Source organism: Pleurodeles waltl, unplaced genomic scaffold (genome assembly GCF_031143425.1).
Source record: "Pleurodeles waltl isolate 20211129_DDA unplaced genomic scaffold, aPleWal1.hap1.20221129 scaffold_39, whole genome shotgun sequence".
NCBI classification, from domain to species: domain Eukaryota; kingdom Metazoa; phylum Chordata; class Amphibia; order Caudata; family Salamandridae; genus Pleurodeles; species Pleurodeles waltl.
The window spans coordinates 7,186,208-7,258,107 of record NW_027150097.1 but is presented as its reverse complement, the minus strand read 5'-3'; the positions used below and the strand labels follow the sequence as shown (position 1 = coordinate 7,258,107).

The following is a 71,900-nucleotide window of genomic DNA, read 5'->3' as shown; positions in this document are numbered from 1 at the left end:
TCCTCCTTTTTGTTCTAGTTCAAAGCTTTTGCTTTATTTGCTGTGGCTCCTTGAGGTTTTGGCGGTGGTTGACCTGCAGTTTGCACAGTTGCATGTTTTAGGTAAGTAAAAACAATTTACTCCAAAGGAGTACTGTTGCCATGCATGAATGACATGTTTGTAGGGGGTGTACTAAATGCAGGATTGTGTGTGAAATTGTCCTTAGGTTTGTGCACAATGATATTTGTTTTGTCTTATTTCTAATTTGCCTTTCTTTCTTTATTTTTAGTGGGATATCATTGGTGATTGCTGTGTAGTTGCTGGTGAATCAAGCTTTTTCAGGCAAGTGAGCGGTATAGTTTTTGAGTTTATAACTCTTACTAACAAAGCTACACTTTGTCACTTGTCTTACACAGTGCTGGTTGTTGGTGGTGAATTTGTCCAGTTAATTTTAGCAGGAGAGATCATGGCTAGCCGCAGGATGACCGCTCAGCAGGTGGTTGGTATGCTTTTTGAGTCACAGTCTGATCATGACTATGAGACAGACTCTGCATCTGAGGCAGAGGAGGAAGTCAGAGATTCTGGCAGTGATGTTTCTCTTGGAGGGGAATCTTCTGATGATGAAGCCACACTCAGTGCAGATGAAGGGCCTGTTTTAGAGGAGGACATTGATGTGCCAATAGTGCAGCAACCTGGGGCTGAAAGGTTTCCCGTTATAAGACCTGATGTCTGGGTTGCCCCAAACATGGAGCAGCCAGAGTTGCCTGCCTTTACTGGTCTCCCGGGGTGTAACGGCAATACAGAGAACTTTATGCCTATCAATTTCTTTGAGTTATTCATGGATGATGTGTTTTTGGAAGAGATTGTTGAGCAGACTAATTTGTATGCGGAGCAGCATTTGAGGGACAACGCTGCTAGACTTAGGCCACACTCTAGAGCTGCCCAGTGGATTCCCACAAATTTGGAGGAGTTAAAAAAGTTTTTGGGTTTGACTTTTTTGATGGGGTTGATAAGGAAGCCGTCACTGGCTTCTTATTGGTCTACTAGTCCCTTGATGGCAACAGCTATATTTCCAGCGACCATGAGTCGTAATCGGTATTTGCTTCTTCTTAGGATGCTGCATTTTGTTGACAATGCATTAGCCTTGCCACGAGATCAACCAGATTCTGACCGTCTTTTTAAGATTAGGCCTGTCCTTGATCATTTTGTAGATCGGTTTTCGGAGGTCTATGTTCCAGGCAAAGAGTTAAGTGTGGACGAGTCTTTGGTCCTCTTCAAGGGTCGTTTGGTTTTTAGGCAGTACATTCCTAGCAAAAGGGCACGATATGGAATTAAATTGTATATGCTGTCTGAAAGTAGGACAGGATATGTGTATAGTTTCCGTGTGTACACTGGTAGGGATTCCAATATTGACCCCCCCTGGTTGTCCTCCCACTTTTGGAGTTACTGAGAAAATTGTGTGGGATCTTGGTAGACGACTGTTCAACAAAGGTCACCATTTGTATGTAGATAACTTCTACACTGGTGTGCAATTGTTCAAGGAATTGTTTAGAGTGGACACAGTTGCTTGTGGCACAATCCGTTCTAACCGGAAAGGCTATCCAAGGGAGCTTGTCTGTAAAAAACTTGAGAGAGGACAGTGCTGTGCCTTGCGGAACGAGGAGCTGCTAGCTTTGAAATTTTCAGATAAGAGGGATGTCTACATGCTAAGTACCATCCATGATGAGAGTACTTCCCCTGTGACTGTTTGGGGCCAGGTTGCTGAAGTGCGCAAACCTGTGTGCATTTTAGATTATAATAAGCACATGGGAGGTGTAGATAGAGTTGACCAGAGGTTGGAACCTTATACTGCTCTTCGTAAGTCTTACGTTTGGTATAAGAAGTTAGCACTTCACCTCTTCCACTTAGCAACCTTCAATGCTTTTATTGTGTTTAGGGATAGGTCTCCAGAGTCAAAGATGACATTTGTGAAATTTCAGGAGTCAGTGATAGAGAGCCTTATTGTGGTGGAACAGGCCAGAGTTCCTAGAGAAGCAGTGGTGGAGGATGTGGCAAGATTGAAAGATCGCCACTTTGCTGAGCACATTCCTCCCACACCCAAAAAAGACTTTCCAGCTAAGAAATGTAGAGTGTGTTTTCGAAGAGGTATCCGGAGGGAGTCTCGAATGTACTGCCCAGATTGTCCTTCAAAGCCTGGGCTGTGTGTCGGTGCTTGTTTTAAGAATTACCACACACAGAAGAATTTCTGGGAACAACCATGAGTGTAAACTCATGTCTGTTTTGTATTTTCATGTGTTTAGTTTCATGGTTAGCATTTCTGTCATGTTCTTAGTTAGAGCTTTTGTGTTTGTAGTTTTGTAATTCTTTCTACTTAGTTAGGGGTTCCTCTGTTAAAAAAAAAAAAAAAAAAATGATGCAATTGTGGGTGGAGTGGGGCTTGGCTGAGAGTGTACATATTGACTTGCTGTTGGCTACTGCAACACACTGCCAGCCAAACACCAGTCCACACACTCCCATCAGCTGGTGTGATTGTTGTATCAGGCATGTGGGCGTATGTAAGTGATGGGCCCTTGAGTGGCGCTGTCTGTCGATGTGAGTGTTGTAATGTGCTGGGCCCGTGGCTGGCGGTGTGAATGGCCTTGTGTGTGTCATGTATGAAAGTTGTGTGAATGGACTGTAAAGCGGTTGGTGCCTTGTCGCGGCTTTACAGCTCACGAGCTGTGAGTCATTGGTTCAGTTTTTTGCCTTTCAGTTACAAATAGTGCATTTCATTTTTGTGAAAGCTCTTGTTAGTAAAATTTGATCCACTGAACCATCACTCACCCTCGTGCCAAATCCAACCAGTATGTGTGGTAAAAATGACAAAACCTGCTCCGCTGTAATCAGGCGTCGCAGCACACCTGTGACACGCTAGGTGCCTCAGGTGGGACCCCGATGATGAAGCATGCCACCAACTTGGTTGGTGGGTGAGGGGTCTTTTTCACATAACCTAACTGTTTCTTTTCAAAATTTTAGTGTTTGGCACATCACGGACGTATGTGGGCACATCAAAACGATATATTACAAAACTACCTGTGTTTGGGGGGGAGAGGGCACCTATGTTTTTGGTCCTGTGTGCGGCCTTCATCTAGGGAAACCTACCAAACCCAGGCATTTTATAAAACTAGACACCCCAAGGAGTCCAGGGAGGTGTGGCTTGCGTGGATCCCCCAACATTTTCTTACCCAGACTCCTCTGTAAACCTCAATGTGCTTAAAAAAAGCATATTTTCCTGACTTTTCTTCGTAGGATCACCACTTCAGCACAAAATTCCTACTCCCCAGTGTTCCCCTCAGCCTCCCAAGTAAAATGACATCTCACTTATGTGGGTCCCCAAAGCAGAGTCAGTCTAAAGATGTATAAAATAATATGTCCTTTTAAACTTGCTGTGCTATCCCCTCTATCTCTACAAGTTTTGGGCCTTATTCTGTTGCAGGCACCTGGCCCACCCACACAAGTGAGGTATCATTTTTATCAGGAGACTTGGGGGAACGCTGGGTGGAAGGAAATTTGTGGCTCCACTCAGATTCCAGAACTTTCTGTCACCGAAATGTGTGGAGAATGTTTTTTTTTAAACAGAATTTGAGGTTTGCAAAGGATTCTGGGTAACAGAACCTGGTCCGAGCCACAAAAGTCACCCCATCTTGGATTCCCCTAGGTCTCTAGTTTTCAGAAATGCACAGGTTTGGTAAGTTTCCCTAGGTGCCGGCTGAGCTAGAGGCCAAAATCTACAGGTAGGCACTGTTTTCAATGAAAAAATGTGATGTGTCCACGTTGCGCTTTGGGGCGTTTCCTGTCGCGGGCGCTAGGCCTACCCACACAAGTGAGGTATCATTTTTATCAGGAGACGTGGGGGAACGCTGGGTGGAAGGAAATTCGTGGCTCCTCTCAGATTCCAGAACTTTCTGCCACAGAAATGTGAGGAACATGTGTTTTTTTAGCCAAATTTTGAGGTTTGCAAAGAATTCTGGGTAACAGAACCTGGTCCGAGCCACACAAGTCACCCCATCTTGGATTCCCCTAGGTCTCTACTTTTCAGAAATGCACACGTTTGGTAGGTTTCCCTAGGTGGCGGCTGAGCTACAGGCCAAAATCTACAGGTAGGCACTTTGCAAAAAACACCTCTGTTTTCCTTCACCAATTTGGCTGTCTCCACGTTGCGCTTTGGGGCATTTCCTGTCGCGGGCGCTAGGCCTACCCACACAAGTGAGGTATCATTTTTATCGGGAGACGTGGGGGAACGCTGGGTGGAAGGAAATTCATGGCTCCTCTCAGATTCCAGAACTTTCTGCCACAGAAATGTGAGGAACATGTGTTTTTTTAGCCAAATTTTGAGGTTTGCAAAGGATTCTGGGTAACAGAACCTGGTCCGGGCCACACAAGTCACCCCATCTTGGATTCCCCTAGGTCTCTAGTTTTCAGAAATGCACAGGTTTGGTAGGTTTCCCTAGGCGGCGGCTGAGCTACAGGCCAAAATCTACAGGTAGGCACTTTGCAAAAAACACCTCTGTTTTCCTTCACCAATTTGGCTGTGTCCACGTTGCGCTTTGGGGCATTTCCTGTCGCGGGCGCTAGGCCTACCCACACAAGTGAGGTATCATTTTTATCGGGAGACGTGGGGGAACGCTGGGTGGAAGGAAATTCGTGGCTCCTCTCAGATTCCAGAACTTTCTGCCACAGAAATGTGAGGAACATGTGTATTTTTAGCCAAATTTTGAGGTTTGCAAAGGATTCTGGGTAACAGAACCTGGTCCGAGCCACACAAGTCACCCCATCTTGGATTCCCCTAGGTCTCTAGTTTTCAGAAATGCACAGGTTTGGTAGGTTTCCCTAGGTGGCGGCTGAGCTACAGGCCAAAATCTACAGGTAGGCACTTTGCAAAAAACACCTCTGTTTTCCTTCACCAATTTGGCTGTGTCCACGTTGCGCTTTGGGGCATTTCCTGTCGCGGTCGCTAGGCCTACCCACACAAGTGAGGTATCATTTTTATCGGGAGACGTGGGGGAACGCTGGGTGGAAGGAAATTCGTGGCTCCTCTCAGATTCCAGAACTTTCTGCCACAGAAATGTGAGGAACATGTGTATTTTTTGCCAAATTTTGAGGTTTGCAAAGGATTCTGGGTAACAGAACCTGGTCCGAGCCACACAAGTCACCCCATCTTGGATTCCCCTAGGTCTCTAGTTTTCAGAAATGCACAGGTTTGGTAGGTTTCCCTAGATGGCGGCTGAGCTACAGGCCAAAATCTACAGGTAGGCACTTTGCAAAAAACACCTCTGTTTTCCTTCACCAATTTGGCTGTGTCCACGTTGCGCTTTGGGGCATTTCCTGTCGCGGGCGCTAGGCCTACCCACACAAGTGAGGTATCATTTTTATCGGGAGACGTGGGGGAACGCTGGGTGGAAGGAAATTCGTGGCTCCTCTCAGATTCCAGAACTTTCTGCCACAGAAATGTGAGGAACATGTGTTTTTTTAGCCAAATTTTGAGGTTTGCAAAGGATTCTGGGTAACAGAACCTGGTCCGGGCCACACAAGTCACCCCATCTTGGATTCCCCTAGGTCTCTAGTTTTCAGAAATGCACAGGTTTGGTAGGTTTCCATAGGTGGCGGCTGAGCTACAGGCCAAAATCTACAGGTAGGCACTTTGCAAAAAACACCTCTGTTTTCCTTCACCAATTTGGCTGTGTCCACGTTGCGCTTTGGGGCATTTTCTGTCGCGGGCGCTAGGCCTACCCACACAAGTGAGGTATAATTTTTATCGGGAGACGTGGGGGAACGCTGGGTGGAAGGAACTTCGTGGCTCCTCTCAGATTCCAGAACTTTCTGCCACAGAAATGTGAGAAACATGTGTTTTTTTAGCCAAATTTTGAGGTTTGCAAAGGATTCTGGGTAACAGAACCTGGTCCGAGCCACACAAGTCACCCCATCTTGGATTCCCCTAGGTCTCTAGTTTTCAGAAATGCACAGGTTTGGTAGGTTTCCCTAGGTGGCAGCTGAGCTACAGGCCAAAATCTACAGGTAGGCACTTTGCAAAAAACACCTCTGTTTTCCTTCACCAATGTGGCTGTGTCCACGTTGCGCTTTGGGGCGTTTCCTGTCGCGGGCGCTAGGCCTACCCACACAAGTGAGGTATCATTTTTATCGGGAGACGTGGGGGAACGCTGGGTGGAAGGAAATTCGTGGCTCCTCTCAGATTCCAGAACTTTCTGCCACAGAAATGTGAGGAACATGTGTTTTTTTAGCCAAATTTTGAGGTTTGCAAAGGATTCTGGGTAACAGAACCTGGTCCGGGCCACACAAGTCACCCCATCTTGGATTCCCCTAGGCCTCTAGTTTTCAGAAATGCACAGGTTTGGTAGGTTTCCCTAGGTGGCGGCTGAGCTACAGGCCAAAATCTACAGGTAGGCACTTTGCAAAAAACACCTCCGTTTTCCTTCACCAATTTGGCTGTGTCCACGTTGCGCTTTGGGGCATTTCCTGTCGCGGGCGCTAGGCCTACCCACACAAGTGAGGTATCATTTTTATCGGGAGACGTGGGGGAACGCTGGGTGGAAGGAAATTCGTGGCTCCTCTCAGATTCCAGAACTTTCTGCCACAGAAATGTGAGGAACATGTGTATTTTTAGCCAAATTTTGAGGTTTGCAAAGGATTCTGGGTAACAGAACCTGGTCCGGGCCACACAAGTCACCCCATCTTGGATTCCCCTAGGTCTCTAGTTTTCAGAAATGCACAGGTTTGGTAGGTTTCCCTAGGTGGCGGCTGAGCTACAGGCCAAAATCTACAGGTAGGCACTTTGCAAAAAACACCTCTGTTTTCCTTCACCAATTTGGCTGTGTCCACGTTGCGCTTTGGGGCATTTCCTGTCGCGGGCGCTAGGCCTACCCACACAAGTGAGGTATCATTTTTATCGGGAGATGTGGGGGAACGGTGGGTGGAAGGAAATTCGTGGCTCCTCTCAGATTCCAGAACTTTCTGCCACAGAAATGTGAGGAACATGTGTTTTTTTAGCCAAATTTTGAGGTTTGCAAAGGATTCTGGGTAACAGAACCTGGTCCGAGCCACACAAGTCACCCCATCTTGGATTCCCCTAGGTCTCTACTTTTCAGAAATGCACAGGTTTGGTAGGTTTCCCTAGGTGGCGGCTGAGCTACAGGCCAAAATCTACAGGTAGGCACTTTGCAAAAAACACCTCTGTTTTCCTTCACCAATTTGGCTGTGTCCACGTTGCGCTTTGGGGCATTTCCTGTCGCGGGCGCTAGGCCTACCCACACAAGTGAGGTATCATTTTTATCGGGAGATGAGGGGGAACGCTGGGTGGAAGGAAATTCGTGGCTCCTCTCAGATTCCAGAACGTTCTGCCACAGAAATGAGAGAAACATGTGTTTTTTTAGCAAAACTTTGAGGTTTGCAAAGGATTCTGGGTAACAGAACCTGGTCCCAGCCACACAAGTCACCCCATCTTGGATTCCCCTAGGTCTCTAGTTTTCAGAAATGCACAGGTTTGGTAGGTTTCCCTAGGTGGCGGCTGAGCTACAGGCCAAAATCTACAGGTAGGCACTTTGCAAAAAACACCTCTGTTTTCCTTCACCAATTTGGCTGTGTCCACGTTGCGCTTTGGGGCATTTCCTGTCGCGGGCGCTAGGCCTACCCACACAAGTGAGGTATCATTTTTATCGGGAGACGTGGGGGAACTCTGGGAGGAAGGAAATTCGTGGCTCCTCTCAGATTCCAGAACTTTCTGCCACAGAAATGTGAGGAACATGTGTTTTTTTAGCCACATTTTGAGGTTTGCAAAGGATTCTGGGTAACAGAACCTGGTCCGAGCCACACAAGTCACCCCATCTTGGATTCCCCTAGGTCTCTAGTTTTCTGAAATGCACAGGTTTGGTAGGTTTCCCTAGGTGGCGGCTGAGCTACAGGCCAAAATCTACAGGTAGGCACTTTGCAAAAAACACCTCTGTTTTCTGTGATGTGTCCACGTTGTGTTTTGGGGCATATCCTGTCGCGGGCGCTAGGCCTACCCACACAAGTGAGGTATCATTTTTATCGGGAGACTTGGGGGAACATAGAATAGCAAAACAAGTGTTATTGCCCCTTGTTTTTCTCTACATTTTTTCCTTCCAAATGTAAGACAGTGTGTAAAAAAGACGTCTATTTGAGAAATGCCCTGTAATTCACATGCTAGTATGGGCACCCCGGAATCCAGAGAAGTGCAAATAACCACTGCTTCTCAACACCTTATCTTGTGCCCATTTTGGAAATACAAAGGTTTTCTTGATAGCTATTTCTTACTCTTTATATTTCAGCAAATGAATTGCTGTATACCCGGCATAGATTGAAAACCCACTGCAGGGTGCAGGTCATTTATTGGCTCTGGGTACCTAGAGTTCTTGATGAACCTATAAGCCCTATATATCCCCCCAACCAGAAGAGTCCAGCAGACGTAACGGTATATTGCTTTCGAAAATCTGACATTGCTGGAAAAAGTTACAGAGTAAAACCTAGAGAAAAATTGATGTTTTTTTCACCTCAATTTCAATATTTTTCTTTTTCAGTTGTTATTTTCTGTAGGAAACCCTTGTAGGATCTACACAAATGACCCCTTGCTGAATTCAGATTTTTGTCTACTTTTCAAAAATGTTGCGGTTTCTGGGATCCAGCGTTGGTTTCATGCCCATTTCTGTCACTGACTGGAAGGAGGCTGAAAGCACAAAAAATCATAAAAATAGGGTATGTCCCAGTAAAATGCCAAAATTGTGTTGAAAAATTGGGTTTTCTGATTCAAGTCTGCCTGTTCCTGAAAGCTGGGAAGCTGGTGATTTCAGCACCGCAAACCCTTTGTTGATGCTCTTTTCAGGGGAAAAACCACAAGCCTTCTTCTGCAGCCCATTTTTCCCATTTTTTTTAAAAAAACGAAATTTTCACTGTTTTTTGGCTAATTTCTTGGCCTCCTTCTGGGGAACCAACAAAGTCTGGGTACCACTAGAATCCCTAGGATGTTGGAAAAAAAGGACGCAAATTTGGCGTCGGTAGCTTATGTGAACAAAAAGTTATGAGGGCCTAAGCGCGAACTGCTCCAAATAGCCAAAAAAAGGCTCGGCACAGGAGGGGGAAAAGGCCTGGCAGCGAAGGGGTTAATGTCCTCTGTATTTTCAATTCCAGACCTTCCTGCTCAGGGAAACAGTGAGATCTGAAGCTGATGAAGGAGAGAGGATGGATCATCCTGACAGTAAATCCAGTGGTGACTGCTACTAATTCTCAATCATCGACTACTTGGGGTGTGGACATGCAGAAGTTTGAGCCAGTGCACATGGCCGGTGGTGACTGCTACTAATTCTCAATCATCTACTACAAGGGGTGTGGACATGCAGAATTTGGAGCCAGTTCAAGATTCAGATCAGGAGGTGCCTGGCTCCATACCAATCAACTCAGTGCCTCTGAGACAAGGACTTGAACGGTACAGTTTGAGTCCTCGACCGCCATGCTCAACGCGGCTGCAAGGATTCGGGGTGGATTGACTGAATGTGGCATTTCTTGTTGTGTACTATTCTTGTAGACTGGATTAGTATAGTATCTTTTTTTTGAGCAGCTATGTTTGTTTTGTATTGGTTAAGGAGAAATGTTGTGTTCGTCATGGGCACGCCTATGATGCACACCAAGGGAGGTAGGGAGTGTTAGTCTCCCCCGAGTTTTGGAGTTGGATGGTAGGCGAGGTGACGTGGAACTGGAGAGAATAAAAGGCCAGGGAAGGTGTTCCTCGTGGCCAATGACTCTATATTATTCTCTGTGTATTTATTAAAACTTATCTGCGAAACAGGCACCATGTGTGCACGATGCAACACACCCCTCCCATGCCCTGAATACAGAAGTTAAAAACCAGCTGTGATTGGGACGCAGGGGACCCTGGTGCCACTGAACCTTCTGCACTGTGAACCTGCTGAACTATTGACAGCTGCGCTCTTGATATGTAGGGTCAAAACCTTTATCTCTGCCCCTCTATCACGATTTGTTGAAGATGCTGTGATTTCCCGCTTTACCGATTTACTGCGATTTAGCCAACTTCAGGAAATTAGTGCAAGCAACGGACAATAGATCTTATCGATAATTTACAGAAACTGTTGACATTGTTTTTGATACGGGTGCTTGGAAAAAAAAAGACAAAAAATGTATCCACCTCGCAAAAGACACTTGTCAGAAGTGGGATTTGAACCCACACCTCCAAAGGAGACTGCAACCTGAACGCAGCGCCTTAGACCACTCTGCCATCCTGACACTCATGACACTGCACTGATGGCTCAATTTCCAGCTTATAAACCAAAATGAGTGCCATGTACTGAGTGAATGTTGTTTAATGTCCTCTGTATTTTCAATTCCAGACCTTCCTGCTCAGGGAAACAGTGGGATCTGAAGCTGATGAAGGAGAGAGGATGGATCATCGTGACAGTGGATCCGGTGGTGACTGCTACTAATTCTCAATCATCTACTACATGGGGTGTGGACATGCTGAATTTTGAGCCAGTGCACATGGCCGGTGGTGACTGCTACTAATTCTCAATCATCTACTACAGGGGGTGTGGACATGCAGAATTTGGAGCCAGTTCAAGATTCAGATCAGGAGGTGCCTGGCTCCATACCAATCAACTCAGTGCCTCTGAGACAAGGACTTAAACGGTACAGTTTGAGTCCTCGACCGCCATGCTCAACGCGGCTGCAAGGATTCGGGGTGGATTGACTGAATGTGGCATTTCTTGTTGTGTACTATCCTTGTTTACTGGTTTAGTATAGTATCTTTTTTTTGAGCAGCTATGTTTGTTTTGTATTGGCTAAGGAGAAATTTTGTGTTCGTCATGGGCACGCCTATGATGCACACCAAGGGAGGTAGGGAGTGTTAGTCTCCCCTGAGTTTTGGAGTTGGATGGTAGGCGCGGTGACGTGGAACCGGAGAGAATAAAAGGTCAGGGAAGGTGTTCCTCGTGGCCAATGACTCTATATTATTCTCTGTGTATTTATTAAAACTTATTTGCGAAACAGGCACTGTGTGTGCACAATGCAACACACCCCTCCCATGCCCTGAATACAGAAGTTAAAAACCAGCTGTGATTGGGACGCAGGGGACCCTGGTGCCACTGAACCTTCTGCACTGTGAACCTGCTGAACTATTGACAGCTGTGCTTTTGATATGTAGGGTCGAACCCTTTATCTCGGCCCCTCTATCACGATTTGTTGAAGATGCTGTGATTTCCTGCTTTACCGATTTACTGCGATTTAGCCAACTTCAGGAAATTAGTGCAAGCAACGGACAATAGATCTTATCGATAATTTACAGAAACTGTTGACATTGTTTTTGATACGGGTGCTTGGAAAAAAAAAGACAAAAAATGTATCCACCTCGCAAAAGACACTTGTCAGAAATGGGATTCGAACCTACTCCTCCAAAGGAAACTGTGAGCTGAACGCAGCACCTTAGACCACTCAGCCATCCTGACACTCGTGACACTGCAATGATGGCTCAATTTCCAGCTTATAAACCAAAATGAGTGCCATGTACTGAGTGAATGTTGTTTAATGTCCTCTGTATTTTCAATTCCAGACCTTCCTGCTCAGGGAAACAGTGGGATCTGAAGCTGATGAAGGAGAGAGGATGGATCATCCTGACAGTGGATCCGGTGGTGACTGCTACTAATTCTCAATCATCTACTACATGGGGTGTGGACATGCTGAATTTTGAGCCAGTGCACATGGCCGGTGGTGACTGCTACTAATTCTCAATCATCTACTACAGGGGGTGTGGACATGCAGAATTTGGAGCCAGTTCAAGATTCAGATCAGGAGGTGCCTGGCTCCATACCAATCAACTCAGTGCCTCTGAGACAAGGACTTGAACGGTACAGTTTGAGTCCTCGACCGCCATGCTCAACGCGGCTGCAAGGATTCGGGGTGGATTGACTGAATGTGGCATTTCTTGTTGTGTACTATTCTTGTATACTGGTTTAGTATAGTATCTTTTTTTTGAGCAGCTATGTTTGTTTTGTATTGGTTAAGGAGAAATGTTGTGTTCGTCATGGGCACGCCTATGATGCACACCAAGGGAGGTAGGGAGTGTTAGTCTCCCCCGAGTTTTGGAGTTGGATGGTAGGCGCGGTGACGTGGAACCGGAGAGAATAAAAGGTCAGGGAAGGTGTTCCTCCTGGCCAATGACTCTATATTATTCTCTGTGTATTTATTAAAACTTATTTGCGAAACAGGCACTGTGTGTGCACGATGCAACACACCCCTCCCATGCCCTGAATACAGAAGATAAAAACCAGCTGTGATTGGGACGCAGGGGACCCTGGTGCCACTGAACCTTCTGCACTGTGAACCTGCTGAACTATTGACAGCTGCGCTTTTGATATGTAGGGTCGAAACCTTTATCTCGGCCACTCTATCACGATTTGTTGAAGATGCTGTGATTTCCTGCTTTACCGATTTACTGCGATTTAGCCAACTTCAGGCAATTAGTGCAAGCAACGGAAAATAGATCTTATCGATAATTTACAGAAACTGTTGACAATGTTTTTGATACAGTGCTTGGGAAAAAAAAGTCAAAAAATGTATCCACCTCGCAAAATACACTTGTCTGAAGTGGGATTTGAACCCACACCTCCAAGGGAGGCTGCGACCTGAACGCAGTGCCTTAGACCACTCGGCCATCCTGACACTCTTCACACCTCCCTCATGGCTCAATTTCGAGCGTATAAACCAAAATGAGTGCCATGTACTGAGTGAATGTTGTTTAATGTCCTCTGTATTTCAATTCCAGACCTTCCTGCTCAGGGAAACAGTGGGATCTGAAGCTGATGAAGGAGAGAGGATGGATCATCCTGACAGTGAATCCGGTGGTGACTGCTACTAATTCTCAATCATCGACTACATGGGGTGTGGACATGCAGAAGTTTGAGCCAGTGCACATGGCCGGTGGTGACTGCTACTAATTCTCAATCATCTACTATAAGGGGTGTGGACATGCAGAATTTGGAGCCAGATCAAGATTCAGATCAGGAGGTGCCTGGCTCCATACCAATCAACTCAGTGCCTCTGAGACAAGGACTTGAACGGTACAGTTTGAGTCCTCGACCGCCATGCTCAACGCGGCTGCAAGGATTCGGGGTGGATTGACTGAATGTGGCATTTCTTGTTGTGTACTATTCTTGTATACTGGATTAGTATAGTATCTTTTTTTTGAGCAGCTATGTTTGTTTTGTATTGGTTAAGGAGAAATGTTGTGTTCGTCATGGGCACGCCTATGATGCACACCAAGGGAGGTAGGGAGTGTTAGTCTCCCCCGAGTTTTGGAGTTAGATGGTGGGCGCGGTGACGTGGAACCGGAGAGAATAAAAGGCCAGGGAAGGTGTTCCTCGTGGCCAATGACTCTATATTATTCTCTGTGTATTTATTAAAACTTATCTGCGAAACAGGCACTGTGTGTGCACGATGCAACACACCCCTCCCATGCCCTGAATACAGAAGTTAAAAACCAGCTGTGATTGGGACGCAGGGGACCCTGGTGCCACCGAACCTTCTGCACTGTGAACCTGCTGAACTATTGACAGCTGCGCTCTTGATATGTAGGGTCAAAACCTTTATCTCTGCCCCTCTATCACGATTTGTTGAAGATGCTGTGAATTCCCTCTTTACCGATTTACCGCGATTTAGCCAACTTCAGGAAATTAGTGCAAGCAACGGACAATAGATCTTATCAATAATTTACAGAAACTGTTGACATTGTTTTTGATACGGGTGCTTGGAAAAAAAAAGACAAAAAATGTATCCACCTCGCAAAAGACACTTGTCAGAAGTGGGATTTGAACCTACACCTCCAAAGGAGACTGCGACCTGAACGCAGCGCCTTAGACCACTCGGCCATCCTGACACTCGTGACACTGCAATGATGGCTCAATTTCCAGCTTATAAACCAAAATGAGTGCCATGTACTGAGTGAATGTTGTTTAATGTCCTCTGTATTTTCAATTCCAGACCTTCCTGCTCAGGGAAACAGTGGGATCTGAAGCTGATGAAGGAGAGAGGATGGATCATCCTGACAGTGGATCCGGTAGTGACTACTACTAATTCTCAATCATCTACTACATGGGGTGTGGACATGCTGAATTTTGAGCCAGTGCACATGGCCGGTGGTGACTGCTACTAATTCTCAATCATCTACTACAGGGGGTGTGGACATGCAGAATTTGGAGCCAGTTCAAGATTCAGATCAGGAGGTGCCTGGCTCCATACCAATCAACTCAGTGCCTCTGAGACAAGGACTTGAACGGTACAGTTTGAGTCCTCGACCGCCATGCTCAACGCGGCTGCAAGGATTCGGGGTGGATTGACTGAATGTGGCATTTCTTGTTGTGTACTATTCTTGTATACTGGTTAAGTATAGTATCTTTTTTTTGAGCAGCTATGTTTGTTTTGTATTGGTTAAGGAGAAATGTTGTGTTCGTCATGGGCACGCCTATGATGCACACCAAGGGAGGTAGGGAGTGTTAGTCTCCCCCGAGTTTTGGAGTTAGATGGTAGGCGCGGTGACGTGGAACCGGAGAGAATAAAAGGCCAGGGAAGGTGTTCCTCGTGGCCAATGACTCTATATTATTCTCTGTGTATTTATTAAAACTTATCTGCGAAACAGGCACTGTGTGTGCACGATGCAACACACCCCTCCCATGCCCTGAATACAGAAGTTAAAAACCAGCTGTGATTGGGACGCAGGGGACCCTGGTGCCACCGAACCTTCTGCACTGTGAACCTACTGAACTATTGACAGCTGCGCTCTTGATATGTAGGGTCGAAACCTTTATCTCGGCCCCTCTATCACGATTTGTTGAAGATGCTGTGATTTCCTGCTTTACCGATTTACCGCGATTTAGCCAACTTCAGGAAATTAGTGCAAGCAACGGACAATAGATCTTATCAATAATTTACAGAAACTGTTGACATTGTTTTTGATACGGGTGCTTGGAAAAAAAAAGTCCAAAAATGTATCCACCTCGCAAAAGACACTTGTCAGAAGTGGGATTTGAACCTACGCCTCCAAAGGAGACTATGACCTGAATACAGCACCTTAGACCACCCGGCCATCCTGACACTCTTGACACCAGACTGATGGCTCAACTTCCAGCATATAACCAAAATGAGTGCCATGTACTGAGTGAATGTTATTTAATGTCCTCTGTATTTTCAATTCCAGACCTTCCTGCTCAGGGAAACAGTGGGATCTGAAGCTGATGAAGGAGAGAGAATGGATCATCCTGACAGTGGACCCTGTGGTGACTGCTACTAATTCTCAATCATCTACTACATGGAGTGTGGAATTGCAGAATTTTGAGCCAGTGCATATGGCCGGTGGTCACTGCTACTAATTCTCAATCATCTACTACAGGGGGTGTGGACATGCAGAATTTGGAGCCAGTTCAAGATTCAGATCAGGAGGCTCCTGGCTCCATACCAATCAACTCAGTGCCTCTGAGACAAGGACTTGAACGGTACAGTTTGAGTCCTCGACCGCCATGCTCAACGCGGCTGCAAGGATTCGGGGTGGATTGACTGAATGTGGTATTTCTTGTTGTGTACTATTCTTGTATACTGGATTAGTATAGTATATTTTTTTTGAGCAGCTATGTTTGTTTTGTATTGGTTAAGGAGAAATGTTGTGTTCGTCATGGGCACGCCCATGATGCACACCAAGGGAGGTAGGGAGTGTTAGTCTCCCCCGAGTTTTAGAGTTGGATGGTAGGTGTGGTGATGTGGAATCGGAGAGAATAAAAGGTAGGGGAAGGTGTTCCTCGTGGCTAAAGACTCCATATTATTCTTTGTGTATTTATTAAAACTTCTCTGCAAAACAGGCACTGTGTGTGCACGACGCAACACCCCCACCCCTCCCATCCTCTGAATACAGAAGTTAAAAACCAGCTGTGATTGGGACGCAGGGGACCCTGGTGCCACCGAACCTTCTGCACTGTGAACCTGCTGAACTATTGACAGCTGCGCTCTTGATATGTAGGGTCAAAACCTTTATCTCTGCCCCTCTATCACGATTTGTTGAAGATGCTGTGAATTCCCTCTTTACCGATTTACCGCGATTTAGCCAACTTCAGGAAATTAGTGCAAGCAACGGACAATAGATCTTATCAATAATTTACAGAAACTGTTGACATTGTTTTTGATACGGGTGCTTGGAAAAAAAAAGACAAAAAATGTATCCACCTCGCAAAAGACACTTGTCAGAAGTGGGATTTGAACCTACACCTCCAAAGGAGACTGCGACCTGAACGCAGCGCCTTAGACCACTCGGCCATCCTGACACTCGTGACACTGCAATGATGGCTCAATTTCCAGCTTATAAACCAAAATGAGTGCCATGTACTGAGTGAATGTTGTTTAATGTCCTCTGTATTTTCAATTCCAGACCTTCCTGCTCAGGGAAACAGTGGGATCTGAAGCTGATGAAGGAGAGAGGATGGATCATCCTGACAGTGGATCCGGTAGTGACTACTACTAATTCTCAATCATCTACTACATGGGGTGTGGACATGCTGAATTTTGAGCCAGTGCACATGGCCGGTGGTGACTGCTACTAATTCTCAATCATCTACTACAGGGGGTGTGGACATGCAGAATTTGGAGCCAGTTCAAGATTCAGATCAGGAGGTGCCTGGCTCCATACCAATCAACTCAGTGCCTCTGAGACAAGGACTTGAACGGTACAGTTTGAGTCCTCGACCGCCATGCTCAACGCGGCTGCAAGGATTCGGGGTGGATTGACTGAATGTGGCATTTCTTGTTGTGTACTATTCTTGTATACTGGTTAAGTATAGTATCTTTTTTTTGAGCAGCTATGTTTGTTTTGTATTGGTTAAGGAGAAATGTTGTGTTCGTCATGGGCACGCCTATGATGCACACCAAGGGAGGTAGGGAGTGTTAGTCTCCCCCGAGTTTTGGAGTTAGATGGTAGGCGCGGTGACGTGGAACCGGAGAGAATAAAAGGCCAGGGAAGGTGTTCCTCGTGGCCAATGACTCTATATTATTCTCTGTGTATTTATTAAAACTTATCTGCGAAACAGGCACTGTGTGTGCACGATGCAACACACCCCTCCCATGCCCTGAATACAGAAGTTAAAAACCAGCTGTGATTGGGACGCAGGGGACCCTGGTGCCACCGAACCTTCTGCACTGTGAACCTACTGAACTATTGACAGCTGCGCTCTTGATATGTAGGGTCGAAACCTTTATCTCGGCCCCTCTATCACGATTTGTTGAAGATGCTGTGATTTCCTGCTTTACCGATTTACCGCGATTTAGCCAACTTCAGGAAATTAGTGCAAGCAACGGACAATAGATCTTATCAATAATTTACAGAAACTGTTGACATTGTTTTTGATACGGGTGCTTGGAAAAAAAAAGTCCAAAAATGTATCCACCTCGCAAAAGACACTTGTCAGAAGTGGGATTTGAACCTACGCCTCCAAAGGAGACTATGACCTGAATACAGCACCTTAGACCACCCGGCCATCCTGACACTCTTGACACCAGACTGATGGCTCAACTTCCAGCATATAACCAAAATGAGTGCCATGTACTGAGTGAATGTTATTTAATGTCCTCTGTATTTTCAATTCCAGACCTTCCTGCTCAGGGAAACAGTGGGATCTGAAGCTGATGAAGGAGAGAGAATGGATCATCCTGACAGTGGACCCTGTGGTGACTGCTACTAATTCTCAATCATCTACTACATGGAGTGTGGAATTGCAGAATTTTGAGCCAGTGCATATGGCCGGTGGTCACTGCTACTAATTCTCAATCATCTACTACAGGGGGTGTGGACATGCAGAATTTGGAGCCAGTTCAAGATTCAGATCAGGAGGCTCCTGGCTCCATACCAATCAACTCAGTGCCTCTGAGACAAGGACTTGAACGGTACAGTTTGAGTCCTCGACCGCCATGCTCAACGCGGCTGCAAGGATTCGGGGTGGATTGACTGAATGTGGTATTTCTTGTTGTGTACTATTCTTGTATACTGGATTAGTATAGTATATTTTTTTTGAGCAGCTATGTTTGTTTTGTATTGGTTAAGGAGAAATGTTGTGTTCGTCATGGGCACGCCCATGATGCACACCAAGGGAGGTAGGGAGTGTTAGTCTCCCCCGAGTTTTAGAGTTGGATGGTAGGTGTGGTGATGTGGAATCGGAGAGAATAAAAGGTAGGGGAAGGTGTTCCTCGTGGCTAAAGACTCCATATTATTCTTTGTGTATTTATTAAAACTTCTCTGCAAAACAGGCACTGTGTGTGCACGACGCAACACCCCCACCCCTCCCATCCTCTGAATACAGAAGTTAAAAACCAGCTGTGATTGGGACGCAGGGGACCCTGGTGCCACTGAACCTTCTGCACTGTGAACCTGCTGAACTATTGACAGCTGCGCTTTTGATATGTAGGGTCGAAACCTTTATCTCGGCCCCTCTATCACGATTTGTTGAAGATGCTGTGATTTCCTGCTTTACCGATTTACTGCGATTTAGCCAACTTCAGGCAATTAGTGCAAGCAACGGAAAATAGATCTTATCGATAATTTACAGAAACTGTTGACAATGTTTTTTATACAGTGCTTGGGAAAAAAAAGTTCAAAAATGTATCTACCTCGCAAAATACACTTGTCAGAAGTGCGATTTGAACCCACAACTCCAAGGGAGGCTGCGACCTGAACGCAGCGCCTTAGACCACTCAGCCATCCTCACACTCTTCACACCTCCCTCATGGCTCAATTTCGAGCGTATAAACCAAAATGAGTGCCATGTACTGAGTGAATGTTGTTTAATGTCCTCTGTATTTCAATTCCAGACCTTCCTGCTCAGGGAAACAGTGGGATCTGAAGCTGATGAAGGAGAGAGGATGGATCATCCTGACAGTGAATCCGGTGGTGACTGCTACTAATTCTCAATCATCGACTACATGGGGTGTGGACATGCAGAAGTTTGAGTCAGTGCACATGGCCGGTGGTGACTGCTACTAATTCTCAATCATCTACTACAAGGGGTGTGGACATGCAGAATTTGGAGCCAGTTCAAGATTCAGATCAGGAGGTGCCTGGCTCCATACCAATCAACTCAGTGCCTCTGAGACAAGGACTTGAACGGTACAGTTTGAGTCCTCGACCGCCATGCTCAATGCGGCTGCAAGGATTCGGGGTGGATTGACTGAATGTGGCATTTCTTGTTGTGTACTATTCTTGTACACTGGATTAGTATAGTATCTTTTTTTTGAGCAGCTATGTTTGTTTTGTATTGGTTAAGGAGAAATGTTGTGTTCGTCATGGGCACGCCCATGATGCACACCAAGGGAGGTAGGGAGTGTTAGTCTCCCCCGAGTTTTGGAGTTGGATGGTAGGTGCGGTGATGTGGAACCGGAGAGAATAAAAGGCCAGGGAAGGTGTTCCTCGTGGCCAATGACTCTATATTATTCTCTGTGTATTTATTAAAACTTATCTGCGAAACAGGCACCATGTGTGCACGATGCAACACACCCCCCCCATGCCCTGAATACAGAAGTTAAAAACCAGCTGTGATTGGGACGCAGGGGACCCTGGTGCCACTGAACCTTCTCCACTGTGAACCTGCTGAACTATTGACAGCTGCGCTCTTGATATGTAGGGTCAAAACCTTTATCTCTGCCCCTCTATCACGATTTGTTGAAGATGCTGTGATTTCCCGCTTTACCGATTTACTGCGATTTAGCCAACTTCAGGAAATTAGTGCAAGCAACGGACAATAGATCTTATCGATAATTTACAGAAACTGTTGACATTGTTTTTGATACGGGTGCTTGGAAAAAAAAAGACAAAAAATGTATCCACCTCGCAAAAGACACTTGTCAGAAGTGGGATTCGAACCCACGCCTCCAAAGAAGACTGCGACCTGAACGCAGCACCTTAGACCACTCGGCCATCCTGACACTCATGACGCTGCATTGATGGCTCAATTTCCAGTTTATAAACCAAAATGAGTGCCATGTACTGAGTGAATGTTGTTTAATGTCCTCTGTATGTTCAATTCCAGACCTTCCTGCTCAGGGAAACAGTGGGATCTGAAGCTGATGAAGGAGAGAGGATGGATCATCCTGACAGTGGATCCGGTGGTGACTGCTACTAATTCTCAATCATCTACTACATGGGGTGTGGACATGCTGAATTTTGAGCCAGTGCACATGGCCGGTGGTGACTGCTACTAATTCTCAATCATCTACTACAGGGGGTGTGGACATGCAGAATTTGGAGCCAGTTCAAGATTCAGATCAGGAGGTGCCTGGCTCCATACCAATCAACTCAGTGCCTCTGAGACAAGGACTTGAACGGTACAGTTTGAGTCCTCGACCGCCATGCTCAACGCGGCTGCAAGGATTCTGGGTGGATTGACTGAATGTGGTATTTATTGTTGTGTACTATTCTTGTATACTGGATTAGTATAGTATCTTTTTTTTGAGCAGCTATGTTTGTTTTGTATTGGTTAAGGAGAAATGTTGTGTTCGTCATGGGCACGCCCATGATGCACACCAAGGGAGGTAGGGAGTGTTAGTCTCCCCCGAGTTTTGGAGTTGGATGGTAGGTGCCGTGACGTGGAATCGGAGAGAATAAAAGGTCAGGGAAGGTGTTCCTCGTGGCTAAAGACTCCATATTATTCTTTGTGTATTTATTAAAACTTCTCTGCAAAACAGGCACTGTGTGTGCACGACGCAACACCCCCACCCCTCCTATCCCCTGAATACAGAAGATAAAAACCAGCTGTGATTGGGACGCAGGGGACCCTGGTGCCACTGAACCTTCTGCACTGTGAACCTGCTGAACTATTGACAGCTGCGCTTTTGATATGTAGGGTCAAAACCTTTATCTCGGCCCCTCTATCACGATTTGTTGAAGATGCTGTGATTTCCTGCTTTACCGATTTACTGCGATTTAGCCAACTTCAGGCAATTAGTGCAAGCAACGGAAAATAGATCTTATCGATAATTTACAGAAACTGTTGACAATGTTTTTGATACAGTGCTCGGGAAAAAAAAGTCCTAAAATGTATCCACCTCGCAAAAAACACTTGTCAGAAGTGGGATTTGAACCCACACCTCCAAGGGAGGCTGCGACCTGAATGCAGCGCCTTAGACCACTCGGCCATCCTGACACTCTTTACACCTCCCTCATGGCTCAATTTCGAGCGTATAAACCAAAATGAGTGCCATGTACTGAGTGAATGTTGTTTAATGTCCTCTGTATTTTCAATTCCAGACCTTCCTGCTCAGGGAAACAGTGGGATCTGAAGCTGATGAAGGAGAGAGGATGGATCATCCTGACAGTGAATCCGGTGGTGACTGCTACTAATTCTCAATCATCGACTACATGGGGTGTGGACATGCAGAAGTTTGAGCCAGTGCACATGGCCGGTGGTGACTGCTACTAATTCTCAATCATCTACTACAAGGGGTGTGGACATGCAGAATTTGGAGCCAGTTCAAGATTCAGATCAGGAGGTGCCTGGCTCCATACCAATCAACTCAGTGCCTCTGAGACAAGGACTTGAACGGTACAGTTTGAGTCCTCGACCGCCATGCTCAACGCGGCTGCAAGGATTCGGGGTGGATTGACTGAATGTGGCATTTCTTGTTGTGTACTATTCTTGTATACTGGATTAGTATAGTATCTATTTTTTGAGCAGCTATGTTTGTTTTGTATTGGTTAAGGAGAAATGTTGTGTTCGTCATGGGCACGCCTATGATGCACACCAAGGGAGGTAGGGAGTGTTAGTCTCTCCCGAGTTTTGGAGTTAGATGGTAGGCGCAGTGACGTGGAACCGGAGAGAATAAAAGGCCAGGGAAGGTGTTCCTCGTGGCCAATGACTCTATATTATTCTCTGTGTATTTATTAAAACTTATCTGCGAAACAGGCACTGTGTGTGCACGATGCAACACACCCCTCCCATGCCCTGAATACAGAAGTTAAAAACCAGCTGTGATTGGGACGCAGGGGACCCTGGTGCCACTGAACCTTCTGCACTGTGAACCTGCTGAACTATTGACAGCTGCGCTCTTGATATGTAGGGTCAAAACCTTTATCTCTGCCCCTCTATCACGATTTGTTGAAGATGCTGTGATTTCCCGCTTTACCGATTTACTGCGATTTAGCCAACTTCAGGAAATTAGTGCAAGCAACGGACAATAGATCTTATCGATAATTTACAGAAACTGTTGACATTGTTTTTGATACGGGTGCTTGGAAAAAAAAAGACAAAAAATGTATCCACCTCGCAAAAGACACTTGTCAGAAGTGGGATTCGAACCTACTCCTCCAAAGGAGACTGTGATCTGAATGCAGCACCTTAGACCACTCGGCCATCCTGACACTCGTGACACTGCAATGATGGCTCAATTTCCAGCTTATAAACCAAAATTAGTGCCATGAACTGAGTGAATGTTGTTTAATGTCCTCTGTATTTTCAATTCCAGACCTTCCTGCTCAGGGAAACAGTGGGATCTGAAGCTGATGAAGGAGAGAGGATGGATCATCCTGACAGTGGATCCGGTGGTGACTGCTACTAATTCTCAATCATCTACTACATGGGGTGTGGACATGCTGAATTTTGAGCCAGTGCACATGGCCGGTGGCGACTGCTACTAATTCTCAATCATCTACTACAGGGGGTGTGGACATGCAGAATTTGGAGCCAGTTCAAGATTCAGATCAGGAGGTGCCTGGCTCCATACCAATCAACTCAGTGCCTCTGAGACAAGGACTTGAACTGTGCAGTTTGAGTCCTCGACCGCCATGCTCAACGCGGCTGCAAGGATCCGGGGTGGATTAACTGAATGTGGCATTTCTTGTTGTGTACTATTCTTGTATACTGGTTTAGTATAGTATCTTTTTTTTTAGCAGCTATGTTTGTTTTGTATTGGTTAAGGAGAAATGTTGTGTTCGTCATGGGCACGCCTATGATGCACACCAAGGGAGGTAGGGAGTGTTAGTCTCCCCCGAGTTTTGGAGTTGGATGGTAGGCGCGGTGACGTGGAACTGGAGAGAATAAAAGGTCAGGGAAGGTGTTCCTCGTGGCCAATGACTCTATATTATTCTCTGTGTATTTATTAAAACTTATTTGCAAAACAGGCACTGTGTGTGCACGATGCAACACACCCCTCCCATGCCCTGAATACAGAAGTTAAAAACCAGCTGTGATTGGGACGCAGGGGACCCTGGTGCCACTGAACCTTCTGCACTGTGAACCTGCTGAACTATTGACAGCTGCGCTTTTGATATGTAGGGTCGAAACCTTTATCTCGGCCCCTCTATCACGATTTGTTGAAGATGCTGTGATTTCCTGCTTTACCGATTTACTGCGATTTAGCCAACTTCAGGCAATTAGTGCAAGCAACGGAAAATAGATCTTACCGATAATTTACAGAAACTGTTGACATCGTTTTTGATACGGTGCTTGGGAAAAAAAAGTCCAAAAATGTATCCACCTCGCAAAATACACTTGTCAGAAGTGGGATTTGAACCCACACCTCCAAGGGAGGCTGCGACCTGAACGCAGCGCCTTAGACCACTCGGCCATCCTGACACTCTTCACACCTCCCTCATGGCTCAATTTCGAGCGTATAAACCAAAATGAGTGCCATGTACTGAGTGAATGTTGTTTAATGTCCTCTGTATTTTCAATTCCAGACCTTCCTGCTCAGGGAAACAGTGGGATCTGAAGCTGATGAAGGAGAGAGGATGGATCATCCTGACAGTGGATCCGGTGGTGACTGCTACTAATTCTCAATCATCTACTACATGGGGTGTGGACATGCTGAATTTTGAGCCAGTGCACATGGCCGGTGGTGACTGCTACTAATTCTCAATCATCTACTACAGGGGGTGTGGACATGCAGAATTTGGAGCCAGTTCAAGATTCAGATCAGGAGGTGCCTGGCTCCATACCAATCAACTCAGTGCCTCTGAGACAAGGACTTGAACGGTACAGTTTGAGTCCTCGACCGCCATGATCAACGAGGCCGCAAGGATTCGGGGTGGATTGACTGAATGTGGCATTTCTTTTTGTGTACTATTCTTGTATACTGGTTTAGTATAGTATCTTTTTTTTGAGCAGCTATGTTTGTTTTGTATTGGTTAAGGAGAAATATTGTGTTCGTCATGGGCACGCCTATGATGCACACCAAGGGAGGTAGGGAGTGTTAGTCTCCCCCGAGTTTTGGAGTTGGATGGTAGGCGCGGTGACGTGGAACCGGAGAGAATAAAAGGTCAGGGAAGGTGTTCCCCCGTGGCCAATGACTCTATATTATTCTCTGTGTATTTATTAAAACTTATTTGCAAAACAGGCACTGTGTGTGCACGATGCAACACACCCCTCCCATGCCCTGAATACAGAAGTTAAAAACCAGCTGTGATTGGGACGCAGGGGACCCTGGTGCCACTGAACCTTCTGCACTGTGAACCTGCTGAACTATTGACAGCTGCGCTTTTGATATGTAGGGTCGAAACCTTTATCTCGGCCCCTCTATCACGATTTGTTGAAGATGCTGTGATTTCCTGCTTTACCGATTTACTGCGATTTAGCCAACTTCAGGAAATTAGTGCAAGCAACGGACAATAGATCTTATCGATAATTTACAGAAACTGTTGACATTGTTTTTGATACGGGTGCTTGGAAAAAAAAAGTCCAAAAATGTATCCACCTCGCAAAAGACACTTGTCAGAAGGGGGATTCGAACCCACGCATCCAAAGGAGACTGCAACCTGAACGCAGCGCCTTAGACCACTCGGCCATCCTGACACTGCACTGATGGCTCAATTTCCAGCTTATAAACCAAAATGAGTGCCATGTACTGAGTGAATGTTGTTTAATGTCCTCTGTATTTTCAATTCCAGACCTTCCTGCTCAGGGAAACAGTGGGATCTGAAGCTGATGAAGGAGAGAGGATGGATCATCCTGACAGTGGATCCGGTGGTGACTGCTACTAATTCTCAATCATCTACTACATGGGGTGTGGACATGCTGAATTTTGAGCCAGTGCACATGGCTGGTGGTGACTGCTACTAATTCTCAATCATCTACTACAGGGGGTGTGGACATGCAGAATTTGGAGCCAGTTCAAGATTCAGATCAGGAGGTGCCTGGCTCCATACCAATCAACTCAGTGCCTGAGACAAGGACTTGAACGGTACAGTTTGAGTCCTTGACCGCCATGCTCAACGCGGCTGCAAGGATTCGGGGGGGATTGACTGAATGTGGCATTTCTTGTTGTGTACTATTCTTGTATACTGGATTAGTATAGTATCTTTTTTTTGAGCAGCTATGTTTGTTTTGTATTGGTTAAGGAGAAATGTTGTGTTCGTCATGGGCACGCCTATGATGCACACCAAGGGAGGTAGGGAGTGTTAGTCTCCCCCGAGTTTTGGAGTTGGATGGTAGGCGCGGTGACGTGGAACCGGAGAGAATAAAAGGTCAGGGAAGGTGTTCCCCCGTGGCCAATGACTCTATATTATTCTCTGTGTATTTATTAAAACTTATTTGCAAAACAGGCACTGTGTGTGCACGATGCAACACACCCCTCCCATGCCCTGAATACAGAAGTTAAAAACCAGCTGTGATTGGGACGCAGGGGACCCTGGTGCCACTGAACCTTCTGCACTGTGAACCTGCTGAACTATTGACAGCTGCGCTTTTGATATGTAGGGTCGAAACCTTTATCTCGGCCCCTCTATCACGATTTGTTGAAGATGCTGTGATTTCCTGCTTTACCGATTTACTGCGATTTAGCCAACTTCAGGAAATTAGTGCAAGCAACGGACAATAGATCTTATCGATAATTTACAGAAACTGTTGACATTGTTTTTGATACGGGTGCTTGGAAAAAAAAAGTCCAAAAATGTATCCACCTCGCAAAAGACACTTGTCAGAAGGGGGATTCGAACCCACGCCTCCAAAGGAGACTGAGACCTGAACGCAGCGCCTTAGACCACTCGGCCATCCTGACACTCTTGACACTGCACTGATGGCTCAATTTCCAGCTTATAAACCAAAATGAGTGCCATGTACTGAGTGAATGTTGTTTAATGTCCTCTGTATTTTCAATTCCAGACCTTCCTGCTCAGGGAAACAGTGGGATCTGAAGCTGATGAAGGAGAGAGGATGGATCATCCTGACAGTGGATCCGGTGGTGACTGCTACTAATTCTCAATCATCTACTACATGGGGTGTGGACATGCTGAATTTTGAGCCAGTGCACATGGCTGGTGGTGACTGCTACTAATTCTCAATCATCTACTAAAGGGGGTGTGGACATGCAGAATTTGGAGCCAGTTCAAGATTTAGATCAGGAGGTGCCTGGCTCCATACCAATCAACTCAGTGCCTGAGACAAGGACTTGAACGGTACAGTTTGAGTCCTCGACCGCCATGCTCAACGCGGCTGCAAGGATTCGGGGTGGATTGACTGAATGTGGCATTTCTTGTTGTGTACTATTCTTGTATACTGGTTTAGTATAGTATCTTTTTTTTGAGCAGCTATGTTTGTTTTGTATTGGTTAAGGAGAAATGTTGTGTTCGTCATGGGCACGCCTATGATGCACACCAAGGGAGGTAGGGAGTGTTAGTCTCCCTCGAGTTTTGGAGTTGGATGGTAGGCGCGGTGACGTGGAACTGGAGAGAATAAAAGGTCAGGGAAGGTGTTCCTCGTGGCCAATGACTCTATATTATTCTCTGTGTATTTATTAAAACTTATTTGCAAAACAGGCACTGTGTGTGCACGATGCAACACACCCCTCCCATGCCCTGAATACATAAGTTAAATACCAGCTGTGATTGGGACGCAGGGGACCCTGGTGCCACTGAACCTTCTGCACTGTGAACCTGCTGAACTATTGACAGCTGCGCTTTTGATATGTAGGGTTGAAACCTTTATCTCGGCCCCTCTATCACGATTTGTTGAAGATGCTGTGATTTCCTGCTTTACCGATTTACTGCGATTTAGCCAACTTCAGGCAATTAGTGCAAGCAACGGAAAATAGATCTTATCGATAATTTACAGAAACTGTTGACATTGTTTTTGATACGGTGCTAGGGAAAAAAAAGTCCAAAAATGTATCCACCTCGCAAAATACACTTGTCAGAAGTGGGATTTGAACCCACACCTCCAAGGGAGGCTGCGACCTGAACGCAGCGCCTTAGACCACTCGGCCATCCTGACACTCTTCACACCTCCCTCATGGCTCAATTTTGAGCGTATAAACCAAAATGAGTGCCATGTACTAAGTGAATGTTGTTTAATGTCCTCTGTATTTTCAATTCCAGACCTTCCTGCTCAGGGAAACAGTGGGATCTGAAGCTGATGAAGGAGAGAGGATGGATCATCCTGACAGTGAATCCGGTGGTGACTGCTACTAATTTGCAATCATCGACTACATGGGGTGTGGACATGCAGAAGTTTGAGCCAGTGCACATGGCCGGTGGTGACTGCTACTAATTCTCAATCATCTACTACAAGGGGTGTGGACATGCAGAATTTGGAGCCAGTTCAAGATTCAGATCAGGAGGTGCCTGGCTCCATACCAATCAACTCAGTGCCTCTGAGACAAGGACTTGAACGGTACAGTTTGAGTCCTCGACCGCCATGCTCAACGCGGCTGCAAGGATTCGGGGTGGATTGACTGAATGTGGCATTTCTTGTTGTGTACTATTCTTGTATACTGGATTAGTATAGTATATTTTTTTTTAGCAGCTATGTTTGTTTTGTATTGGTTAAGGAGAAATGTTGTGTTCGTCATGGGCACGCCTATGATGCACACCAAGGGAGGTAGGGAGTGTTAGTCTCCCCCGAGTTTTGGAGTTGGATGGTAGGCGCGGTGACGTGGAACCGGAGAGAATAAAAGGTCAGGGAAGGTGTTCCTCGTGGCCAATGACTCTGTATTATTCTCTGTGTATTTATTAAAACTTATCTGCGAAACAGGCACCGTGTGTGCACGATGCAACACACCCCTCCCATGCCCTCAATAAAGAAGTTAAAAACCAGCTGTGATTGGGACGCAGGGGACCCTGGTGCCACTGAACCTTCTGCACTGTGAACCTGCTGAACTATTGACAGCTGCGCTCTTGATATGTAGGGTCGAAACCTTTATCTCTGCCCCTCTATCACGATTTGTTGAAGATGCTGTGATTTCCCGCTTTACCTATTTACTGCGATTTAGCCAACTTCAGGAAATTAGTGCAAGCAACGGACAATAGATCGTATCGATAATTTACAGAAACTGTTGACATTGTTTTTGATACGGGTGCTTGGAAAAAAAAAGTCCAAAAATGTATCCACCTCGCAAAAGACACTTGTCAGAAGTGGGATTCGAACCCACGCCTCCAAAGGAGACTGCGACCTGAACGCAGCGCCTTAGACCACTCGGCCATCCTGACACTCTTGACACTGCACTGATGGCTCAATTTCCAGCTTATAAACCAAAATGAGTGCCATGTACTGAGTGAATGTTGTTTAATGTCCTCTGTATTTTCAATTCCAGACCTTCCTGCTCAGGGAAACAGTGGGATCTGAAGCTGATGAAGGAGAGAGGATGGATCATCCTAACAGTGGATCCGGTGGTGACTGCTACTAATTCTCAATCATCTACTACATGGGGTGTGGACATGCTGAATTTTGAGCCAGTGCACATGGCCGGTGGCGACTGCTACTAATTCTCAATCATCTACTACAGGGGGTGTGGACATGCAGAATTTGGAGCCAGTTCAAGATTCAGATCAGGAGGTGTCTGGCTCCATACCAATCAACTCAGTGCCTCTGAGACAAGGACTTGAACTGTGCAGTTTGAGTCCTCGACCGCCATGCTCAACGCGGCTGCAAGGATCCGGGGTGGATTAACTGAATGTGGCATTTCTTGTTGTGTACTATTCTTGTATACTGGTTTAGTATAGTATCTTTTTTTTTAGCAGCTATGTTTGTTTTGTATTGGTTAAGGAGAAATGTTGTGTTCGTCATGGGCACGCCTATGATGCACACCAAGGGAGGTAGGGAGTGTTAGTCTCCCCCGAGTTTTGGAGTTGGATGGTAGGCGCGGTGACGTGGAACTGGAGAGAATAAAAGGTCAGGGAAGGTGTTCCTTGTGGCCAATGACTCTATATTATTCTCTGTGTATTTATTAAAACTTATTTGCAAAACAGGCACTGTGTGTGCACGATGCAACACACCCCTCCCATGCCCTGAATACAGAAGTTAAAAACAAGCTGTGATTGGGACGCAGGGGACCCTGGTGCCACTTAACCTTCTGCACTGTGAACCTGCTGAACTATTGACAGCTGCGCTTTTGATATGTAGGGTCGAAACCTTTATCTCGGCCCCTCTATCACGATTTGTTGAAGATGTTGTGATTTCCTGCTTTACCGATTTACTGCGATTTAGCCAACTTCAGGCAATTAGTGCAAGCAACGGAAAATAGATCTTACCGATAATTTACAGAAACTGTTGACATTGTTTTTGATACGGTGCTTGGGAAAAAAAAGTCCAAAAATGTATCCACCTCGCAAAATACACTTGTCAGAAGTGGGATTTGAACCCACACCTCCAAGGGAGGCTGCGACCTGAACACAGCGCCTTAGACCACTCGGCCATCCTGACACTCTTCACACCTCCCTCATGGCTCAATTTTGAGCGTATAAACCAAAATGAGTGCCATGTACTGAGTGAATGTTGTTTAATGTCCTCTGTATTTTCAATTCCAGACCTTCCTGCTCAGGGAAACAGTGGGATCTGAAGCTGATGAAGGAGAGAGGATGGATCATCCTGACAGTGAATCCGGTGGTGACTGCTACTAATTCGCAATCATCGACTACATGGGGTGTGGACATGCAGAAGTTTGAGCCAGTGCACATGGCCGGTGGCGACTGCTACTAATTCTCAATCATCTACTACAGGGGGTGTGGACATGCAGAATTTGGAGCCAGTTCAAGATTCAGATCAGGAGGTGCCTGGCTCCATACCAATCAACTCAGTGCCTCTGAGACAAGGACTTGAACGGTACAGTTTGAGTCCTCGACCACCATGCTCAACGCGGCTGCAAGGATCCGGGGTGGATTGACTGAATGTGGCATTTCTTGTTGTGTACTATTCTTGTATACTGGTTTAGTATAGTATCTTTTTTTTTAGCAGCTATGTTTGTTTTGTATTGGTTAAGGAGAAATGTTGTGTTCGTCATGGGCACGCCTATGATGCACACCAAGGGAGGTAGGGAGTGTTAGTCTCCCCCGAGTTTTGGAGTTGGATGGTAGGCGCGGTGACGTGGAACTGGAGAGAATAAAAGGTCAGGGAAGGTGTTCCTCGTGGCCAATGACTCTATATTATTCTCTGTGTATTTATTAAAACTTATTTGCAAAACAGGCACTGTGTGTGCACGATGCAACACACCCCTCCCATGCCCTGAATACAGAAGTTAAAAACAAGCTGTGATTGGGACGCAGGGGACCCTGGTGCCACTGAACCTTCTGCACTGTGAACCTGCTGAACTATTGACAGCTGCGCTTTTGATATGTAGGGTCGAAACCTATATCTCGGCCCCTCTATCACGATTTGTTGAAGATGCTGTGATTTCCTGCTTTACCGATTTACTGCGATTTAGCCAACTTCAGGCAATTAGTGCAAGCAACGAAAAATAGATCTTATCGATAATTTACAGAAACTGTTGACATTGTTTTTGATACGGTGCTTGGGAAAAAAAAGTCCAAAAATGTATCCACCTCGCAAAATACACTTGTCAGAAGTGGGATTTGAATCCACACCTCCAAGGGAGGCTGCGATCTGAACGCAGCGCCTTAGACCACTCGGCCATCCTGACGCTCTTCACACCTTGCTCATGGCTCAATTTCGAGCGTATAAACCAAAATGAGTGCCATGTACTGAGTGAATGTTGTTTAATGTCCTCTGTATTTTCAATTCCAGACCTTCCTGCTCAGGGAAACAGTGGGATCTGAAGCTGATGAAGGAGAGAGGATGGATCATCCTGACAGTGAATCCGGTGGTGACTGCTACTAATTCTCAATCATCGACTACATGGGGTGTGGACATGCAGAAGTTTGAGCCAGTGCACATGGCCGGTGGTGACTGCTACTAATTCTCAATCATCTACTGCAAGGGGTGTGGACATGCAGAATTTGGAGCCAGTTCAAGATTCAGATCAGGAGGTGCCTGGCTCCATACCAATCAACTCAGTGCCTCTGAGACAAGGACTTGAACGGTACAGTTTGAGTCCTCGACCGCCATGCTCAACGCGGCTGCAAGGATTCGGGGTGGATTGACTGAATGTGGCATTTCTTGTTGTGTACTATTCTTGTATACTGGATTAGTAAGGTATCTTTTTTTTTAGCAGCTATGTTTGTTTTGTATTGGTTAAGGAGAAATGTTGTGTTCGTCATGGGCACGCCTATGATGCACACCAAGGGAGGTAGGGAGTGTTAGTCTTCCCGAGTTTTGGAGTTGGATGGTAGGCGCGGTGACGTGGAACCGGAGAGAATAAAAGGTCAGGGAAGGTGTTCCTCGTGGCCAATGACTCTGTATTATTCTCTGTGTATTTATTAAAACTTATCTGCGAAACAGGCACCGTGTGTGCACGATGCAACACACCCCTCCCATGCCCTGAATACAGAAGTTAAAAACCAGCTGTGATTGGGACGCAGGGGACCCTGGTGCCACTGAACCTTCTGCACTGTGAACCTGCTGAACTATTGACAGCTGCGCTTTTGATATGTAGGGTCGAAACCTTTATCTCGGCCCCTCTATCACGATTTGTTGAAGATGCTGTGATTTCCTGCTTTACCGATTTACTGCGATTTAGCCACCTTCAGGCAATTAGTGCAAGCAACGGAAAATAGATCTTACCGATAATTTACAGAAACTGTTGACATCGTTTTTGATACGGTGCTTGGGAAAAAAAAGTCCAAAAATGTATCCACCTCGCAAAATACACTTGTCAGAAGTGGGATTTGAACCCACACCTCCAAGGGAGGCTGCGACCTGAACGCAGCGCCTTAGACCACTCGGCCATCCTGACACTCTTCACACCTCCCTCATGGCTCAATTTCGAGCGTATAAACCAAAATGAGTGCCATGTACTGAGTGAATGTTGTTTAATGTCCTCTGTATTTTCAATTCCAGACCTTCCTGCTCAGGGAAACAGTGGGATCTGAAGCTGATGAAGGAGAGAGGATGGATCATCCTGACAGTGGATCCGGTGGTGACTGCTACTAATTCTCAATCATCGACTACATGGGGTGTGGACATGCAGAAGTTTGAGCCAGTGCACATGGCCGGTGGTGACTGCTACTAATTCTCAATCATCTACTACAACGGGTGTGGACATGCAGAATTTGGAGCCAGTTCAAGATTCAGATCAGGAGGTGCCTGGCTCCATACCAATCAACTCAGTGCCTCTGAGACAAGGACTTGAACGGTACAGTTTGAGTCCTCGACCGCCATGCTCAACGCGGCTGCAAGGATTCGGGGTGGATTGACTGAATGTGGCATTTCTTGTTGTGTACTATTCTTGTATACTGGTTTAGTATAGTATCTTTTTTTTTAGGAGCTATTTTTGTTTTGTGTTGGTTTAGGAGAAATGTTGTGTTCGTCATGGGCACGCCTATGATGCACACCAAGGGAGGTAGGGAGTGTTAGTCTCCCCCGAGTTTTGGAGTTGGATGGTAGGCGCGGTGACGTGGAACCGGAGAGAATAAAAGGTCAGGGAAGGTGTTCCTCGTGGCCAATGATTCTATATTATTCTCTGTGTATTTATTAAAACTTATTTGCGAAACAGGCACTGTGTGTGCACGATGCAACACACCCCTCCCATGCCCAGAATACAGAAGTTAAAAACCAGCTGTGATTGGGACGCAGGGGACCCTGGTGCCACTGAACCTTCTGCACTGTGAACCTGCTGAACTATGGACAGCTGTGCTTTTGATATGTAGGGTCGAAACCTTTATCTCGGCCCCTCTATCACCATTTGTTGAAGATGCTGTGATTTCCTGCTTTACCGATTTACTGCGATTTAGCCAACTTCAGGCAATTAGTGCAAGCAACGGACAATAGATCTTATCGATAATTTACAGAAACTGTTGCCATTGTTTTTGATAAGGGTGCTTGGAAAAAAAAGTCCAAAAGTGTATCCACCTTGCAAAGACACTTGTCAGAAGAGGGGTTTGAACCCATGTCTCCAAGGAAGACTGTGACCTGAATGCAGCACCTTAGACCACCCGGCCATCCTGACTCTCTCGACACCAGACTGATGGCTCAATTTCCAGCTTATAAACCAAAATGAGTGCCATGTACTGAGTGAATGTTATTTAATGTCCTCTGTATTTTCAATTCCAGACCTTCCTGCTCAGGGAAACAGTGGGATCTGAAGCTGATGAAGGAGAGAGGATGGACCATCCTGACAGTGGACCCTGTGGTGACTGCTACTAATTCTCAATCATCTACTACATGGGGTATGGACTTGCAGAATTTTGAGCCAGTGCATATGGCCAGTGGTGACTGCTACTAATTCTCAATCATCTACTACAGGGGGTGTGGACATGCAGAATTTGGAGCCAGTTCAAGATTCAGATCAGGAGGTGCCTGGCTCCATACCAATCAACTCAGTGCCTCTGAGACAAGGACTTGAACGGTACAGTTTGAGTCCTCGACCGCCATGCTCAACGCGGCTGCAAGGATTCGGGGTGGATTGACTGAATGTGGCATTTCTTGTTGCGTACTCTTCTTGTATACTGGTTTAGTATAGTATCTTTTTTTTGAGCAGCTATGTTTGTTTTGTATTGGTTAAGGAGAAATGTTGTGTTCGTCATGGGCACGCCTATGATGCTCACCAAGGGAGGTAGGGAGTGTTAGTCTCCCCCGAGTTTTGGAGTTGGATGGTAGGCGCGGTGACGTGGAACCGGAGAGAATAAAAGGTCAGGGAAGGTGTTCCTCGTGGCCAATGACTCTATATTATTCTCTGTGTATTTATTAAAACTTATTTGCGAAACAGGCACTGTGTGTGCACGATGCAACACACCCCTCCCATGCCCTGAATACAGAAGTTAAAAACCAGCTGTGATTGGGACGCAGGGGACCCTGGTGCCACTGAACCTTCTGCACTGTGAACCTGCTGAACTATTGACAGCTGTGCTTTTGATATGTAGGGTCGAAACCTTTATCTCGGCCCCTCTATCACGATTTGTTGAAGATGCTGTGATTTCCTGCTTTACCGATTTACTGCGATTTAGCCAACTTCAGGCAATTAGTGCAAGCAACGGACAATAGATCTTATCGATAATTTACAGAAACTGTTGACATTGTTTTTGATAAGGGTGCTTGGAAAAAAAAAGTCAAAAAATTTATCCACCTCGCAAAATACACTTGTCAGAAGAGGGGTTTGAACCCACGTCTCCAAGGGAGACTGTGACCTGAATGCAGCACCTTAGACCACCCGGCCATCCTGACACTCTTGACAACAGACTGATGGCTCAATTTCCAGCTTATAAACCAAAATGAGTGCCATGTACTGAGTGAATTTTATTTAATGTCCTCTGTATTTTCAATTCCAGACCTTCCTGCTCAGGGACACAGTGGGATCTGAAGCTGTTGAAGGAGAGAGGATGGATCATCCTGACAGTGGACCCTGTGGTGACTGCTACTAATTCTCAATCATCTACTACATGGGGTGTGGACTTGCAGAATTTTGAGCCAGTGCATATGGCCTGTGGTGACTGCTACTAATTCTCAATCATCTACTACAGGGGGTGTGGACATGCAGAATTTGGAGCCAGTTCAAGATTCAGATCAGGAGGTGCCTGGCTCCATACCAATCAACTCAGTGCCTCTGAGACAAGGACTTGAAGGGTACAATTTGAGTCCTCGACCGCCATGCTCAACGCGGCTGCAAGGATTCGGGGTGGATTGACTGAATGTGGTATTTATTGTTGTGTACTATTCTTGTATACTGGATTAGTATAGTATCTTTTTTTTGAGCAGCTATGTTTGTTTTGTATTGGTTAAGGAGAAATGTTGTGTTCGTCATGGGCACACCTATGATGCACACCAAGGAAGGTAGGGAGTGTTAGTCTCCCCCGAGTTTTGGAGTTGGATGGTAGGCGCAGTGACGTGGAACCGGAGAGAATAAAAGGTCAGGGAAGGTGTTCCTCGTGGCCAATGACTCTATATTATTCTCTGTGTATTTATTAAAACTTATCTGCGAAACAGGCACCATGTGTGCACGATGCAACACACCCCTCCCATGCCCTGAATACAGAAGTTAAAAACCAGCTGTGATTGGCACGCAGGGGACCCTGGTGCCACTGAACCTTCTGCACTGTGAACCTGCTGAACTATTGACAGCTGCGCTCTTGATATGTAGGGTCGAAACCTTTATCTCTGCCCCTCTATCACGATTTGTTGAAGATGCTGTGATTTCCCGCTTTACCGATTTACTGCGATTTAGCCAACTTCAGGAAATTAGTGCAAGCAATGGACAATAGATCTTATCGATAATTTACAGAAACTGTTGACATTGTTTTTGATACGGGTGCTTGGAAAAAAAAAGTCCAAAAATGTATCCACCTCGCAAAAGACACTTGTCAGAAGTGGGATTCGAACCCACACCTCCAAAGGAGACTGCGACCTGAACGCAGCGCCTTAGACCACTCGGCCATCCTGACACTGCACTGATGGCTCAATTTCCAGCTTATAAACCAAAATGAGTGCCATGTACTGAGTGAATGTTGTTTAATGTCCTCTGTATTTTCAATTCCAGACCTTCCTGCTCAGGGAAACAGTGGGATCTGAAGCTGATGAAGGAGAGAGGATGGATCATCCTGACAGTGGATCCGGTGGTGACTGCTACTAATTCTCAATCATATACTACATGGGGTGTGGACATGCTGAATTTTGAGCCAGTGCACATGGCCGGTGGTGACTGCTACTAATTCTCAATCATCTACTACAGGGGGTGTGGACATGCAGAATTTGGAGCCAGTTCAAGATTCAGATCAGGAAGTGCCTGGCTCCATACCAATCAACTCAGTGCCTCTGAGACAAGGACTTGAACGGTACAGTTTGAGTCCTCGACCGCCATGCTCAACGCGGCCGCAAGGATTCGGGGTGGATTGACTGAATGTGGCATTTCTTGTTGTGTACTATTCTTGTATACTGGTTTAGTATAGTATCTTTTTTTTGAGCAGCTATGTTTGTTTTGTATTGGTTAAGGAGAAATGTTGTGTTCGTCATGGGCACGCCTATGATGCACACCAAGGGAGGTAGGGAGTGTTAGTCTCCCCCGAGTTTTGGAGTTGGATGGTAGGCGCGGTGACGTGGAACCGGAGAGAATAAAAGGTCAGGGAAGGTGTTCCCCCGTGGCCAATGACTCTATATTATTCTCTGTGTATTTATTAAAACTTATTTGCAAAACAGGCACTGTGTGTGCACGATGCAACACACCCCTCCCATGCCCTGAATACAGAAGTTAAAAACCAGCTGTGATTGGGACGCAGGGGACCCTGGTGCCACTGAACCTTCTGCACTGTGAACCTGCTGAACTATTGACAGCTGCGCTTTTGATATGTAGGGTCGAAACCTTTATCTCGGCCCCTCTATCACGATTTGTTGAAGATGCTGTGATTTCCTGCTTTACCGATTTACTGCGATTTAGCCAACTTCAGGCAATTAGTGCAAGCAAGGGAAAATAGATCTTACCGATAATTTACAGAAACTGTTGACATTGTTTTTGATACGGTGCTTGGGAAAAAAAAGTCAAAAAATGTATCCACCTCGCAAAATACACTTGTCAGTAGTGGGATTTGAACCCACACCTCCAAGGGAGGCTGCGACCTGAACGCAGCGCCTTAGACCACTCGGCCATCCTGACACTCTTCACACCTCCCTCATGGCTCAATTTCGAGCGTATAAACCAAAATGAGTGCCATGTACTGAGTGAATGTTGTTTAATGTCCTCTGTATTTTCAATTCCAGACCTTCCTGCTCAGGGAAACAGTGGGATTTGAAGCTGATGAAGGAGAGAGGATGGATCATCCTGACAGTGAATCCGGTGGTGACTGCTACTAATTCTCAATCATCGACTACATGGGGTGTGGACATGCAGAAGTTTGAGCCAGTGCACATGGCCGGTGGTGACTGCTACTAATTCTCAATCATCTACTACAAGGGGTGTGGACATGCAGAATTTGGAGCCAGTTCAAGATTCAGATCAGGAGGTGCCTGGCTCCATACCAATCAACTCAGTGCCTCTGAGACAAGGACTTGAACGGTACAGTTTGAGTCCTCGACCGCCATGCTCAACGCGGCTGCAAGGATTCGGGGTGGATTGACTGAATGTGGCATTTCTTGTTGTGTACTATTCTTGTATACTGGATTAGTATAGTATCTTTTTTTTTAGCAGCTATGTTTGTTTTGTATTGGTTAAGGAGAAATGTTGTGTTCGTCATGGGCACGCCTATGATGCACACCAAGGGAGGTAGGGAGTGTTAGTCTCCCCCGAGTTTTGGAGTTGGATGGTAGGCGCGGTGACGTGGAACCGGAGAGAATAAAAGGTCAGGGAAGGTGTTCCTCGTGGCCAATGACTCTGTATTATTCTCTGTGTATTTATTAAAACTTATCTGCGAAACAGGCACCGTGTGTGCACGATGCAACACACCCCTCCCATGCCCTCAATAAAGAAGTTAAAAACCAGCTGTGATTGGGACGCAGGGGACCCTGGTGCCACTGAACCTTCTGCACTGTGAACCTGCTGAACTATTGACAGCTGCGCTCTTGATATGTAGGGTCGAAACCTTTATCTCTGCCCCTCTATCACGATTTGTTGAAGATGCTGTGATTTCCCGCTTTACCTATTTACTGCGATTTAGCCAACTTCAGGAAATTAGTGCAAGCAACGGACAATAGATCTAATTGATAATTTACAGAAACTGTTGACATTGTTTTTGATACGGGTGCTTGGAAAAAAAAGTCAAAAAATGTATCCACCTCGCAAAAGACCCTTGTCAGAAGTGGGATTCGAACCCACGCCTCCAAAGGAGACTGCGACCTGAACGCAGCGCCTTAGACCACTCGGCCATCCTGACACTTTTGACACTGCACTGATGGCTCAATTTCCAGCTTATAAACCAAAATGAGTGCTTGTACTGAGTGAATGTTGTTTAATGTCCTCTGTATTTTCAATTCCAGACCTTCCTGCTCAGGGAAACAGTGGGATCTGAAGCTGATGAAGGAGAGAGGATGGATCATCCTGACAGTGGATCCGGTGGTGACTGCTACTAATTCTCAATCATCTACTACATGGGGTGTGGACATGCTGAATTTTGAGCCAGTGCACATGGCCGGTGGCGACTGCTACTAATTCTCAATCATCTACTACAGGGGGTGTGGACATGCAGAATTTGGAGCCAGTTCAAGATTCAGATCAGGAGGTGCCTGGCTCCATACCAATCAACTCAGTGCCTCTGAGACAAGGACTTGAACGGTACAGTTTGAGTCCTCGACGGCCATGCTCAACGCGGCTGCAAGGATTCGGGGTGGATTGACTGAATGTGGCATTTCTTGTTGTGTACTATTCTTGTATACTGGTTTAGTATAGTATCTTTTTTTTGAGCAGCTATGTTTGTTTTGTATTGGTTAAGGAGAAATGTTGTGTTCGTCATGGGCACGCCTATGATGCACACCAAGGGAGGTAGGGAGTGTTAGTCTCCCCTGAGTTTTAGAGTTGGATGGTAGGAGCGGTGACGTGGAACCGGAGAGAATAAATGGTCAGGGAAGGTGTTCCTCGTGGCCAATGACTCTATATTATTCTCTGTGTATTTAATAAAACTTATCTGCGAAACAGGCACTGTGTGTGCACGATGCAACACACCCCTCCCATCCCCTGAATACAGAAGTTAAAAACCAGCTGTGATTGGGACGCAGGGGACCCTGGTGCCACTGAACCTTCTGCACTGTGAACCTGCTGAACTATTGACAGCTGCGCTTTTGATATGTAGGGTCGAAACCTTTATCTCTGCCCCTCTATCACGATTTGTTGAAGATGCTGTGATTTCCTGCTTTACCGATTTACTGCGATTTAGCCAACTTCAGGCAATTAGTGCAAGCAACGGAAAATAGATCTTATCGATAATTTACAGAAACTGTTGACATTGTTTTTGATACGGTGCTTGGGAAAAAAAAGTCAAAAAATTTATCCACCTCGCAAAAAACACTTGTCAGAAGTGGGATTTGAACCCACACCTCCAAGGGAGGCTGCGACCTGAACGCAGCGCCTTAGACCACTCGGCCATCCTGACACTCTTTACAGCTCGCTCATGGCTCAATTTCGAGCGTATAAACCAAAATGAGTGCCATGTACTGAGTGAATGTTGTTTAATGTCCTCTGTATTTTCAATTCCAGACCTTCCTGCTCAGGGAAACAGTGGGATCTGAAGCTGATGAAGGAGAGAGGATGGATCATCCTGACAGTGAATCCGGTGGTGACTGCTACTAATTCTCAATCATCGACTACATGGGGTGTGGACATGCAGAAGTTTGAGCCAGTGCACATGGCCGGTGGTGACTGCTACTAATTCTCAATCATCTACTACAAGGGGTGTGGACATGCAGAATTTGGAGCCAGTTCAAGATTCAGATCAGGAGGTGCCTGGCTCCATACCAATCAACTCAGTGCCTCTGAGACAAGGACTTGAACGGTACAGTTTGAGTCCTCGACCGCCATGCTCAACGCGGCTGCAAGGATTCGGGGTGGATTGACTGAATGTGGCATTTCTTGTTGTGTACTATTCTTGTATACTGGATTAGTATAGTATCTTTTTTTTGAGCAGCTATGTTTGTTTTGTATTGGTTAAGGAGAAATGTTGTGTTCGTCATGGGCACGCCTATGATGCACACCAAGGAAGGTAGGGAGTGTTAGTCTCCCCCGAGTTTTGGAGTTGGATGGTAGGCGCGGTGACGTGGAACCGGAGAGAATTAAAGGTCAGGGAAGGTGTTCCTCGTGGCCAATGACTCTATATTATTCTCTGTGTATTTATTAAAACTTATCTGCGAAACAGGCACCGTGTGTGCACGATGCAACACACCCCTCCCATGCCCTGAATACAGAAGTTAAAAACCAGCTGTGATTGGGACGCAGGGGACCCTGGTGCCACTGGACCTTCTGCACTGTGAACCTGCTGAACTATTGACAGCTGCGCTCTTGATATGTAGGGTAGAAACCTTTATCTCTGCCCCTCTATCACGATTTGTTGAAGATGCTGTGATTTCCCGCTTTACCGATTTACTGCGATTTAGCCAACTTCAGGAAATTAGTGCAAGCAACGGACAATAGATCTTATCGATAATTTACAGAAACTGTTGTCATTGTTTTTGATACGGGTGCTTGGAAAAAAAAAGTCCAAAAATGTATCCACCTCTCAAAAGACACTTGTCAGAAGTGGGATTCAAACCCACGCCTCCAAAGGAGACTGCGACCTGAACGCAGCGCCTTAGACCACTCAGCCATCCTGACACTCTTGACACTGCACTGATGGCTCAATTTCCAGCTTATAAACCAAAATGAGTGCAATGTACTGAGTGAATGTTGTTTAATGTCCTCTGTATTTTCAATTCCAGACCTTCCTGCTCAGGGAAACAGTGGGATCTGAAGCTGATGAAGGAGAGAGGATGGATCATCCTGACAGTGGATCCGGTGGTGACTGCTACTAATTCTCAATCATCGACTACATGGGGTGTGGACATGCAGAAGTTTGAGCCAGTGCACATGGCCGGTGGCGACTGCTACTAATTCTCAATCATCTACTACAGGGGGTGTGGACATGCAGAATTTGGAGCCAGTTCAAGATTCAGATCAGGAGGTGCCTGGCTCCATACCAATCAACTCAGTGCCTCTGAGACAAGGCCTTGAACGGTACAGTTTGAGTCCTCGACCGCCATGCTCAACGCGGCTGCAAGGATTCGGGGTGGATTGACTGAATGTGGCATTTCTTGTTGTGTACTATTCTTGTATACTGGTTTAGTATAGTATCTTTTTTTTTAGCAGCTATGTTTGTTTTGTATTGGTTTAGGAGAAATGTTGTGTTCGTCATGGGCACGCCTATGATGCACACCAAGGGAGGTAGGGAGTGTTAGTCTCCCCCGAGTTTTGGAGTTGCATGGTAGGCGCGGTGACGTGGAACCGGAGAGAATAAAAGGTCAGGGAAGGTGTTCCTCGTGGCCAATGACTCTATATTATTCTCTGTGTATTTATTAAAACTTATTTGCGAAACAGGCACTGTGTGTGCACGATGCAACACACCCCTCCCATGCCCAGAATACAGAAGTTAAAAACCAGCTGTGATTGGGACGCAGGGGACCCTGGTGCCACTGAACCTTCTGCACTGTGAACCTGCTGAACTATGGACAGCTGTGCTTTTGATATGTAGGGTCGAAACCTTTATCTCGGCCCCTCTATCACCATTTGTTGAAGATGCTGTGATTTCCTGCTTTACCGATTTACTGCGATTTAGCCAACTTCAGGCAATTAGTGCAAGCAACGGACAATAGATCTTATCGATAATTTACAGAAACTGTTGCCATTGTTTTTGATAAGGGTGCTTGGAAAAAAAAGTCCAAAAATGTATCCACCTTGCAAAGACACTTGTCAGAAGAGGGGTTTGAACCCACGTCTCCAAAGAAGACTGTGACCTGAATGCAGCACCTTAGAACACCGGGCCATCCTGACACTCTCGACACCAGACTGATGGCTCAATTTCCAGCTTATAAACCAAAATGAGTGCCATGTACTGAGTGAATGTTATTTAATGTCCTCTGTATTTTCAATTCCAGACCTTCCTGCTCAGGGAAACAGTGGGATCTGAAGCTGATGAAGGAGATAGGATGGACCATCCTGACAGTGGACCCTGTGGTGACTGCTACTAATTCTCAATCATCTACTACATGGGGTATGGACTTGCAGAATTTTGAGCCAGTGCATATGGCCAGTGGTGACTGCTACTAATTCTCAATCATCTACTACAGGGGGTGTGGACATGCAGAATTTGGAGCCAGTTCAAGATTCAGATCAGGAGGTGCCTGGCTCCATACCAATCAACTCAGTGCCTCTGAGACAAGGACTTGAACGGTACAGTTTGAGTCCTCGACCGCCATGCTCAACGCGGCTGCAAGGATTCGGGGTGGATTGACTGAATGTGGTATTTATTGTTGTGTACTATTCTTGTATACTGGATTAGTATAGTATCTTTTTTTTGAGCAGCTATGTTTGTTTTGTATTGGTTAAGGAGAAATGTTGTGTTCGTCATGGGCACGCCCATGATGCACACCAAGGGAGGTAGGGAGTGTTAGTCTCCCCCGAGTTTTGGAGTTGGATGGTAGGTGCGGTGATGTGGAATCGGAGAGAATAAAAGGTAGGGGAAGGTGTTCCTCGTGGCCAAAGACTCCATATTATTCTTTGTGTATTTATTAAAACTTCTCTGCAAAACAGGCACTGTGTGTGCATGACGCAACACCCCCACCCCTCCCATCACCTGAATACAGAAGTTAAAAACCAGCTCTGATTGGGACGCAGGGGACCCTGCTGCCACTGAACCTTCTGCACTGTGAACCTGCTGAACTATTGACAGCTGCGCTTTTGATATGTAGGGTCGAAACCTTTAATTCGGCCCCTCTATCACGATTTGTTGAAGATGCTGTGATTTCCTGCTTTACCGATTTACTGCGATTTAGCCAACTTCAGGCAATTAGTGCACGCAACGGAAAATAGATCTTATCGATAATTTACAGAAACTGTTGACATTGTTTTTGATAAGGGTGCTTGAAAAAAAAAAGTCCAAAAATGTATCCACCTCGCAAAAGACACTCGTCAGAAGAGGGGTTTGAACCCACGTTTCCAAGGGAGGCTGCAACCTGAACGCAGCGCCTTAGACCACTCGGCCATCCTGACACTCTTCACACCACCCTCATGGCTCAATTTCGAGCGTATAAACCAAAATGAGTGCCATGTACTGAGTGAATGTTGTTTAATGTCCTCTGTATTTTCAATTCCAGACCTTCCTGCTCAGGGAAACAGTGGGATCTGAAGCTGATGAAGGAGATAGGATGGATCATCCTGACAGTGAATCCGGTGGTGACTGCTACTAATTCTCAATCATCGACTACATGGGGTGTGGACATGCAGAAGTTTGAGCCAGTGCACATGGCCGGTGGTGTCTGCTACTAATTCTCAATCATCTACTACAAGGGGTGTGGACATGCAGAATTTGGAGCCAGTTCAAGATTCAGATCAGGAGGTGCCTGGCTCCATACCAATCAACTCAGTGCCTCTGAGACAAGGACTTGAACGGTACAGTTTGAGTCCTCGACCGCCATGCTCAACGCGGCTGCAAGGATTCGGGGTGGATTGACTGAATGTGGCATTTCTTGTTGTGTACTATTCTTGTATACTGGATTAGTATAGTATCTTTTTTTTGAGCAGCTATGTTTGTTTTGTATTGGTTAAGGAGAAATGTTGTGTTCGTCATGGGCACGCCTATGATGCACACCAAGGGAGGTAGGGAGTGTTAGTCTCCCCTGAGTTTTAGAGTTGGATGGTAGGCGCAGTGACGTGGAACTGGAGAGAATAAATGGTCAGGGAAGGTGTTCCTCGTGGCCAATGACTCTATATTATTCTCTGTGTATTTATTAAAACTTATCTGCGAAACAGGCACCGTGTGTGCACGATGCAACACACCCCTCCCATGCCCTGAATACAGAAGTTAAAAACCAGCTGTGATTGGGACGCAGGGGACCCTGGTGCCACTGAACCTTCTGCACTGTGAACCTGCTGAACTATTGACAGCTGCGCTCTTGATATGTAGGGTCGAAACCTTTATCTCTGCCCCTCTATCACGATTTGTTGAAGATGCTGTGATTTCCCGCTTTACCGATTTACTGCGATTTAGCCAACTTCAGGAAATAAGTGCAAGCAACGGACAATAGATCTTATCGATAATTTACAGAAACTGTTGACATTGTTTTTGATACGGGTGCTTGGAAAAAAAAAGTCAAAAAATGTATCCACCTCGCAAAAGACACTTGTCAGAAGGGGATTCGAACCCACGCCTCCAAAGGAGACTGCGACCTGAACGCAGCGCCTTAGACCACTCGGCCATCCAGACACTCGTGACACTGTACTGATGGCTCAATTTCCAACTTATAAACCAAAATGAGTGCCATGTACTGAGTGAATGTTGTTTAATGTCGTCTGTATTTTCAATTCCAGACCTTCCTGCTCAGGGAAACAGTGGGATCTGAAGCTGATGAAGGAGAGAGGATGGATCATCCTGACAGTGGATCCGGTGGTGACTGCTACTAATTCTCAATCATCTACTACATGGGGTGTGGACATGCTGAATTTTGAGCCAGTGCACATGGCCGGTGGTGACTGCTACTAATTCTCAATCATCTACTACAGGGGGTGTGGACATGCAGAATTTGGAGCCAGTTCAAGATTCAGATCAGGAGGTGCCTGGCTCCATACCAATCAACTCAGTGCCTCTGAGACAAGGACTTGAACGGTACAGTTTGAGTCCTCGACCGCCATGCTCAACGCGGCTGCAAGGATTCGGGGTGGATTGACTGAATGTGGCATTTCTTGTTGTGTACTATTCTTGTATACTGGATTAGTATAGTATCTTTTTTTTGAGCAGCTATGTTTGTTTTGTATTGGTTAAGGAGAAATGTTGTGTTCGTCATGGGCACGCCTATGATGCACACCAAGGGAGGTAGGGAGTGTTAGTCTCCCCTGAGTTTTAGAGTTGGATGGTAGGCGCGGTGACGTGGAACCGGAGAGAATAAATGGTCAGGGAAGGTGTTCCTCGTGGCCAATGACTCTATATTATTCTCTGTGTATTTATTAAAACTTATCTGCGAAACAGGCACTGTGTGTGCACGATGCAACACACCCCTCCCATGCCCTGAATACAGAAGTTAAAAACCAGCTGTGATTGGGATGCAGGGGACCCTGGTGCCACTGAACCTTCTGCACTGTGAACCTGCTGAACTATTGACAGCTGCGCTCTTGATATGTAGGGTCGAAACCTTTATCTCTGCCCCTCTATCACGATTTGTTGAAGATGCTGTGATTTCCCGCTTTACCGATTTACTGCGATTTAGCCAACTTCAGGAAATTAATGCAAGCAACGGACAATAGATCTTATCGATAATTTACAGAAACTGTTGACATTGTTTTTGATACGGGTGCTTGGAAAAAAAAAGTCAAAAAATGTATCCACCTCGCAAAAGACCCTTGTCAGAAGGGGGATTCGAACCCACACCTCCAAAGGAGACTGCGACCTGAACGCAGCGCCTTAGACCACTCGGCCATCCAGACACTCGTGACACTGCACTGATGGCTCAATTTCCAGCTTATAAACCAAAATGAGTGCCATGCACTGAGTGAATGTTGTTTAATGTCCTCTGTATTTTCAATTCCAGACCTTCCTGCTCAGGGAAACAGTGGGATCTGAAGCTGATGAAGGAGAGAGGATGGATCATCCTGACAGTGGATCCGGTGGTGACTGCTACTAATTCTCAATCATCTACTACATGGGGTGTGGACATGCTGAATTTTGAGCCAGTGCACATGGCCGGTGGTGACTGCTACTAATTCTCAATCATCTACTACAGGGGGTGTGGACATGCAGAATTTGGAGCCAGTTCAAGATTCAGATCAGGAGGTGCCTGGCTCCATACCAATCAACTCAGTGCCTCTGAGACAAGGACTTGAACGGTACAGTTTGAGTCCTCGACCGCCATGCTCAACGCGGCTGCAAGGATTCGGGGTGGATTGACTGAATGTGGCACTTCTTGTTGTGTACTATTCTTGTATACTGGTTTAGTATAGTATCTTTTTTTTGAGCAGCTATGTTTGTTTTGTATTGGTTAAGGAGAAATGTTGTGTTCGTCATGGGCACGCATATGATGCACACCAAGGGAGGTAGGGAGTGTTAGTCTCCCCCGAGTTTTGGAGTTGGATGGTAGGCGCGGTGACGTGGAACCGGAGAGAATAAAAGGTCAGGGAAGGTGTTCCTCGTGGCCAATGACTCTATATTATTCTCTGTGTATTTATTAAAACTTATTTGCGAAACAGGCACTCTGTGTGCACGATGCAACACACCCCTCCCATGCCCTGAATACAGAAGTTAAAAACCAGCTGTGATTGGGACGCAGGGGACCCTGGTGCCACTGAACCTTCTGCACTGTGAACCTGCTGAACTATTGACAGCTGCGCTCTTGATATGTAGGGTCGAAACCTTTATCTCTGCCCCTCTATCACGATTTGTTGAAGATGCTGTGATTTCCCGCTTTACCGATTTACTGCGATTTAGCCAACTTCAGGAAATTAGTGCAAGCAACGGACAATAGATCTTATCGATAATTTACAGAAACTGTTGACATTGTTTTTGATACGGGTGCTTGGAAAAAAAAAGTCAAAAAATGTATCCACCTCGCAAAAGACACTTGTCAGAAGGGGGATTCGAACCTACACCTCCAAAGGAGCCTGCGACCTGAACGCAGCGCCTTAGACCACTCGGCCATCCTGACACTCGTGACACTGCACTGATGGCTCAATTTCCAGCTTATAAACCAAAATGAGTGCCATGTACTGAGTGAATGTTGTTTAATGTCCTCTGTATTTTCAATTCCAGACCTTCCTGCTCAGGGAAACAGTGGGATCTGAAGCTGATGAAGGAGAGAGGATGGATCATCCTGACAGTGGATCCGGTGGTGACTGCTACTAATTCTCAATCATCTACTACATGGGGTGTGGACATGCTGAATTTTGAGCCAGTGCACATGGCCGGTGGTGACTGCTACTAATTCTCAATCATCTACTACAGGGGGTGTGGACATGCAGAATTTGGAGCCAGTTCAAGATTCAGATCAGGAGGTGCCTGGCTCCATACCAATCAACTCAGTGCCTCTGAGACAAGGACTTGAACGGTACAGTTTGAGTCCTCGACCGCCATGCTCAACGCGGCTGCAAGGATTCGGGGTGGATTGACTGAATGTGGCATTTCTTGTTGTGTACTATTCTTGTATACTGGTTTAGTATAGTATCTTTTTTTGGAGCAGCTATGTTTGTTTTGTATTGGTTAAGGAGAAATGTTGTGTTCGTCATGGGCACGCCTATGATGCACACCAAGGGAGGTAGGGAGTGTTAGTCTCCCCCGAGTTTTGGAGTTAGATGGTAGGCGCGGTGACGTGGAACCGGAGAGAATAAAAGGTCAGGGAAGGTGTTCCTCGTGGCCAATGACTCTATATTATTCTCTGTGTATTTATTAAAACTTATTTGCGAAACAGGCACTGTGTGTGCACGATGCAACACACCCCTCCCATGCCCTGAATACAGAAGTTAAAAACCAGCTGTGATTGGGACGCAGGGGACCCTGGTGCCACTGAACCTTCTGCAATGTGAACCTGCTGAACTATTGACAGCTGCGCTCTTGATATGTAGGGTCGAAACCTTTATCTCTGCCCCTCTATCACGATTTGTTGAAGATGCTGTGATTTCCCGCTTTACCGATTTACTGCGATTTAGCCAACTTCAGGAAATTAGTGCAAGCAACGGACAATAGATCTTATCGATAATTTACAGAAACTGTTGACATTGTTTTTGATACTGGTGCTTGGAAAAAAAAAGTCAAAAAATGTATCCACTTCGCAAAAGACACTTGTCAGAAGGGGGATTCGAACCTACACCTCCAAAGGAGACTGTGACCTGAACGCAGCGCTTTAGACCACTCGGCCATCCTGACACTCGTGACACTGCACTGATGGCTCAATTTCCAGCTTATAAACCAAAATGAGTGCCATGTACTGAGTGAATGTTGTTTAATGGCCTCTGTATTTTCAATTCCAGACCTTCCTGCTCAGGGAAACAGTGGGATCTGAAGCTGATGAAGGAGAGAGGATGGATCATCCTGACAGTGGATCCGGTGGTGACTGCTACTAATTCTCAATCATCTACTACATGGGGTGTGGACATGCTGAATTTTGAGCCAGTGCACATGGCCGGTGGTGACTGCTACTAATTCTCAATCATCTACTACAGGGGGTGTGGACATGCAGAATTTGGAGCCAGTTCAAGATTCAGATCAGGAGGTGCCTGGCTCCATACCAATCAACTCAGTGCCTCTGAGACAAGGACTTGAATGGTACAGTTTGAGTCCTCGACCGCCATGCTCAACGCGGCTGCAAGGATTCGGGGTGGATTGACTGAATGTGGCATTTCTTGTTGTGTACTCTTCTTGTATACTGGTTTAGTATAGTATCTTTTTTTTGAGCAGCTATGTTTGTTTTGTATTGGTTAAGGAGAAATGTTGTGTTCGTCATGGGCACGTCTATGATGCTCACCAAGGGAGGTAGGGAGTGTTAGTCTCCCCCGAGTTTTGGAGTTCGATGGTAGGCGCGGTGACGTGGAACCGGAGAGAATAAAAGGTCAGGGAAGGTGTTCCTCGTGGCCAATGACTCTATATTATTCTCTGTGTATTTATTAAAACTTATTTGCGAAACAGGCACTGTGTGTGCACGATGCAACACACCCCTCCCATGCCCTGAATACAGAAGTTAAAAACCAGCTGTGATTGGGACGCAGGGGACCCTGGTGCCACTGAACCTTCTGCACTGTGAACCTGCTGAACTATTGACAGCTGCGCTCTTGATATGTAGGGTCGAAACCTTTATCTCTGCCCCTCTATCACGATTTGTTGAAGATGCTGTGATTTCCCGCTTTACCGATTTACTGCGATTTAGCCAACTTCAGGAAATTAGTGCAAGCAACGGACAATAGATCTTATCGATAATTTACAGAAACTGTTGACATTGTTTTTGATACTGGTGCTTGGAAAAAAAAAGTCAAAAAATGTATCCACTTCGCAAAAGACACTTGTCAGAAGGGGGATTCGAACCTACACCTCCAAAGGAGACTGTGACCTGAACGCAGCGCTTTAGACCACTCGGCCATCCTGACACTCGTGACACTGCACTGATGGCTCAATTTCCAGCTTATAAACCAAAATGAGTGCCATGTACTGAGTGAATGTTGTTTAATGGCCTCTGTATTTTCAATTCCAGACCTTCCTGCTCAGGGAAACAGTGGGATCTGAAGCTGATGAAGGAGAGAGGATGGATCATCCTGACAGTGGATCCGGTGGTGACTGCTACTAATTCTCAATCATCTACTACATGGGGTGTGGACATGCTGAATTTTGAGCCAGTGCACATGGCCGGTGGTGACTGCTACTAATTCTCAATCATCTACTACAGGGGGTGTGGACATGCAGAATTTGGAGCCAGTTCAAGATTCAGATCAGGAGGTGCCTGGCTCCATACCAATCAACTCAGTGCCTCTGAGACAAGGACTTGAATGGTACAGTTTGAGTCCTCGACCGCCATGCTCAACGCGGCTGCAAGGATTCGGGGTGGATTGACTGAATGTGGCATTTCTTGTTGTGTACTCTTCTTGTATACTGGTTTAGTATAGTATCTTTTTTTTGAGCAGCTATGTTTGTTTTGTATTGGTTAAGGAGAAATGTTGTGTTCGTCATGGGCACGTCTATGATGCTCACCAAGGGAGGTAGGGAGTGTTAGTCTCCCCCGAGTTTTGGAGTTCGATGGTAGGCGCGGTGACGTGGAACCGGAGAGAATAAAAGGTCAGGGAAGGTGTTCCTCGTGGCCAATGACTCTATATTATTCTCTGTGTATTTATTAAAACTTATTTGCGAAACAGGCACTGTGTGTGCACGATGCAACACACCCCTCCCATGCCCTGAATACAGAAGTTAAAAACCAGCTGTGATTGGGACGCAGGGGACCCTGGTGCCACTGAACCTTCTGCACTGTGAACCTGCTGAACTATTGACAGCTGCGCTCTTGATATGTAGGGTCGAAACCTTTATCTCTGCCCCTCTATCACGATTTGTTGAAGATGCTGTGATTTCCCGCTTTACCTATTTACTGCGATTTAGCCAACTTCAGGAAATTAGTGCAAGCAACGGACAATAGATCGTATCGATAATTTACAGAAACTGTTGACATTGTTTTTGATAAGGGTGCTTGGAAAAAAAAAGTCAAAAAATGTATCCACCTCGCAAAAGACACTTGTCAGAAGAGGGGTTTGAACCCACGTCTCCAAGGGAGACTGTGACCTGAATGCAGCACCTTAGACCACCCGGCCATCCTGACACTCTTGACACCAGACTGATGGCTCAATTTCCAGCTTATAAACCAAAATGAGTGCCATGTACTGAGTGAATTTTATTTAATGTCCTCTGTATTTTCAATTCCAGACCTTCCTGCTCAGGGAAACAGTGGGATCTGAAGCTGATGAAGGAGAGAGGATGGATCATCCTGACAGTGGACCCTGTGGTGACTGCTACTAATTCTCAATCATCTACTACATGGGGTGTGGACTTGCAGAATTTTGAGCCAGTGCATATGGCCTGTGGTGACTGCTACTAATTCTCAATCATCTACTACAGGGGGTGTGGACATGCAGAATTTGGAGCCAGTTCAAGATTCAGATCAGGAGGTGCCTGGCTCCATACCAATCAACTCAGTGCCTCTGAGACAAGGACTTGAACGGTACAGTTTGAGTCCTCGACCGCCATGCTCAACGCGGCTGCAAGGATTCGGGGTGGATTGACTGAATGTGGCATTTCTTGTTGTGTACTATTCTTGTATACTGGATTAGTATAGTATCTTTTTTTTGAGCAGCTATGTTTGTTTTGTATTGGTTAAGGAGAAATGTTGTGTTCGTCATGGGCACGCCTATGATGCACACCAAGGGAGGTAGGGAGTGTTAGTCTCCCCTGAGTTTTAGAGTTGGATGGTAGGCGCAGTGACGTGGAACTGGAGAGAATAAATGGTCAGGGAAGGTGTTCCTCGTGGCCAATGACTCTATATTATTCTCTGTGTATTTATTAAAACTTATCTGCGAAACAGGCACCGTGTGTGCACGATGCAACACACCCCTCCCATGCCCTGAATACAGAAGTTAAAAACCAGCTGTGATTGGGACGCAGGGGACCCTGGTGCCACTGAACCTTCTGCACTGTGAACCTGCTGAACTATTGACAGCTGCGCTCTTGATATGTAGGGTCGAAACCTTTATCTCTGCCCCTCTATCACGATTTGTTGAAGATGCTGTGATTTCCCGCTTTACCGATTTACTGCGATTTAGCCAACTTCAGGAAATAAGTGCAAGCAACGGACAATAGATCTTATCGATAATTTACAGAAACTGTTGACATTGTTTTTGATACGGGTGCTTGGAAAAAAAAAGTCAAAAAATGTATCCACCTCGCAAAAGACACTTGTCAGAAGGGGATTTGAACCCACGCCTCCAAAGGAGACTGCGACCTGAACGCAGCGCCTTAGACCACTCGGCCATCCAGACACTCGTGACACTGTACTGATGGCTCAATTTCCAACTTATAAACCAAAATGAGTGCCATGTACTGAGTGAATGTTGTTTAATGTCGTCTGTATTTTCAATTCCAGACCTTCCTGCTCAGGGAAACAGTGGGATCTGAAGCTGATGAAGGAGAGAGGATGGATCATCCTGACAGTGGATCCGGTGGTGACTGCTACTAATTCTCAATCATCTACTACATGGGGTGTGGACATGCTGAATTTTGAGCCAGTGCACATGGCCGGTGGTGACTGCTACTAATTCTCAATCATCTACTACAGGGGGTGTGGACATGCAGAATTTGGAGCCAGTTCAAGATTCAGATCAGGAGGTGCCTGGCTCCATACCAATCAACTCAGTGCCTCTGAGACAAGGACTTGAACGGTACAGTTTGAGTCCTCGACCGCCATGCTCAACGCGGCTGCAAGGATTCGGGGTGGATTGACTGAATGTGGCATTTCTTGTTGTGTACTATTCTTGTATACTGGATTAGTATAGTATCTTTTTTTTGAGCAGCTATGTTTGTTTTGTATTGGTTAAGGAGAAATGTTGTGTTCGTCATGGGCACGCCTATGATGCACACCAAGGGAGGTAGGGAGTGTTAGTCTCCCCTGAGTTTTAGAGTTGGATGGTAGGCGCGGTGACGTGGAACCGGAGAGAATAAATGGTCAGGGAAGGTGTTCCTCGTGGCCAATGACTCTATATTATTCTCTGTGTATTTATTAAAACTTATCTGCGAAACAGGCACTGTGTGTGCACGATGCAACACACCCCTCCCATGCCCTGAATACAGAAGTTAAAAACCAGCTGTGATTGGGATGCAGGGGACCCTGGTGCCACTGAACCTTCTGCACTGTGAACCTGCTGAACTATTGACAGCTGCGCTCTTGATATGTAGGGTCGAAACCTTTATCTCTGCCCCTCTATCACGATTTGTTGAAGATGCTGTGATTTCCCGCTTTACCGATTTACTGCGATTTAGCCAACTTCAGGAAATTAATGCAAGCAACGGACAATAGATCTTATCGATAATTTACAGAAACTGTTGACATTGTTTTTGATACGGGTGCTTGGAAAAAAAAAGTCAAAAAATGTATCCACCTCGCAAAAGACCCTTGTCAGAAGGGGGATTCGAACCCACACCTCCAAAGGAGACTGCGACCTGAACGCAGCGCCTTAGACCACTCGGCCATCCAGACACTCGTGACACTGCCCTGATGGCTCAATTTCCAGCTTATAAACCAAAATGAGTGCCATGCACTGAGTGAATGTTGTTTAATGTCCTCTGTATTTTCAATTCCAGACCTTCCTGCTCAGGGAAACAGTGGGATCTGAAGCTGATGAAGGAGAGAGGATGGATCATCCTGACAGTGGATCCGGTGGTGACTGCTACTAATTCTCAATCATCTACTACATGGGGTGTGGACATGCTGAATTTTGAGCCAGTGCACATGGCCGGTGGTGACTGCTACTAATTCTCAATCATCTACTACAGGGGGTGTGGACATGCAGAATTTGGAGCCAGTTCAAGATTCAGATCAGGAGGTGCCTGGCTCCATACCAATCAACTCAGTGCCTCTGAGACAAGGACTTGAACGGTACAGTTTGAGTCCTCGACCGCCATGCTCAACGCGGCTGCAAGGATTCGGGGTGGATTGACTGAATGTGGCACTTCTTGTTGTGTACTATTCTTGTATACTGGTTTAGTATAGTATCTTTTTTTTGAGCAGCTATGTTTGTTTTGTATTGGTTAAGGAGAAATGTTGTGTTCGTCATGGGCACGCATATGATGCACACCAAGGGAGGTAGGGAGTGTTAGTCTCCCCCGAGTTTTGGAGTTGGATGGTAGGCGCGGTGACGTGGAACCGGAGAGAATAAAAGGTCAGGGAAGGTGTTCCTCGTGGCCAATGACTCTATATTATTCTCTGTGTATTTATTAAAACTTATTTGCGAAACAGGCACTCTGTGTGCACGATGCAACACACCCCTCCCATGCCCTGAATACAGAAGTTAAAAACCAGCTGTGATTGGGACGCAGGGGACCCTGGTGCCACTGAACCTTCTGCACTGTGAACCTGCTGAACTATTGACAGCTGCGCTCTTGATATGTAGGGTCGAAACCTTTATCTCTGCCCCTCTATCACGATTTGTTGAAGATGCTGTGATTTCCCGCTTTACCGATTTACTGCGATTTAGCCAACTTCAGGAAATTAGTGCAAGCAACGGACAATAGATCTTATCGATAATTTACAGAAACTGTTGACATTGTTTTTGATACGGGTGCTTGGAAAAAAAAAGTCAAAAAATGTATCCACCTCGCAAAAGACACTTGTCAGAAGGGGGATTCGAACCTACACCTCCAAAGGAGCCTGCGACCTGAACGCAGCGCCTTAGACCACTCGGCCATCCTGACACTCGTGACACTGCACTGATGGCTCAATTTCCAGCTTATAAACCAAAATGAGTGCCATGTACTGAGTGAATGTTGTTTAATGTCCTCTGTATTTTCAATTCCAGACCTTCCTGCTCAGGGAAACAGTGGGATCTGAAGCTGATGAAGGAGAGAGGATGGATCATCCTGACAGTGGATCCGGTGGTGACTGCTACTAATTCTCAATCATCTACTACATGGGGTGTGGACATGCTGAATTTTGAGCCAGTGCACATGGCCGGTGGTGACTGCTACTAATTCTCAATCATCTACTACAGGGGGTGTGGACATGCAGAATTTGGAGCCAGTTCAAGATTCAGATCAGGAGGTGCCTGGCTCCATACCAATCAACTCAGTGCCTCTGAGACAAGGACTTGAACGGTACAGTTTGAGTCCTCGACCGCCATGCTCAACGCGGCTGCAAGGATTCGGGGTGGATTGACTGAATGTGGCATTTCTTGTTGTGTACTATTCTTGTATACTGGTTTAGTATAGTATCTTTTTTTTGAGCAGCTATGTTTGTTTTGTATTGGTTAAGGAGAAATGTTGTGTTCGTCATGGGCACGCCTATGATGCACACCAAGGGAGGTAGGGAGTGTTAGTCTCCCCCGAGTTTTGGAGTTGGATGGTAGGCGCGGTGACGTGGAACCGGAGAGAATAAAAGGTCAGGGAAGGTGTTCCTCGTGGCCAATGACTCTATATTATTCTCTGTGTATTTATTAAAACTTATTTGCGAAACAGGCACTGTGTGTGCACGATGCAACACACCCCTCCCATGCCCTGAATACAGAAGTTAAAAACCAGCTGTGATTGGGACGCAGGGGACCCTGGTGCCACTGAACCTTCTGCAATGTGAACCTGCTGAACTATTGACAGCTGCGCTCTTGATATGTAGGGTCGAAACCTTTATCTCTGCCCCTCTATCACGATTTGTTGAAGATGCTGTGATTTCCCGCTTTACCGATTTACTGCGATTTAGCCAACTTCAGGAAATTAGTGCAAGCAACGGACAATAGATCTTATCGATAATTTACAGAAACTGTTGACATTGTTTTTGATACTGGTGCTTGGAAAAAAAAAGTCAAAAAATGTATCCACTTCGCAAAAGACACTTGTCAGAAGGGGGATTCGAACCTACATCTCCAAAGGAGACTGCGACCTGAACGCAGCGCTTTAGACCACTCGGCCATCCTGACACTCGTGACACTGCACTGATGGCTCAATTTCCAGCTTATAAACCAAAATGAGTGCCATGTACTGAGTGAATGTTGTTTAATGGCCTCTGTATTTTCAATTCCAGACCTTCCTGCTCAGGGAAACAGTGGGATCTGAAGCTGATGAAGGAGAGAGGATGGATCATCCTGACAGTGGATCCGGTGGTGACTGCTACTAATTCTCAATCATCTACTACATGGGGTGTGGACATGCTGAATTTTGAGCCAGTGCACATGGCCGGTGGTGACTGCTACTAATTCTCAATCATCTACTACAGGGGGTGTGGACATGCAGAATTTGGAGCCAGTTCAAGATTCAGATCAGGAGGTGCCTGGCTCCATACCAATCAACTCAGTGCCTCTGAGACAAGGACTTGAATGGTACAGTTTGAGTCCTCGACCGCCATGCTCAACGCGGCTGCAAGGATTCGGGGTGGATTGACTGAATGTGGCATTTCTTGTTGTGTACTCTTCTTGTATACTGGTTTAGTATAGTATCTTTTTTTTGAGCAGCTATGTTTGTTTTGTATTGGTTAAGGAGAAATGTTGTGTTCGTCATGGGCACGTCTATGATGCTCACCAAGGGAGGTAGGGAGTGTTAGTCTCCCCCGAGTTTTGGAGTTGGATGGTAGGCGCGGTGACGTGGAACCGGAGAGAATAAAAGGTCAGGGAAGGTGTTCCTCGTGGCCAATGACTCTATATTATTCTCTGTGTATTTATTAAAACTTATTTGCGAAACAGGCACTGTGTGTGCACGATGCAACACACCCCTCCCATGCCCTGAATACAGAAGTTAAAAACCAGCTGTGATTGGGACGCAGGGGACCCTGGTGCCACTGAACCTTCTGCACTGTGAACCTGCTGAACTATTGACAGCTGTGCTTTTGATATGTAGGGTCGAAACCTTTATCTCGGCCCCTCTGTCACGATTTGTTGGAGATGCTGTGATTTCCTGCTTTACCGATTTACTGCGATTTAGCCAACTTCAGGCAATTAGTGCAAGCAACGGACAATAGATCTTATCGATAATTTACAGAAACTGTTGACATTGTTTTTGATAAGGGTGCTTGGAAAAAAAAAGTCAAAAAATGTATCCACCTCGCAAAAGACACTTTTCAGAAGAGGGGTTTGAACCCACGTCTCCCAGGGAGACTGTGACCTGAATGCAGCACCTTAGACCACCCGGCCATCCTGACACTCTTGACACCAGACTGATGGCTCAATTTCCAGCTTATAAACCAAAATGAGTGCCATGTACTGAGTGAATTTTATTTAATGTCCTCTGTATTTTCAATTCCAGACCTTCCTGCTCAGGGAAACAGTGGGATCTGAAGCTGATGAAGGAGAGAGGATGGATCATCCTGACAGTGGACCCTGTGGTGACTGCTACTAATTCTCAATCATCTACTACATGGGGTGTGGACTTGCAGAATTTTGAGCCAGTGCATATGGCCTGTGGTGACTGCTACTAATTCTCAATCATCTACTACAGGGGGTGTGGACATGCAGAATTTGGAGCCAGTTCAAGATTCAGATCAGGAGGTGCCTGGCTCCATACCAATCAACTCAGTGCCTCTGAGACAAGGACTTGAAGGGTACAATTTGAGTCCTCGACCGCCATGCTCAACGCGGCTGCAAGGATCCGGGGTGGATTGACTGAATGTGGCATTTCTTGTTGTGTACTATTCTTGTATACTGGTTTAGTATAGTATCTTTTTTTTTAGCAGCTATGTTTGTTTTGTATTGGTTAAGGAGAAATGTTGTGTTCGTCATGGGCACGCCTATGATGCACACCAAGGGAGGTAGGGAGTGTTAGTCTCCCCCGAGTTTTGGAGTTGGATGGTAGGTGCGGTGATGTGGAATCGGAGAGAATAAAAGGTAGGGGAAGGTGTTTCTCGTGGCTAAAGACTCCATATTATTCTTTGTGTATTTATTAAAACTTCTCTGCAAAACAGGCACTGTGTGTACACGACGCAACACCCCCACCCTTCCCATCCCCTGAATACAGAAGTTAAAAACCAGCTGTGATTGGGACGCAGGGGACCCTGGTGCCACTGAACCTTCTGCACTGTGAACCTGCTGAACTATTGACAGCTGCGCTTTTGATATGTAGGGTCGAAACCTTTATCTCGGCCCCTCTATCACGATTTGTTGAAGATGCTGTGATTTCCTGCTTTACCGATTTACTGCGATTTAGCCAACTTCAGGCAATTAGTGCAAGCGACGGAAAATAGATCTTATCGATAATTTACAGAAACTGTTGACATTGTTTTTGATACGGTGCTTGGGAAAAAAAAGTCCAAAAATGTATCCACCTTGCAAAATACACTTATCAGAAGTGGGATTTGAACCCACACCTCCAATGGAGGCTGCAATCTGAACGCAGCGCCTTAGACCACTCGGCCATCCTGACACTCTTCACACCTTGCTCATGGCTCAATTTCGAGCGTATAAACCAAAATGAGTGCCATGTACTGAGTGAATGTTGTTTAATGTCCTCTGTATTTTCAATTCCAGACCTTCCTGCTCAGGGAAACAGTGGGATCTGAAGCTGATGAAGGAGAGAGGATGGATCATCCTGACAGTGAATCCGGTGGTGACTGCTACTAATTCTCAATCATCGACTACATAGGGTGTGGACATGCAGAAGTTTGAGCCAGTGCACATGGCCGGTGGTGACTGCTACTAATTCTCAATCATCTACTACAAGGGGTGTGGACATGCAGAATTTGGAGCCAGTTCAAGATTCAGATCAGGAGGTGCCTGGCTCCATACCAATCAACTCAGTGCCTCTGAGACAAGCACTTGAACGGTACAGTTTGAGTCCTCGACCGCCATGCTCAACGCGGCTGCAAGGATTCTGGGTGGATTGACTGAATGTGGCATTTCTTGTTGTGTACTATTCTTGTATACTGGATTAGTATAGTATCTTTTTTTTGAGCAGCTAAGTTTATTTTGTATTGGTTAAGGAGAAATGTTGTGTTCGTCATGGGCACGCCTATGATGCACACCAAGGAAGGTAGGGAGTGTTAGTCTCCCCCGAGTTTTGGAGTTGGATGGTAGGAGCGGTGACGTGGAACCGGAGAGAATAAAAGGTCAGGGTAGGTGTTCCTCGTGGCCAATGACTCTATATTATTCTCTGTGTATTTATTAAAACTTATCTGCGAAACAGGCACTGTGTGTGCACGATGCAACACACCCCTCCCATGCCCTGAATACAGAAGTTAAAAACCAGCTGTGATTGGGACGCAGGGGACCCTGGTGCCACTGAACCTTCTGCACTGTGAACCTGCTGAACTATTGACAGCTGCAATTTGATATGTAGGGTCGAAACCTTTATCTCTGCCCCTCTATCACGATTTGTTGAAGATGCTGTGATTTCCCGCTTTACCGATTTACTGCGATTTAGCCAACTTCAGGAAATTAGTGCACGCAACGGACAATAGATCTTATCGATAATTTACAGAAACTGTTGACATTGTTTTTGATACGGGTGCTTGGAAAAAAAAAGTCCAAAAATGTATCCACCTCGCAAAAGACACTTGTCAGAAGTGGGATTCGAACCCACGCCTCCAAAGGAGACTGCGACCTGAACGCAGTGCCTTAGACCACTCGGCCATCCTAACACTCTTGACACTGCACTGATGGCTCAATTTCCAGCTTATAAACCAAAATGAGTGCCATGTACTGAGTGAATGTTGTTTAATGTCCTCTGTATTTTCAATTCCAGACCTTCCTGCTCAGGGAAACAGTGGGATCTGAAGCTGATGAAGGAGAGAGGATGGATCATCCTGACAGTGGATCCGGTGGTGACTGCTACTAATTCTCAATCATCTACTACATGGGGTGTGGACATGCTGAATTTTGAGCCAGTGTACATGGCCGGTGGTGACTGCTACTAATTCTCAATCATCTACTACAGGGGGTGTGGACATGCAGAATTTGGAGCCAGTTCAAGATTCAGATCAGGAGGTGCCTGGCTCCATACCAATCAACTCAGTGCCTCTGAGACAAGGACTTGAACGGTACAGTTTGAGTCCTCGACCGCCATGCTCAACGCGGCCGCAAGGATTCGGGGTGGATTGACTGAATGTGGCATTTCTTGTTGTGTACTATTCTTGTATACTGGTTTAGTATAGTATCTTTTTTTTGAGCAGCTATGTTTTTTTTGTATTGGTTAAGGAGAAATGTTATGTTCGTCATGGGCACGCCTATGATGCACACCAAGGGAGGTAGGGAGTGTTAGTCTCCCCGAGTTTTGGAGTTGGATGGTAGGCGCGGTGACGTGGAACCGGAGAGAATAAAAGGTATGGGAAGGTGTTCCCCCGTGGCCAATGACTCTATATTATTCTCTGTGTATTTATTAAAACTTATTTGCAAAACAGGCACTGTGTGTGCACGATGCAACACACCCCTCCCATGCCCTGAATACAGAAGTTAAAAACCAGCTGTGATTGGGACGCAGGGGACCCTGGTGCCACTGAACCTTCTGCACTGTGAACCTGCTGAACTATTGACAGCTGCGCTTTTGATATGTAGGGTCGAAACCTTTTTCTCGGCCCCTCTATCACGATTTGTTGAAGATGCTGTGATTTCCTGCTTTACCGATTTACTGCGATTTAGCCAACTTCAGGCAATTAGTGCAAGCAACGGAAAATAGATCTTATCGATAATTTACAGAAACTGTTGACATTGTTCTTGATACGGTGCTTGGGAAAAAAAAGTCAAAAAATGTATCCACCTCGCAAAATACACTTGTCAGAAGTGGGATTTGAACCCACACCTCCAAGGGAGACTGCGATCTGAACGCAGCACCTTAGACCACTCGGCCATCCTGACACTCTTCACACCACGCTCATGGCTCAATTTCGAGCGTATAAACCAAAATGAGTGCCATGTACTGAGTGAATGTTGTTTAATGTCCTCTGTATTTTCAATTCCAGACCTTCCTGCTCAGGGAAACAGTGGGATCTGAAGCTGATGAAGGAGATAGGATGGATCATCCTGACAGTGAATCCGGTGGTGACTGCTACTAATTCTCAATCATCGACTACATGGGGTGTGGACATGCAGAAGTTTGAGCCAGTGCACATGGCCGGTGGTGACTGCTACTAATTCTCAATCATCTACTACAAGGGGTGTGGACATGCAGAATTTGGAGCCAGTTCAAGATTCAGATCAGGAGGTGCCTGGCTCCATACCAATCAACTCAGTGCCTCTGAGACAAGGACTTGAACGGTACAGTTTGAGTCCTCGACCGCCATGCTCAACGCGGCTGCAAGGATTCGGGGTGGATTGACTGAATGTGGTATTTATTGTTGTGTAATATTCTTGTATACTGGATTAGTATAGTGTCTTTTTTTTGAGCAGCTATGTTTGTTTTGTATTGGTTAAGGAGAAATGTTGTGTTCGTCATGGGCACGCCCATGATGCACACCAAGGGAGGTAGGGAGTGTTAGTCTCCCCCGAGTTTTGGAGTTGGATGGTAGGTGCGGTGATGTGGAATCAGAGAGAATAAAAGGTAGGGGAAGGTGTTCCTCGTGGCCAAAGACTCCATATTATTCTTTGTGTATTTATTAAAACTTCTCTGCAAAACAGGCACTGTGTGTGCACGATGCAACACCCCCACCCCTCCCATCACCTGAATACAGAAGTTAAAAACCAGCTCTGATTGGGACGCAGGGGACCCTGCTGCCACTGAACCTTCTGCACTGTGAACCTGCTGAACTATTGACAGCTGCGCTTTTGATATTTAGGGTCGAAACCTTTATCTCGGCCCCTCTATCACGATTTGTTGAAGATGCTGTGATTTCCTGCTTTACCGATTTACTGCGATTTAGCCAACTTCAGGCAATTAGTGCAAGCAATGGAAAATAGATCTTATCGATAATTTACAGAAACTGTTGACATTGTTTTTGATAAGGGTGCTTGAAAAAAAAAAGTCCAAAAATGTATCCACCTCGCAAAAGACACTCGTCAGAAGAGGGGTTTGAACCCACGTTTCCAAGGGAGGATGCAACCTGAACGCAGCGCCTTAGACCACTCGACCATCCTGACACTCTTCACACCACGCTCATGGCTCAATTTCGAGCGTATAAACCAAAATGAGTGCCATGTACTGAGTGAATGTTGTTTAATGTCCTCTGTATTTTCAATTCCAGACCTTCCTGCTCAGGGAAACAGTGGGATCTGAAGCTGATGAAGGAGATAAGATGGATCATCCTGACAGTGAATCCGGTGGTGACTGCTACTAATTCTCAATCATCGACTACATGGGGTGTGGACATGCAGAAGTTTGAGACAGTGCACATGGCCGGTGGTGACTGCTACTAATTCTCAATCATCTACTACAAGGGGTGTGGACATGCAGAATTTGGAGCCAGTTCAAGATTCAGATCAGGAGGTGCCTGGCTCCATACCAATCAACTCAGTGCCTCTGAGACAAGGACTTGAACGGTACAGTTTGAGTCCTCGACCGCCATGCTCAACTCGGCTGCAAGGATTCGGAGTGGATTGACTGAATGTGGCATTTCTTGATGAGTACTATTCTTGTATACTGGATTAGTATAGTATCTTTTTTTTGAGCAGCTATGTTTGTTTTGTATTGGTTAAGGAGAAATGTTGTGTTCGTCATGGGCACGCCTATGATGCACACCAAGGGAGGTAGGGAGTGTTAGTCTCCCCTGAGTTTTAGAGTTGGATGGTAGGCGCGGTGACGTGGAACCGGAGAGAATAAATGGTCAGGGAAGGTGTTCCTCGTGGCCAATGACTCTATATTATTCTCTGTGTATTTATTAAAACTTATCTGCGAAACAGTCACCGTGTGTGCACGATGCAACACACCCCTCCCATGCCCTGAATACAGAAGTTAAAAACCAGCTGTGATTGGGACGCAGGGGACCCTGGTGCCACTGAACCTTCTGCACTGTGAACCTGCTGAACTATTGACAGCTGCGCTCTTGATATGTAGGGTCGAAACCTTTATCTCTGCCCCTCTATGACGATTTGTTGAAGATGCTGTGATTTTCCGCTTTACCGATTTACTGCGATTTAGCCAACTTCAGGAAATTAGTGCAAGCAACGGACAATAGATCTTATCGATAATTTACAGAAACTGTTGACATTGTTTTTGATACGGGTGCTTGGGAAAAAAAAGTCAAAAAATGTATACACCTCGCAAAAGACACTTGTCAGAAGGGGGATTCGAACCCACGCCTCCAAAGGAGACTGTGACCTGAACGCAGCGCCTTAGACCACTCGGCCATCCAGACACTCGTGACACTACACTGATGGCTCAATTTCCAGCTTATAAACCAAAATGAGTGCCATGTACTGAGTGAATGTTGTTTAATGTCCTCTGTATTTTCAATTCCAGACCTTCCTGCTCAGGGAAACAGTGGGATCTGAAGCTGATGAAGGAGAGAGGATGGATCATCCTGACAGTGGATCCGGTGGTGACTGCTACTAATTCTCAATCATCTACTACATGGGGTGTGGACATGCTGAATTTTGAGCCAGTGCACATGGCTGGTGGTGACTGCTACTAATTCTCAATCATCTACTACAGGGGGTGTGGACATGCAGAATTTGGAGCCAGTTCAAGATTCAGATCAGGAGGTGCCTGGCTCCATACCAATCAACTCAGTGCCTCTGAGACAAGGACTTGAACGGTACAGTTTGAGTCCTCGACCGCCATGCTCAACGCGGCTGCAAGGATTCGGGGTGGATTGACTGAATGTGGCATTTCTTGTTGTGTACTATTCTTGTATACTGGTTTAGTATAGTATCTTTTTTTTGAGCAGCTATGTTTGTTTTGTATTGGTTAAGGAGAAATGTTGTGTTTGTCATGGGCACGCCTATGATGCACACCAAGGGAGGTAGGGAGTGTTAGTCTCCCCCGAGTTTTGGAGTTGGATGGTAGGCGCGGTGACGTGGAACCGGAGAGAATAAAAGGTCAGAGAAGGTGTTCCTCGTGGCCAATGACTCTATATTATTCTCTGAGTATTTATTAAAACTTATCTGTGAAACAGGCACTGTGTGTGCACGATGCAACACACCCCTCCCATGCCCTGAATACAGAAGTTAACAACCAGCTGTGATTGGGACGCAGGGGACCCTGGTGCCACTGAACCTTCTGCACTGTGAACCTGCTGAACTATTGACAGCTGTGCTTTTGATATGTAGGGTCGAAACCTTTATCTCTGCCCCTCTATCACGATTTGTTAAAGATGCTGTGATTTCCTGCTTTACCGATTTACTGCGATTTAGCCAACTTCAGGCAATTAGTGCAAGCAACGGACAATAGATCTTATCGATAATTTACAGAAACTGTTGACATTGTTTTTGATAAGGGTGCTTGGAAAAAAAAGTCCAAAAATGTATCCACCTCGCAAAAGACACTTGTCAGAAGTGGGGTTGAACCCACGTCTCCAAGAGAGACTGCGACCTGAATGCAGCACCTTAGACCACCCGGCCATCCTGACACTCTTGACACCAGACTGATGGCTCAATTTCCAGCTTATAAACCAAAATGAGTGCCATGTACTGAGTGAATGTTATTTAATGTCCTCTGTATTTTCAATTCCAGACCTTCCTGCTCAGGGAAACAGTGGGATCTGAAGCTGATGAAGGAGAGAGGATGGATCATCCTGACAGTGGACCCTGTGGTGACTGCTACTAATTCTCAATCATCTACTACATGGGGTGTGGACTTGCAGAATTTTGGAGCCAGTTCAAGATTCAGATCAGGAGGTGCCTGGCTCCATACCAATCAACTCAGTGCCTCTGAGACAAGGACTTGAACGGTACAGTTTGAGTCCTCGACCGCCATGCTCAACGCGGCTGCAAGGATTCGGGGTGGATTGACTGAATGTGGTATTTATTGTTGTGTACTATTCTTGTATACTGGATTAGTATAGTATCTTTTTTTTGAGCAGCTATGTTTGTTTTGTATTGGTTAAGGAGAAATGTTGGGTTCGTCATGGGCACACCCATGATGCACACCAAGGGAGGTAGGGAGTGTTAGTCTCCCCCGAGTTTTGGAGTTGGATGTTAGGTGCGGTGATGTGGAATCGGAGAGAATAAAAGGTAGGGGAAGGTGTTCCTCGTGGCCAAAGACTCCATATTATTCTGTGTGTATTTATTAAAACTTCTCTGCAAACAGGCACTGTGTGTGCACGACGCAACACCCCCACCCCTCCCATCCCCTGAATACAGAAGTTAAAAACCAGCTGTGATTGTGACGCAGGGGACCCTGGTGCCACTGAACCTTCTGCACTGTGAACCTGCTGAACTATTGACAGCTGCGCTTTTGATATGTAGGGTCGAAACCTTTATCTCGGCCCCTCTATCACGATTTGTTGAAGATGCTGTGATTTCCTGCTTTACCGATTTACTGCGATTTAGCCAACTTCAGGCAATTAGTGCAAGCAACGGAAAATAGATCTTATCGATAATTTACAGAAACTGTTGACATTGTTTTTGATACGGTGCTTGGGAAAAAAAAGTCCAAAAATGTATACACCTCGCAAAATACACTTGTCAGAAGTGGGATTTTAACCCACACCTCCAAGGGAGACTGCAACCTGAACGCAGCACCTTAGACCACTTGGCCATCCTGACACTCTTCACACCTCGCTCATGGCTCAATTTCAAGCGTATAAACCAAAATGAGTGCCATGTACTGAGTGAATGTTGTTTAATGTCCTCTGTATTTTCAATTCCAGTCCTTCCTGCTCAGGGAAACAGTGGGATCTGAAGCTGATGAAGGAGAGAGGATGGATCATCCTGACAGTGAATCCGGTGGTGACTGCTACTAATTCTCAATCATCGACTACATGGGGTGTGGACATGCAGAAGTTTGAGCCAGTGCGCATGGCGGGTGGTGACTGCTACTAATTCTCAATCATCTACTACAAGGGGTGTGGACTTGCAGAATTTGGAGCCAGTTCACAATTCAGATAAGGAGGTGCCTGGCTCCATACCAATCAACTCAGTGCCTCTGAGACAAGGACTTGAACGGTACAGTTTGAGTCCTCGACCGCCATGTTCAATACGGCTGCAAGGATTCGGGGTGGAATGACTGAATGTGGCATTTCTTGTTGTGTACCATTCTTGTATACTGGATTAGTATAGTATCTTTTTTTTGAGCAGCTATGTTTGTTTTGTATTGGTTAAGGAGAAATGTTGTGTTCGTCATGGGCACGCCTATGATGCACACCAAGGGAGGTAGGGAGTGTTAGTCTCCCCCGAGTTTTGGAGTTGGATGGTAGGCGCGGTGACGTGGAACCGGAGAGAATACAAGGTCAGGGAAGGTGTTCCTCGTGGCCAATGACTCTATATTATTCTCTGTGTATTTATTAAAACTTATCTGCAACACAGGCACTGTGTGTGCACGATGCAACACACCCCTCCCATGCCCTGAATACAGAAGTTAAAAACCAGCTGTGATTGGGAGGCAGGGGAACCTGGTGCCACTGAACCTTCTGCACTGTGAACCTGCTGAACTATTGACAGCTGTGCTTTTGATATGTAGGGTCAAAACCTTTATCTCGGCCCCTCTATCACGATTTGTTGAAGATGCTGTGATTTCCTGCTTTACCGATTTACTGCGATTTAGCCAACTTCAGGCAATTAGTGCAAGCAATGGACAATAGATCTTATCGATAATTTACAGAAACTGTTGACATTGTTTTTGATAAGGGTGCTTGGAAAAAAAAAGTCCAAAAATGTATCCACCTCGCAAAAGACACTTATCAGGAGTGGGGTTTGAACCTACATCTCCAAGGGAGACTGTGACCTGAACACAGCACCTTAGATCACCTGGCCATCGTGACACTCTTGACACTAGACGGATGGCTCAATTTCCAGCTTATAAACCAAAATGAGTGCCATGTACTGAGTGAATGTTATTTAATGTCCTCTGTATTTTCAATTCCAGACCTTCCTGCTCAGGGAAACAGTGGGATCTGAAGCTGATGAGGGAGAGAGGATGGATCATCCTGACAGTGAATCCGGTGGTGACTGCTACTAATTCTCAATCATCGACTACATGGGGTGTGGACATGCAGAAGTTTGAGCCAGTGCACATGGCCGGTGGTGACTGCTACTAATTCTCAATCATCTACTACAAGCGGTGTGGACATGCAGAATTTGGAGCCAGTTCAAGGTTTAGATCAGGAGGTGCCTGGCTCCATACCAATCAACTCAGTGCCTCTGAGACAAGGACTTGAACGGTACAGTTTGAGTCCTCGACCGCCATGCTCAACGCGGCTGCAAGGATTCGGGGTGGATTGACTGAATGTGGCATTTCTTGTTGTGTACTATTCTTGTATACTGGATTAGTATAGTATCTTTTTTTTGAGCAGCTATGTTTGTTTTGTATTGGTTAAGGAGAAATGTTGTGTTCGTCATGGGCACGTCTATGATGCACACCAAGGGAGGTAGGGAGTGTTAGTCTCCCCCGAGTTTTGGAGTTGGATTGTAGGCACGGTGACGTGGAACCGGAGAGAATAAAAGGTAGGGGAAGGTGTTCCTCGTGGCCAAAGACTCCATATTATTCTTTGTGTATTTATTAAAACTTATCTGCAAAACAGGCACTGTGTGTGCACGACGCAACACACCCCTCCCATGCCCTGAATACAGAAGTTAAAAACCAGCTGTGATTGGGATGCAGGGGAACCTGGTGCCACTGAACCTTCTGCACTGTGAACCTGCTGAACTATTGACAGCTGTGCTTTTGATATGTAGGGTCGAAACCTTTATCTCGGCCCCTCTATCACGATTTGTTGAAGATGCTGTGATTTCCTGCTTTACCGATTTACTGCGATTTAGCCAACTTCAGGCAATTAGTGGAAGCAATGGACAATAGATCTTATCGATAATTTACAGAAACTGTTGACATTGTTTTTGATAAGGGTGCTTGGAAAAAAAAAGTCCAAAAATGTATCCACCTCGCAAAAGACACTTGTCAGGAGTGGGGTTTGAACCTATGTCTCCAAGGGAGACTGTGACCTGAACCCAGCACCTTAGACCACCTGGCCATCGTGACACTCTTGACACTAGACGGATGGCTCAATTTCCAGCTTATAAACCAAAATGAGTGCCATGTACTGAGTGAATGTTATTTAATGTCCTCTGTATTTTCAATTCCAGACCTTCCTGCTCAGGGAAACAGTGGGATCTGAAGCTGATGAAGGAGAGAGGATGGATCATCCTGACAGTGAATCCGGTGGTGACTGCTACTAATTCTCAATCATCGACTACATGGGGTGTGGACATGCAGAAGTTTGAGCCAGTGCACATGGCCGGTGGTGACTGCTACTAATTCTCAATCATCTACTACAAGGGGTGTGGACATGCAGAATTTGGAGCCAGTTCAAGATTCAGATCAGGAGGTGCCTGGTTCCATACCAATCAACTCAGTGCCTCTGAGACAAGGACTTGAACGGTACAGTTTGAGTCCTCGACCGCCATGCTCAACGCGGCTGCAAGGATTCGGGGTGGATTGACTGAATGTGGCATTTCTTGTTGTGTACTATTCTTGGATACTGGATTAGTATAGTATCTTTTTTTTTAGCAGCTATGTTTGTTTTGTATTGGTTAAGGAGAAATGTTGTGTTCGTCATGGGCACGCCTATGATGCACACCAAGGGAGGTAGGGAGTGTTAGTCTCCCCCGAGTTTGGGAGTTGGATGGTAGGCGCGGTGACGTGGAACCGGAGAGAATAAAAGGTAGGGGAAGGTGTTCCTCGTGGCCAAAGACTCCATATTATTCTTTGTATATTTATCAAAACTTATCTGCAAAACAGGCACTGTGTGTGCACGACGCAACACACCCCTCCCATGCCCTGAATACAGAAGTTAAAAACCAGCTGTGATTGGGACGCAGGGGACCCTGGTGCCACTGAACCTTCTGCACTGTGAACCTGCTGAACTATTGACAGCTGCGATTTTAATATGTAGGGTCGAAACCTTTATCTCGGCCCCTCTATCACGATTTGTTGAAGATGCTGTGATTTCCTGCTTTACCGATTTACTGCGATTTAGCCAACTTCAGGCAATTAGTGCAAGCAATGGACAATAGATCTTATCGATAATTTACAGAAACTGTTGACATTGTTTTTGATAAGGGTGCTTGGAAAAAAAAAGTCCAAAAATGTATCCACCTCGCAAAAGACACTTGTCAGGAGTGGGGTTTGAACCTACGTCTCCAAGGGAGACTGTGACCTGAACGCAGCACCTTAGACCACCTGGCCATCGTGACACTCTTGACACTAGACGGATGGCTCAATTTCCAGCTTATAAACCAAAATGAGTGCCATGTACTGAGTGAATGTTGTTTAATGTCCTCTGTATTTTCAATTCCAGACCTTCCTGCTCAGGGAAACAGTGGGATCTGAAGCTGATGAAGGAGAGAAGATGGATCATCCTGACAGTGAATCCGGTGGTGACTGCTACTAATTCTCAATCATCGACTACATGGGGTGTGGACATGCAGAAGTTTGAGCCAGTGCACATGGCCGGTGGTGACTGCTACTAATTCTCAATCATCTACTACAAGGGGTGTGGACATGCAGAATTTGGAGCCAGTTCAAGATTCAGATCAGGAGGTGCCTGGCTCCATACCAATCAACTCAGTGCCTCTGAGACAAGGACTTGAACGGTACAGTTTGAGTCCTCGACCGCCATGCTCAACGCGGCTGCAAGGATTCGGGGTGGATTGACTGAATGTGGCATTTCTTGTTGTGTACTATTCTTGGATACTGGATTAGTAAAGTATCTTTTTTTTTAGCAGCTATGTTTGTTTTGTATTGGTTAAGGAGAAATGTTGTGTTCGTCATGGGCACGCCTATGATGCACACCAAGGGAGGTAGGGAGTGTTAGTCTCCCCCGAGTTTTGGAGTTGGATGGTAGGCGCGGTGACGTGGAACCGGAGAGAATAAAAGGTAGGGGAAGGTGTTCCTCGTGGCCAAAGACTCCATATTATTCTTTGTGTATTTATCAAAACTTATCTGCAAAACAGGCACTGTGTGTGCACGATGCAACACACCCCTCCCATGCCCTGAATACAGAAGTTAAAAACCAGCTGTGATTGGGACGCAGGGGACCCTGGTGCCACTGAACCTTCTGCACTGTGAACCTGCTGAACTATTGACAGCTGCGCTCTTGATATGTAGGGTCGAAACCTTTATCTCTGCCCCTCTATCACGATTTGTTGAAGATGCTGTGATTTCCCGCTTTACCGATTTACTGCGATTTAGCCAACTTCAGGAAATTAGTGCAAGCAACGGACAATAGATCTTATCGATAATTTACAGAAACTGTTGACATTGTTTTTGATACGGGTGCTTGGAAAAAAAAAGTCCAAAAATGTATCCACCTCGCAAAATACACTAGTCAGAAGTGGGATTCAAACCCACGCCTCCAAAGGAGACTGCGACCTGAATGCAGCGACTTAGACCACTCGGCCATCCTGACACACTTGACACTGCACTGATGGCTCAATTTCCAGCTTATAGACCAAAATGAGTGCCATGTACTGAGTGAATGTTGTTTAATGTCCTCTGTATTTTCAATTCCAGATCTTACTGCTCAGGGAAACAGTGGGATCTGAAGCTGATGAAGGAGAGAGGATGGATCATCCTGACAATGGATCCGGTGGTGACTGCTACTAATTCTCAATCATCTACTACATGGAGGGTGGACATGCTGAATTTTGAGCCAGTGCACATGGCCGGTGGTGACTGCTACTAATTCTCAATCATCTACTACAGGGGGAGTGGACATGCAGAATTTGGAGCCAGTTCAATATTCAGATCAGGAGGTGCCTGGCTCCATACCAATCAACTCAGTGCCTCTGAGACAAGGACTTGAACGGTACAGTTTGAGTCCTCGACCGCCATGCTCAACGCGGCTGCAAGGATTCGGGGTGGATTGACTGAATGTGGCATTTCTTGTTGTGTACTATTCTTGTATACTGGTTTAGTATAGTATCTTTTTTTTGAGCAGCTATGTTTGTTTTGTATTGGTTAACGAGAAATGTTGTGTTCGTCATGGGCACGCCTATGATGCACACCAAGGGAGGTAGGGAGTGTTAGTCTCCCCCGAGTTTTAGAGTTGGATGGTAGGCGCGGTGACGTGGAACCGGAGAGAATAAAAGGTCAGAGAAGGTGTTCCTCGTGGCCGATGACTCTATATTATTCTCTGTGTATTTATTAAAACTTATCTGTGAAACAGGCACTGTGTGTGCACGATGCAACACACCCCTCCCATGCCCTGAATACAGAAGTTAAAAACCAGCTGTGATTGGGACGCAGGGGACCCTGGTGCCACTGAACCTTCTGCACTGTGAACCTGCTGAACTATTGACAGCTGAGCTTTTGATATGTAGGGTCGAAACCTTTATCTCTGCCCCTCTATCACGATTTGTTGAAGATGCTGTGATTTCCTGCTTTACCGATTTACTGCGATTTAGCCAACTTCAGGCAATTAGTGCAAGCAACGGACAATAGATCTTATCGATAATTTACAGAAACTGTTGAAATTGTTTTTGATAAGGGTGCTTGGAAAAAAAACTCCAAAAATGTATCCACCTCGCAAAAGACACTTGTCAGAAGTGGGGTTGAACACACGTCTCCAAGGGAGACTGCGACCTGAATGCAGCACCTTAGACCACCCGGCCATCCTGACACTCTTGACACCAGACTGATGGCTCAATTTCCAGCTTATAAACCAAAATGAGTGCCATGTACTGAGTGAATGTTATTTAATGTCCTCTGCATTTTCAATTCCAGACCTTCCTGCTCAGGGAAACAGTGGGATCTGAAGCTGATGAAGGAGAGAGGATGGATCATCCTGACAGTGGACTCAGTGGTGACTGCTACTAATTCTCAATCATCTACTACATGGGGTGTGGACTTGCAGAATTTTGAGCCAGTGCATATGGCCGGTGGTGACTGCTACTAATTCTCAATCATCTAGTACAGGGGGTGTGGACATGCAGAATTTGGAGCCAGTTCAAGATTCAGATCAGAAGGGGCCTGGCTCCATACCAATCAACTCAGTGCCTCTGAGACAAGGACTTGAACGGTACAGTTTGAGTCCTCGACCGCCATGCTCAACGCGGCTGCAAGGATTCGGGTTGGATTGACTGAATGTGGTATTTATTGTTGTGTACTATTCTTGTATACTGGATTAGTATAGTATCTTTTTTTTGAGCAGCTATGTTTGTTTTGTATTGGTTAAGGAGAAATGTTGTGTTTGTCATGGGCACGCCCATGATGCACACCAAGGGAGGTAGGGAGTGTTAGTCTCCCCCAAGTTTTGGAGTTGGATAGTAGGTGCGGTGATGTGGAATCGGAGAGAATAAAAGGTAGGGGAAGGTGTTCCTCGTGGCCAAAGACTCCATATTATTCCTTGTGTATTTATTAAAACTTCTCTACAAAACAGGCACTGTGTGTGCACGACGCAACACCCCCACCCCTCCCATCCCCTGAATACAGAAGTTAAAAACCAGCTGTGATTGTGACGCAGGGGACCCTGGTGCCACTGAATCTTCTGCACTGTGAACCTGCTGAACTATTGACAGCTGCGCTTTTGATATGTAGGGTCGAAACCTTTATCTCGGCCCCTCTATCACGATTTGTTGAAGATGCTGTGATTTCCTGCTTTACCGATTTACTGCGATTTAGCCAACTTCAGGCA

General features: G+C 46.0%; 12 non-coding genes across 12 annotated transcripts; all 12 read right to left on the bottom strand.

Moving 5' to 3' along the window:
* Window positions 1-19,918: 19,918 nt before the first annotated feature.
* Window positions 19,919-20,001, bottom strand: TRNAL-CAG (transfer RNA leucine (anticodon CAG)). Its single transcript has one exon. It is a non-coding gene; the product is annotated as a tRNA-Leu (tRNA).
* A 3,561-nt stretch (window positions 20,002-23,562) lies between these two features.
* TRNAL-CAG (transfer RNA leucine (anticodon CAG)) lies at window positions 23,563-23,645 on the bottom strand. The gene has a single exon. It is a non-coding gene; the product is annotated as a tRNA-Leu (tRNA).
* Window positions 23,646-27,192: 3,547 nt separating this feature from the next.
* Window positions 27,193-27,275, bottom strand: TRNAL-CAG (transfer RNA leucine (anticodon CAG)). The gene has a single exon. It is a non-coding gene; the product is annotated as a tRNA-Leu (tRNA).
* A 1,131-nt stretch (window positions 27,276-28,406) lies between these two features.
* Window positions 28,407-28,489, bottom strand: TRNAL-CAG (transfer RNA leucine (anticodon CAG)). Its single transcript has one exon. It is a non-coding gene; the product is annotated as a tRNA-Leu (tRNA).
* Window positions 28,490-29,619: 1,130 nt separating this feature from the next.
* TRNAL-CAG (transfer RNA leucine (anticodon CAG)) lies at window positions 29,620-29,702 on the bottom strand. The gene has a single exon. It is a non-coding gene; the product is annotated as a tRNA-Leu (tRNA).
* A 2,342-nt stretch (window positions 29,703-32,044) lies between these two features.
* TRNAL-CAG (transfer RNA leucine (anticodon CAG)) lies at window positions 32,045-32,127 on the bottom strand. Its single transcript has one exon. It is a non-coding gene; the product is annotated as a tRNA-Leu (tRNA).
* Window positions 32,128-35,684: 3,557 nt separating this feature from the next.
* On the bottom strand, window positions 35,685-35,767 carry TRNAL-CAG (transfer RNA leucine (anticodon CAG)). The gene has a single exon. It is a non-coding gene; the product is annotated as a tRNA-Leu (tRNA).
* Window positions 35,768-38,102: 2,335 nt separating this feature from the next.
* TRNAL-CAG (transfer RNA leucine (anticodon CAG)) lies at window positions 38,103-38,185 on the bottom strand. Its single transcript has one exon. It is a non-coding gene; the product is annotated as a tRNA-Leu (tRNA).
* A 1,129-nt stretch (window positions 38,186-39,314) lies between these two features.
* On the bottom strand, window positions 39,315-39,397 carry TRNAL-CAG (transfer RNA leucine (anticodon CAG)). Its single transcript has one exon. It is a non-coding gene; the product is annotated as a tRNA-Leu (tRNA).
* Window positions 39,398-40,528: 1,131 nt separating this feature from the next.
* TRNAL-CAG (transfer RNA leucine (anticodon CAG)) lies at window positions 40,529-40,611 on the bottom strand. The gene has a single exon. It is a non-coding gene; the product is annotated as a tRNA-Leu (tRNA).
* An 18,129-nt stretch (window positions 40,612-58,740) lies between these two features.
* On the bottom strand, window positions 58,741-58,823 carry TRNAL-CAG (transfer RNA leucine (anticodon CAG)). The gene has a single exon. It is a non-coding gene; the product is annotated as a tRNA-Leu (tRNA).
* Window positions 58,824-59,953: 1,130 nt separating this feature from the next.
* TRNAL-CAG (transfer RNA leucine (anticodon CAG)) lies at window positions 59,954-60,036 on the bottom strand. The gene has a single exon. It is a non-coding gene; the product is annotated as a tRNA-Leu (tRNA).
* Window positions 60,037-71,900: the final 11,864 nt, after the last annotated feature.